Here is a 71683-nt window from a genome sequence, read left to right as displayed (position 1 = left end):
AGCTGTTTACAGTTGAAGGTTTTTTAGTCGATACTTCTTTGGGGTATTCCCTGGTAATGAAGAAAGTATACAGCATGGATTAGCATTGGCTGCTGCTCTGTGGTAATAGGAACAAAAATACACTTACCAATTTTGAAGCTGTAGTTGAAATTTTCCAAATTACAATGTTGCTGCACATTCTTGACTATGGTGGCTAACCTAGTCTTGCCACGCTTTTCTGGCAAGAAAAAAAATCACCTAAGCTTAGGCATAGTTAGGCAAGAAACCTGAGTAGATGTGGGTGAGGATGCTAAGAAGTTAGTCAGCCTAAATTGTGGAGGAATAAAACACTGCCTACTAACTGTGGATGCCTAAGGTTAGGCATGGCAGATTTGAATTAAACTTTTGTTACCTGCAGTTTCACTCTACTAACAAAATGGATACGGCCTATCAATCCTTAAAGGAATGTTTGAAATGATTCTACTACAAAGCTTTGCAAAATCTAAATAACAACGTTTATGCTCGCTATGAAGTATGAATGGAATTAACTCCTGCAGGAAGAGAAAAGTGTAATATGCTTACTTGCAGCTTGAAAAATTCAGGATTTACTGATTCAATACTTTGCTGCAGTTGCACTTGTATTACTCACTATCTAAGTGGGTCATGTTGGAGCAATTATCCTTCTTGATTTATATCTTAGTGGATAGGAAGTTATTTTTTTGTTATCTTGGATGTTTCTACTCACAGGCAATATTGTCTCAAGTCTCAACTTATGCCATTAGCTGGAGTACTATGACCTTTCAACACACAGTATTTATGTTTTTCTTTTTGATAAAAAGGGCACACTATTTACTCTTCATATTGTCATGTTGTATTGGTACATTTCTTGTCCCTATTTTTAGGTGGACATGATAAAAAAATCCTAGTTTCACTATATATGGTTGAAGTTAACTACCATGCCACCAGAATGACCTGTTGTCCCGTTGGCTTGTGCTATGATTGGACCGAGGTCTACCGATACTACCATACATATCACATTGGTCTTTTTTGTTTGCCCAACCTTTCTATACGATTGAAGTTAACTACCATGTCACAGTGTCACCAGAATTACTTGTTGGGGGACTGAAATTCTACTGATATCACGCATATCACATTGGTTCTTTTTGTTTGCCCAACCTTTTGATACAATCCAGTTATGCTTTGTTTAATATTATACATTTCACCATCCCAGCTAGGACTTACCTTAGTTTGTCCTGTTCTGTGCTAGGTACTGCTTGTTATATTTCGCTGTGATCAATGAAACTGTCCATGATAACTACTTTTTTTTGTGCAGCTTCTATAAGGGGAAAACATAACTTGTTTTGTTGTTTTGCAGCTTTGATTTCCCATTCACCCCGACAAAGTATATTCCATTCTATGGAGGAGCAGAATACCATGACTATCATCATTATGTAGGAGGCCAGAGCCAAAGCAATTTTGCTTCTGTTTTCACTTACTGTGATTACTTATATGGGACTGATAGAGTAAGTTTCTCCTTTACACACAGTTTGAAAGGTGGTACTAAGAAGTGATGGAATATCAGATTTCTAATCTTGAGTTCTTTGTGTTTTTCAGGGCTACAGATTCCACAAAGCATACCTAGCGAAGGTATTTTTCTACTGTTGACTGTGTTTTCAAACAATTTTCCATTCTAGCTTTAGAAATAACAAGGAGTTCCCAGATGTTCCCAATGTTAGTTATTGAGTTGATCAAGTAGCTGATTTTTTATTTGTCCTCCCCTCGATGCAGCTGAAGGATCTGGGGCAAAATGATGGCGAAAAAGGAGATGGCAACGGACTCAGCTATGTGAAATTGGATTAGATTGCAAGATACAGTGCATCTCGAGTGTTTCTATGACCATCCACTTCACTGTGGCATTTCGAAATGGGAGATATACTGAGTTGGGCTGGTCACGTGTGTTCTGATTTCGCTTTCAGCTGTTCTGCCTTCTTTTTCCTAGTGTGTGAAATTCTATGGAACTTGTATGTTGACGAATAACACAACTCTCAGAGTAGCCGTTCATCGAGTTTGCTCCATACTTTGATTAAATTAGATCAATTGCTGTATAGTTTTTAAGTGTACCATTCTATTGTTTTTAAGTTTTTAACTAGGTACTCAAACACCAACTTTTACCGGACCACGACAAGTAAAAAAATTACAAGGTAAAGAAACTTTCATTCATCTTTTCAGAAACTCGAAATTTACAATTACCAGGGTGCACCGGGATATGTTTTACAACTCTCGCATTGTTGGCCTGTTGTTTAGGCCACTCTGGCACTCTCCCATGTTGGCCTGATTGTTGTTTATTAGGTAACTCTCCCATTGTTGTTTACAAAACATTGCAACACAGACTCCCTTGCTTGACAATAACTTGCCTGATTGTTGTTTAGGCAACACGTAATTTTGCCATTGTTTGATTAAAAAACTATAAATTATCTCTTATATATTGCTCTTTTAATTATACTAGTTAGTTGTTTAAAATTGTTGCTTAAAAATTCGAGCACCCAAAATATAGCAACTCCCATAATTTGCACAGGGAGCTCCGGCACATCGAAAGGCGAAGTCACAAGAATCGTTTTTTCCACGGGCGCAACCAGTAGCACATGTTCTGATGTTCCAGTTCGAATAATATTAAAAACTCACAGGATGAATTTGAGTTCATAAGGGCAGATATCCCCGTCTTCAAACATTACCATCAACAGAACATCGGAGTCAAGTAGCAAATCCAGAATTACAAATACTGCTGGCGAGTTATGAATCTGAAATATCTATAATCCATTAAGGTTTAGAAATGCATAAAGCAAACAAAAATAAGTGTTCTTGACACACTGGGCTGAAAATAGCTGTCATCTGAACAGCCCTTAGACGTCCTTCAGAAACGGCGAGGGGGGAACCGGTCCATGAGACTCACAGAGGGGCACTCATAAGCCATGTGGCCACGGCCGCCACAGTTGTGACAGATCATGAAGGCACCAGCCATGCAGTCACGACTCATATGGCCAATCTGGTTGCAGGCCCGGCAGATCACGTCACTAAAGCCACCACGGAAGGGAACGCCAACACCACGGAAGGGAGTGCCAACACCGCGGAAGGGAGGAGGCCCACCCCTCTCACCCAATGTATCAGACTTGGGGCACTGACGGGCCAGATGGCCAGCAACATTGCACAGGTTGCAAACAGGATCATTGGTGCAGTTACGGGCAATATGGCCACTCTGCCGGCAATTGTTGCAGGCCTTCTCATTGGTACATTCCTCACGAAAATGCCCTGGTTTGTAGCAGTTGCTGCAAAGGATCACTTCTCCTGGCGGCACTGGTGGAGCAGTGCAGTCTTTTGCAATATGGCCGGACTTCCCACAGTTACGGCATATCCCTTCATTTGGGCAATTGTTAGCCATGTGGCCAGGCTCTTTGCAGTTCCAGCAAATACCTTTGGAAGAACATTCAGCTGCAATGTGCCTGCAACATTAAAACGAATTTAAGTATGAAAAAACGATATCAGCTCAAGAGATAAACATAGCCATAGTGCAGCCTTCCTAATCACATGGAACTACGACGCCTTACAGTTATGCTTCAAGGCCTTTGTAATTATTAATCAACTAAAATATCATAAGAATCAAATCAAATCCTTAATCAGGTCCTATGCAATAAGAGGCTAAAACAATAAAGCCTTGCTTGCATATATGGATTAAACTTCACTAGACAAATGATGCTAGAAGTGACATTCAGGATGACATGAACATTCAAAACAATAACATAAGCTAGAACATGGAGTTTGTGCTCCTAGGGAGACACGAACCCCATGTCCACACTACTGAGGATGCATAAAATGCCCAATAATGGTTAAACATAGCTTCACCGCAAATCATGAAAGAATTCAAAAGAGCACCAATTGAGATGGTTTTGATATAGCATGGGCACAGAGTTATAATTCTACGTAAGGTATCGCTAGAATGGTTGTGCTACAATGATTAAAAGTATGGTAGGCATTGCAAGCAAAGTGCACTTGCATGATTAAAATATTAAAACTAATAACATATAAGAGCATGAATCTGTGCAAGCAGAATACCACAAAGTTATTACCCAGGAAGCCCGCAGGTATGGCAGACAGCCACGCTAGGACACTCTCTAGCAAAATGCCCAGGACGCTTACAATTGTTACACAAATCATTACGAAACCTGCACAAGTGGTAAGGCAAATAACTAAAGGATACATAACCTTCCCAAATGTCTGAATAATAATATATTACAGTTCCATTCGCATAAATTGTTTAGTAATTTCACCATTCTTGTCATGACCCATGTCTAGTTACAATTCCACACAGAGGCTTTCTCCTAAAACCATGCCACAACATGAATTCATCCAAAAAATTTCAATCCCAAATCACTTTACCATACTATATTACATTGTTTTACTAGAGTTTCAGATAAATTATTGCTATCATTAACCAATATCAAGTGCCCTTATTTATGCTACATACATGAACAAGTGATTACAATGGGATAAATATAGGAAAAAGTTACATTTAAATCAAATAAACAATTATGGTTATTCTACCACCCACGAACTTAAACCTTGTGCATGACCCCATTCAAATAACATTTAGCCAAATATATACATTATAACGAGAGGAGGCGATGTTTGGAAGAACAATGCCAAACACTCGTCCTGTTTGACTTAGATTAGCTCAAACCTGCTTGGACCATGGCGGCTGTCCCTCCGATATGGTGCGTCACGGTATGAGGTGCGTTCGGTACGCATCCTGCGATCCTTCGGCGGCGGGCTGTGGCTGCTCATCACCAAATCTTCCCTCTAAACTCCAAGTTCCAACCAAACTGCAACACCATGCTACAAAATCACCACCTTCGATACTCCAACAAACACCACAAACCTCTAATCTTCTTTCTGTCCACAGCAAAACACCAAAACCAGACTAAAATCGAATCCTATGTGGCTTTGTCCCACCCACCAACCTTCACTATGAGCATGCTCAAGTTCCCACGGCAGGTCACAAGGGTGGACCCTGTAAGGCCTCGTTTGGAAGCCTATGGAACAATGTGGTTCGGGGGCAGATCCACATCATGTGGGGTGTGAAACCCATGCCGGGGAGGAAACTGTGTCATGGGCTAAAAGAGCATTTGGCAACGACGTGGGTTGGATTTGTTCTAGTCCAATCCACTTCTCCTTTCCACCTCTTCCCTCTCCCTCTCCTCCCTCTGTGCTAGGGTTTTACATGGTGAATCGCTTGCTCCTGTCATAGATACATGGAGAATGCACAAGGCCGCACTGGGATGCCATGTGGCTCATATGCTTCCAGCTTCCAGCCCGAACGAGCATGATGTTTGGGGCACCTCCAGCCAGGAGAGGCAAAAACCAGCCTCGTCCTAGTGCCTCTTTACAATCCTCAGTACTATTTTCGTTGGGGACAGATTACTAGATTTTTTGGGTCAATTTTGTACTGTTCCCGTCATCGTGATAAATTGGTTCTCTGATAGTATTAGAAAACTTTTTTTTTCCAAACCATAAAAATGTTTTGCCATTTCAGCAATAGAACTTTCAGAAGATAGAGAAACCAATGCCAGTGGATTAAAATGGCTCAGTTTTTGGTCCTCCAAGCTTCTAATACAGTAGTACTGGTAAATATTAAGTGTAGTACTGATTAGTATCACTAGTTGGTTTCATGCTGTGCTAGTATATTATTTTCTAAATGTATGGTGATCAGATTATTTTGAGGTTTTTCTCTTTGATATTCAGTCCATTTTATTTGGATTAAATATCCTAGTGGCTAGTGCTAAAATGATACTTTCACAGAGTTTTTGTAATTTAGTAATTCTCAATTTTAGCTGAAATTTTCTGTGGACAGTATGCTGGAAGAACTTAACACAGAGCTATTTATGCATATATGTTCAGTGGTCAAGCAAAACCTTGTTTTTCACTTTTCCGAGTACAAGCAAAAAGCATGTTTTTGTCCAGCACTCTTTTGTTATGTACTGATATAACACCAATTTATTTTTCTTTTAGAGGAGCACTGATTTAATTTTGCTTAGGCCCCAAAACGAAATCTTCTTGAAATCATTTATTGTTAGTATCTCAATAGAGGCGTCTCTTTGCAAAATGCAAATCGTGAAGTTTTCAGTCATCATTTTTTTTACTAAACAAATGCTTTATTTATCTTTGTTTTTGCAGTTCAGAGTTCCTTAGCCACTGTGACCACTTTTTATTGATTCATTTGTGCTCTCAGTCTCTCAGAGTGCATAAACTGCCGCTTCATAGCCCACCTCTCAGCTTCGGCAATGTCAGTCTTAGTTGACAGATTATTTGAGTTGCTGTTGTTGCCTATTTCTACTTTTATAATTATTCTTCTAAGAAAGTAAGTTTGGTATATTGACCAAGTTGCTTTGTGTTGGGCCTAACTAGACACAATGTCTAGTGTATTACTGAGTCAAAGTTGTCTCTTTTTACGTGATACTCGTTTAGTATCTTATTATGCAAGGGGTAAATGTTACGATTTTTTTCTCCATAATAAATCATGATACTGTATCTTGTTTACTACACTGATTTTATCATGTACACAGCCAAATGGTCTAAAACTTGCCTGAGCCATGAGCCAAATACTGAGATACATGCAAATCCATATCAATCGAAACCTATCCCAAACTAGCAATCAAACAAAATGGATTAGGTCCGACCAGGCAAGAAGGCGATTGAGTGATGGGAGAGGGATCACCCAATCCCCCTCTGGATTGATTCTCCTGTGGATTGTATTGTACCCCGAACTTGCAAATGAAGCCTAAAGGGACAGGTACGCATGATAATTTTTGCAAAAAGTTCGAAGTTTGCAAGCATCGAATAGACAAATAGATTTAAGTTAGGGTTTGGGTGCTCCGTTTCACACAGCAGCAGGGAGGGAACAGAAGGGTAGGAATACCTGGTGGGTGCTCGTCGCCGGCGAAGAGACTAACGAAGACGAAGCCCTCGGGACCTGGCGTAGGGCGTCGGCGGTAACCCACCCAGTCGTCGCAGCGAGCGAGCAAGAGGGGGGGGGGGGGGGGGGGGGGGGGGGGGGAAGAGAGAGAGAGCACGAGGGGGGACAGGGTGAACGGATGCGGGACGGGCATGCGGCGGACGGCGGTAGCCCAGCCCAGGGGGAGCGCACCGCAGGGGCCTTGTCCTGGGCCGATTTTCTCGGGGTTTTTTTTGGCAATTTATCTTTTCTTATTTCTTATCTCTTTTTAATGCTTTCCCATTTTTTGCATGATCTACTTTTTATTTTCTACTCTTCTTGATTTTGTGTTTATTATCTTCGTAGGACACTGCCAAATGTGCCAATGTCCAGTGATACATTGGTTTAAATAAAAGAAACAACAATGATATTTATTAGTGCATTGTAAATAAGCAAATGGAACATTTTTTATATTTATTAAGTATCAAATATAGAAACCCTTTTCAATTGAAGTATGATATAACACTTTTCTCCATAACTAGAAATGATTTTTTTCTTGATAATTTCAAGTGAACGAGAAATAATTTTGTGCTAAATATGGAGCGCTGGTTCCCATGAAACAAGAATATTGTCGTGGTAATTACCACATAGACTTTTTTGAGTGGTTACTTTAGAATATGAATGATTATTGACCCCATTTAACTTGAGCTTGATTCATCCACTTGGCTTCTTGACACTATCTTATATCTTCATATGTGAGCCAAGTCTTTGAATACTTCAAACCAACTCTTCACACATTCGGATGGACGTAGAATGTTTACATCTTTTGTTTCTTGGTTTGAAGTATGCAAAGGAAGCTAATCTTGCTTGTTGTCGAAGTATGAATTGATACCAACCACATTTGTATTTTGTCTTTCCACCAAGGACTGCGCTTTTTACAATCTAATAATTAATCATATTAATAATATTAATTGGAAAGCAACTTCTCACTTTATTGTAGTCAAAAAACACTTCAAAGAATGGTTAATTAGTCTCAAGACATAAGATAGGCTCCCCCTCAATATGTGCATCCAGATACTTGAATTAATTGTAACATGCACTAGTTCTTAAAAGTACATGAAAAGTAATTATGCCAAAAGTTACTTACAACTATGAGACCATGTAGATTTCCATAAGCTCGTGAGGGTACCTACAATACAAGTATTTGTCATCAGGAGAGTCGATCAAAAGTGTCAAAACAACTAGATATCAAGCTCCTCAACTAAAGTCATCTCTCCCTTGGTTAAGTGAAGATAGTGATATCAAATTCAAGGATATGAATAATCCCAAAAAAATTGAAGTGTGCTTGACATATTTGAGTTTATACTTGTTATGGTTATTTGATATACATTTATTTCCTGAAAGAACAGTGAGAAAAGAAGTTGCAATCACCATCCGTGTGTGCATTGAATCTACCGTATAACGAATAAAAGGTATAATGAATTACCTCGACACCTTTAGAGATGAAGGGTTTGCTTTTCATGTGTGATCACTGCCAAAGATATTCTGCATCAGCTAAGTAAGCTTTTGAAATTTGTTACTTTTTTTGTTATCGTTGATATGTCAAGCAGTGTATTAAGGAGTAGATTTAAAGAACTCAAATCTCAAAAATATATATTTGGGTTTTTAATGAGCTCAACAATGTTAAGGTAGTTGAATGCTACTAAGCTGAAGACCGTTGATTAAATTTGCAGAAACTCTATCTAGATGATTCATTTGATGTTGAGGTAAATGATCTAACTCCCGAGTTGAGTGTTATATATTTTACTTTGCTAGAAAAATAAATATATGCTATACATTTCTTTATGCCTATCAGCTTATGTGTAAGCTCTAGTTTGGTTTTGGTGAATTGATAAAACCCTAAGTGCTAACCTAGTTTATCAAGTGATCATGAGATAGGTAGCACATTCCAAGTGATGAAGCAAATGAAGACCATGACATGATGATGGTGATACCACGGTGATGATCAAGCGCTTGGACTTGAAAAGAAGAAAAAGAAAAATAAAAGGCTCAAGGCAAAGGTATAAATGGTAGGAGCCATTTTGTTTTGGTGATCGAGACACTTAGTGAGTGTGATCACATTTAGGATCGATAGCCGTACTATTAAGAGGGATGAAACTCGTATCGAAATGCGGTTTATCAAAGTGTCACTAGATGCTCTAACTTATTGCATATGCATTTATGATCTAGTGGAGTGCTAACACCCTTGAAAATATTTATGAAAATATGCTAACACATGTGCATAAGGTGATACACTTGGTGGTTGACACATTTGAGCAAGGGTTAGAAATTTCATTGGTGGAGTGTCTACCCGTAGAGTGCGGACAGTCCGACGGTGCCACCGGCGCCCTAGACAGAAAAGACGGAGGTCACTGTAAGTGACCGGATGCTGGTCTCGGTTGGACCGGTGCGTCTGGTCAGTGGTAGCAGAGGACGCACAGCGTTGGTCTCTAACCGGACGCTAGGTCACTTAGTGATAGGACGCTGACAGGGTGCGTCCGGTCCTGCTGACGTGTGAAAGCTCTAGTTTGGTTTTGGTGAATTGATGAAACCCTAAGTGCTAACCTAGTTTATCAAGTGATCATGACATAGGTAGCACACTTCAAGTAGAAGAAGCTAATGAAGATCATAACATGACAATGGTGATAGCATGGAGATGATCAAGGGCTTAAACTTGAAGAGAAGAAAGAGAAAAACAAAAAGCTCAAGGCAAAGGTATAACTTGTAGGAGCTATTTTATTTTGGTGATCAAGACACTTAGAGAGTGTGATCACATTTAGGTTTGATAGCCGTGCTATTAAGAGGGGTGAAACTCGTATCGGAATACGGTTATCAAAGTGCCACTAGATGCTCTAACTCATTGCATATATATTTAGGATCTAGTGGAGTGCTAACACCCTTGATAATATTAGTGAAAATATGCTACCACATGGCGCTTTCGGGAAAATGAAATGTCTATTTTCTATTGCGCCGGATGCAAAATTCTTGGTGGTTGGCACACTTGAGCAAGGGTGAAGAAGTTAGAGTTGAAATGGAGTTGATCGAAATGATGCTGGCGTCGGTCTACTGACCGGACGCTGGGTCACTCAGCGACCGGACACTGAAAGGCTACGTCCGGTCGAGCTGTCAGACAGCACAGTGGCTAGGGTTGACCACCGGACGCTGGCTGTGTCCGGTCGAGGTGGACCGGACGCGTCCGGTCGAGGAAAACTAGGTTTCGACCCTTACTGTACTCGACCGGACGCTGAGGTTCCAGTGTCTGGTCAGTTTTAATCGGACGCGTCCGGTCAAGGTCGGTACCTTACTGGAAATGACCAAACGCTGGGGGTTCAGCGTCCGGTCAGTTGAAGGTGCTGCGTCCGGTCAGCGTCATAGCCGTTGGAATCTAACGAACAGCGTTTGAAGGCGATGACATGTGGCGTCCATCTGTGGACTGGACGCTGAGCCCAGAGTTCGATCAAGTGGACCAGAGCGTCCGATCAGAGCGCAGAGTACCCAGTGAAGGGGTACAACGGCTCTATTTCATGGGGGCTTCTATTTAAGCCCCATGGCCGGCTGTGGCTCACATCTTTGGCCATTTTCATTGACATAGCAATCTTGTGAGCTAAGCCAAAACCCTCCCACTCATCTACATCATTGATTCATCATCATAGTGAGATTGGGAGTGATCCAAGTGCATTGCTTGAGTGATTGCATCTAGAGGCACTTAGTGATCATGTTTCACTGTGGATTTCGCTTGTTACTCTTGGTGGTTGCCGCCACCTAGACGGCTTGGAGCAGCGAGGATCATCGAGCGGAGGTGGTGATTGTCTTTGGCTCCGATCGTGGTGATTGTGAGGGGTTCTTGACCTTTCCCCGGTGGAGCACCAAAAGATACTCTAGTAGATTGCTCGTGGCTTGTGTGATCCTCATCTTGTGTTGGTTGTGCGGCACCCTATTGAGGGTTTGGCGTGTGAAGCCAATTAGCGCGTGAACCTCCAAGTGAGTGAATCGTCACAACGAGGACTAGCTTACCGGCAAGCAAGTGAACCTCGGTAAAAAATCATTGTGTTCATCATTGATTCCGAGGTGATTGGTCATCATTGTTATTCATCTTCGTGATTGATTGGTTCATTCATCTACACGGCGGTATAACCCTCTTGATCACTCTCTTTACTTTACCGCAAACTAGTTGACAAGCTCTTTAGTGTAGCTAGTTGTGAGAGCTTGCATGCTTGGATGGTGTGGCTCTTTAGTTAGCCTTTGAGAGCACACTAACTTAAGGTAGTGTCATTGCTCTTGTGTGAATTGACACTATCTAAACTAGAATTGTGGTAGGTGGATTGCATTTTTGAGTAGGCTAGCGCAATACTCGCTTCACCTCATAATTGTCTAACCATTTAGTTAAGTGTTGTTGTAGAAATTTTTATTAGGCTATTCACCCCCCCCCTCTAGCCATTAGGACCTTTCAATGTGGCAACGCACAGGAGAGTCACCGTGTGACCGGACGCTGGGTGTGTCCGGTCGAGCATGACCAGACACGTCCGGTTGTGAAAAATCGTTTCTGGATGCTTACTGGTAAAAAATTATTGTGTTCATCATTTGATTCCGAGGTGATTGATCTTCATTGGTATTCATTCTTGTGATTGATTGGCTCCTTCCTCGACACGACGGTATAAACAAATTGCTCACTCTCTTTACTTTACCGCAAACTAGTTGTCAAGCTCTTTAGTGTAGCTAGTTGTGAGAGCTTGTTAGTTTGGTTAGTGTGGCTCTTTAGTTAGCCTTTGAGAGCACATTAACTTAGTGTAGTGTCATAGCTTTTGTGTGGATAGAAACTATACAGACTAGAATTGTGGTAGGTGACTTGCTATTTTAGTAGGCTAGCGCAACACTTGCTTCGCCTCATAATTTTCTAACCGGTTTGTTAAGTGTTGTTGTAGAAATTTTTAATAGGCTATTTATCCCCCCTCTAGCCAGTAGGACCTTTCAAGTGGTATCAGAGCTGAGGTCACCGTGATTTGAGGCTTAACAACCTTTGGTGTAAAAATGGCTCAAATCAACAATACCAAGAAGCCACCCCAATTTGATGGGTCGAATTATCCCTATTGGAAAGCTAAGATGACAACTTATATTAAGTCAATCAATAGGAAGGTCTAGAAGGTGGTAGAAACAAAGATTGAGATTGAAGATGAAGAGGCTCCCACCACCGTCGAAGAAATACTACTTCAAAATAATGACATTGCTCTTAGTGCCATCCATGATGCTTTGGATGAGAGAACATTTGAGCAAATCAAGAACATTGAGAGAGCTCATGAGGCATGAAAGAAGTTGGAAGAATCATTTGAGGGTACTCAAGCCGTGTGATGAATTGATGAGTTGTGTGATGAATTGATGAGTTTAAGAACACTAGAATTGATGAGTTGTGTGATGAATTTAGAATTAGACATTAATTCTCAGCCAAGTACACTCCATAATCAAATGGCCTTATTGAGAGAAAAAAATAGAACACTCATTGATATGGCAAGGTCTATGCTTAGTGAGTATAATGTTAGTCAATCTTTTTAGGGTGAAGCTATCGATACGGCTTGCTATTGTAGCAACCGCCTCTATTGTCACCCATTGAAAGAGAAGACACTATATGAGCTCTTGAATGGTAGAAAGCCCAACATTGTATATTTTTAGGTCTTTGGTTGCAAATGCTATATCTTGAAGAAAGCCACTAGGTTGGGCAAGTTTGACAAGAAATGTGATGAAGGATTCCTACTTAGTTATTCCACTACAAGCAAAGCATATAGAGTTTGGAATTTGGATAGTGTCACTCTTAAGGAAGTTCATGATGTTGAATTTGATGAAACCAAGGGTTCACAAGAAGAGAATGATAACTTAGAAGATGTTAGAGGCATTCAACTTTTAAATGCTATGAAGAACATGGATATTGGTGAATTGAGGCCTAAGCAAATGAATGATGATGAAGATAATCAAGTGCAAGTTCTCTCTAACTCAAATGTGCAAGATGATACAACTCAAGCAAGCTCTCATGATAATAAACAAGATCAAGTGGCTAGTACATCATCTTAACCTAATGATCAAGCAAGTGCAAGCAATCAAGTTCCAATCCTTCAAACCGACCAATGTTGCAAGGGATCATCCATTGGACATTATCATTGGTGATATTTCTAGAGGTGTACAAACTAGATTAAGATTGGCTTCATTTTGTGAGCATTTCTCATTTGTGTCATCTATTGAACCAAAGAAGATAGATGAAGCATTGAAGGATGTTGATTGGATGAATGCTATGCATGAAGAATTAAATAATTTCATAAGAAATCAAGTATGGAAATTAGTGGAAAGACCAAAGGGACACAATGTGATTGGAACCAAATGGGTCTTTAGAAACAAGCAAGATCAAGATAGGATAGTAGTAAAGAACAAAGAAAGATTGGTAGCACAAGGCTATACACAAGTTGAAGGTCTTGACTTGGAGAAACATATGCCCCAGTTGCTAGATTGGAAGCAATTAGAATCTTGCTAGTCTATGCTTATGGCCACAATATCAAGCTCTATTAAATAGATGTAAAGAGTGAATTTCTCAATGGTTATATCAATGAAGAAGTTTATGTTGAGCAACCTCCTGGTTTTAAAGATGACAAAAAGCCCGGCCATGTGTACAAGTTGAAGAAGGTATTGATGGCTTGAAGCAAGCACCTAGAGCATGGTATAAGAGATTGAGGGACTTCCTACTCTCTAAAGGGTTCATGATGGGCAAGGTTGACACCACTCTTTTCATCAAGAAGATTAGAAAAGATTTATTTGTGTTGTAAATCTATATTGATGACATTATATTTGGATCAACAAATCAAGACTTTTGTGATGAGTTTGGAAAGATGATGGCTAATGAGTTTGAGATGTCCATGATTGGAGAGTTAAGTTACTTCCTTGATCTTCAAATCAAGCAATTGAAGAATAGTACATTTGTGAGTCAAGACAAGTATATCAAGGACATGATCAAGAAGTTTAGCATGAGTGATAGCAAGGCCATTAGCACACCAATGAGAACCAATGGCAACTTGGATAGTGATGCAAGTGAAAATATGGTGGATCAAAAATTGTATCGATCTATGATTGGAAGCCTACTCTATGTGACCGCATCAAGGTCAGATGTCATATTTAGTGTACGCCTGTGTGCAAGATTTCAAGCCTCACCAAGAGAAAGTTATTAGAAGGCTACAAAGAGAATATTGAGGTACTTGAAGCATACACCAAATGTTAGTTTGTGGTATCCCAAAGGAGCAAAGTTTGAGCTAGTTGGTTACTCCAACTCGGATTATGCGGGATGCAAGGTTGAAAGAAAGAGCACCTCAGGCATATGTCAATTGTTAGGAAGATCACTTGTTTCATGGTCATCAAAGAAGTAAAATAGTGTTGCATTATCAACCGCCGAAGCTGAATATATATCTACCGGTAGTTGTTGTGCACAAATACTTTGGATAAAGGCCACTTTGAGTGACTTCGAAATTAAGTTCAAGAAAGTGCCATTGCTATGTGACAATAAGAGTGTAATCAAGTTGACCAACAATCTGATTCAACATGTAAGAACAAAGCACATTGATGCCCGCCACCATTTCATAAGAGATCACTAACAAAAAGTGAACATTTGCATTAAGAGTGTAGGCATCGAAGATCAACTTGTCGATATATTCACCAAGCCATTGGATGAGAAAAGGTTTTGCAACCTAAGAAATGAGTTGAACATATTGGATTTCTCAAATATGTGTTGATGCACCCCCCCACTAATATGACATGCCTCTCCATCGAGCAATCCAAGGTAAAAGTTGATTGGCATGGCATACATCCTTGCTAAGGACATGATTAGTGCCTCTAGTCATCTCTCAATTTTAATAGGCTAATTCATGAAAATCAAATGAATTTGATGTTTGTATGGTACCACTATTGCTTCTATACTTGACTTGATCTAGTGGTAGCATATGACATGTTTATGGGCTTGTAAATCTAGTGTTTAATCTAGAAAATGAGCTCTAAGTGTTTAACTCAACATGGTACAACATAACCCTTATTTGGAGGTGTGAAGAAGCTTGTCCTTGGATTAAACCGAGTTAAATGTCTTTGGCAAGTATTCTAGATTGAACCAAATTTGGGAAAATGATCCTCACCCAATTTATTGACATTGATAATCTCAACCTATCTACTTTTTGAACCTTTGTGGTCATTGATGACAAAGGGGGAGAAAAACAAAGATATTAGTACATGGGGAGAAAAAACAAAGATATTAGTATACTAAGATTATGAAAAGACAACAAAGGGGGAGAACTTGACATAGGGGGAGAGATATGACAAAGGAAAAGGATCAATTAACGAGCACACAAGTAGGGGGGCAAGCTCATGAACTTGTATGGTGTATTTGAATGTGCATTTCATATGTTTGCTTGTATGGCACAAGTTTAAATTTCAATATCCATGCTTGTGTGGTGTATGCTAGTTGTAGGTTTGAATGATGAAATGAAAATCTAGCATGCATAAGTTTATCTAGTGATTTCATTTCCAAGTGTTTCCTAGTGGTATCGAGCTAACCATGGTGCTAAGGATGGTATAATGGTGCACTCCAATTGGTATCATGCTTCAAAGGTCCATCTTTTATACCTTAGCATCATTTGGTAGACATTGTCTCCTATATCTCCTATCTAAGCATATGTGCAAGCTACAATCCAAACTCTTAGCACATATGTAGGGGGAGCAATTGCTACCATTTGGGGTTCATGAAACTTGTCCATATCCTTTTACACATGGTAAATATGCTTAGACAAGCAACATGGATTCAATTTAATTTCAATTCATATCTTTGTAAAAGGGTTGTCATCAATTATCAAAAAGAGAGAGATTGTAAGCTCTAGTTTGGTTTTGGTGAATTGATGAAACCCTAAGTGCTAACCTAGTTTATCAAGTGATCGTGAGATAGGTAGCACATTCCAAGTGATGAAGCAAATGAAGACCATGACATAATGATGGTGATGCCATGGTGATGATCAAGCGCTTAGACTTGAAAAGAAGAAAGAGAAAAACAAAAGGCTCAAGACAAAGGTATAAATGGTAGGAGCTATTTTGTTTTGGTGATCGAGACACTTAGTGAGTGTGATCATATTTAGGATCGATAGTCGTACTATTAAGAGGGGTGAAACTCATATCGAAATGCGGTTTATCAAAGTGTCACTAGATGCTCTAACTTATTGCATATGCATTTAGGATCTAGTGGAGTGCTAACACCCTTGAAAATATTTATGAAAATATACTAACATATGTGCATAAGGTGATACACTTGGTGGTTGACACATTTGAGCAAGGGTTAGAAATTTCACTAGCGGAGTGTCCGCCCATAGAGTGCGGACAGTCCGACGGCATCACCGGCGCCCTAGACAGAAAAGACGGAGGTCACTGTAAGTGACCGGATGCTGGTCTCGGTTGGATCGGCGTGTCTGGTCAGTGGCAGCAGAGGGCGCATAGCATCGGTCTCTTACCGGACGCTAGGTCACTTAGTGACCGGACGCTGACAGGGTGCGTCCGGTCCTGCTGACATGGCAGCGCATAGGAGAGTCGTCGTGTGACCAGACGCTGGGTGTGTCCGGTCGAGCATGACCAGACACGTCCGGTCGTGAAAAATCGTTTCTGGATGCTTACTGGTAAAAAATCATTGTGTTCATCATTTGATTCCGAGGTGATTGATCTTCATTGGTATTCATTATTGTGATTGATTGGCTCCTTCCTCGATACGATGGTATAAACAAATTGCTCGCTCTCTTTACTTTACCACAAACTAGTTGTCAAGCTCTTTAGTGTAGCTAGTTGTGAGAGCTTGTTAGTTTGGTTAGTATGGCTCTTTAGTTAGCCTTTGAGAGCACATTAACTTAGTGTAGTGTCATAGCTTTTGTGTGGATAGAAACTATATAGACTAGAATTGTGGTAGGTGGCTTGCTATTTTAGTAGGCTAGCGCAACACTTGCTTCGCCTCATAATTTTCTAACCGGTTTGTTAATTGTTGTTGAAGAAATTTTTAATAGGCTATTCATCCCTCCTCTAGCCAGTAGGACCTTTCAAGTGGTATCGGAGCCGAGGTCACCGTGATTTGAGGCTTAACAACCTTTGGTGTAAAAATGGCTCAAATCAACAATACCAAGAAGCCACCCCAATTTGATGGGTCGAATTATCCCTATTGGAAAGCTAAGATGACAACTTATATCAAGTCAATCAATAGAAAGGTCTGGAAGGTGGTAGAAACAAAGATTGAGATTGAAGATGAAGAGGCTCCCACCACCGTCGAAGAAATACTACTTCAAAATAATGGCATTGCTCTTAGTGCCATCCATGATGCTTTGGATGAGAGAACATTTGAGCAAATCAAGAACATTGAGAGAGCTCATGAGGCATGGAAGAAGTTGGAAGAATCATTTGAGGGCACTCAAGCCATGAAGGGTGCAAAGGCATATATTCTTAAAGAGAAGTTTGCAAGCTTGAAGATGAAGGAGGATGAGAGTGTGCCAGAGATGTTCCATAGGCTTCAAGTGCTTGTTAATGATCTCAAAGCACTTGGAGAAAAGGTGAAGGACATGGAATTCTCCCACAAGTTCTTGAGATGTTTACCTTTAAGATTTGGCACATTGGTCACTATTCTAGTAAGAAGTGGTTTGGATACCATGACACCAAACCAAGTGTTGGGAGATATAATGACCGATGATACATATAGAGATGATGATGAGAAGGAAGAAAAAAAAGGAGAAGAAAGATGAGAAAAAGAAGAGTGTGGCATTCAAGGCCACATCATCCAAGGGCAAGACTAAGCAAGAAACATCAAGTGAAGATGATGGCTCATGGGATGATGATGATGATGATGATGAGAAGATGGCTCTCTTCGTCAAGAAATTTGTCAAGTTTATGATGAAGAAAGGGTACCATGCTAGAAGAAAGAAATCTTCATTCAAGAACAAGGAAGAGTCAAGAAAGTGCTTCAAATGTGGAAGCAAAGATTATCTTGTTGCTCAATGTCCATACAATAGCGACAATGATGATGACAACAAGAAGTACAAGAAGAAGGACAAGAAGAAAAAGAAGGAGAAGAAGGACAAGATGACCTTCAAGAAGAAGAAGGGTGGTTCATATGTGGTCACTTGGGATAGTGATGCCTCCTCAAGTGATGATGATGATAGTGATGATGATAAGATCACCAAGAAGAAGGCACTTGCAAGCATTGCTATCAATGAGAAGCCTTCTCTCTTCGATACTCCATCATGCTTCATGGCTAAGGCCACTAAGGTACAAACTTGTGATGATGAACATGGTAATGAAAATGATAGTGATAGTGATGATGATGAACCTACTAAAGATGAATTATTTGACATGCTAGAAGATGCCAAAGAACACTTTGACATTAAGAGAAGAGAATGCAAGAGCTTGAATAAGAAGATAAAAGCCCTTGATGAGCTCAAAGCAACTCATGAGAGGCTAGAGGAAGCCCATAAGAAGCTTGGAAAGACTCACAAAAAGCTTGAAAAGGCCCATTCCTCTTTGCTTAATGAGCAAGATAGAAAGAAGCATGTTGAGACTTATGATGTAGGTTTAACTTGTGATATAATTGATGAATCATTATCTATGCCTGTCATTATTGCTCTCACTAACCCTTGTTGTAGTACTTCTACTTCCATCTCATCTAGTAGTGATGGTTTCACTTGTGATACCTCACTAATAGTTGAGAATGAGAACCTCAAGAAGGAGGTCAATAAGCTCACTCACACCTTAGCTAAAGCCTATGGTGGTGAGGACTGCTTGCTTATGTGCTTGGATAGCTAAAGAGCTTCTCTCTACAAAGAGGGATTGGGCTATACCCCCAAGAAAGGCAAGGCGACCTTTCCTCCTCACAAGACTAGTTTTATGAAGAACAATGGTCAGTTTTGCACTAGTTACAAGCAAGTTGGTCATAAAAAGCATAAGTGCAAGAACAAGAGCAAAAACGCTAATGTATCCTCAATTAAGATTAATTCTTTCTATATGCTTACTAAGGGTACAAATGGTGTGAAGGTTAAGTTCATTGGTAAACCATAGATAGGCTCAAAAAAGAAAGCCATTTAGGTACCAAAGAGCTTAGTAACTAACCTTCAAGGACCCAAGCAAGTTTGGGTACCTAAAAAGAATTGATCTTCTTTTATAGGTCAATTACAAAGCTAAAGGAAGGCATTGGGTTCTTGATAGTAGGTGCACTCAACACATGATCGATGATGCAAGAATGTTCAACTCAATCAACACCAATGGCAATGATGGTTATGATAGTATTATATTTGGTGATAATGGCAAAGGCAAGGTCAAAAGACTTGGTAAAATTGCAATATCCAATGACATGAGCATATCCAATGTATTGCTAGTAGAGAGCTTGAACTTCAATTTGCTACCCGTGGCTCAATTATGTGATCTTAGATTCAAATACATATTTAGGGTAGATGATGTAGAGATCATAAGTGTAGATGGCTCTAATTTGATCTTCAAAGGCTTTAGATATGAGAATCTATACTTGGTTGATTTCAATACTAGTGAAGCTAAATTATCTACATGCTTGTTCACTAAGTCTAGCATGGGTTGGCTATGGCATAGAAGGCTTGGTCATGTTAGAATGAAACAATTGAATAGATTGGTTCAGCATGACTTGGTTAGAGGCTTGAAAGACGTTGTGTTTGAAAAGGATAAGCTTTGTAGCTCTTGTCAAGCCGGCAAACAAGTTGGAAACACCCATCCTAAGAAAAGCATGATGAGCACTAGTAAAGCATTTGAGTTATTGCACATGGATTTGTTTGAGCCAACATAATACACTAGCATCAGCGGTAACAAATATGGCTTTGTGATAGTGGATGATTATACTAGATACACATGGGTATTCTTTCTAGTGGATAAAAGTGATGTGTTTGCAATATTCAAATCATTTGTCAAGGGCATTCACAATGAGTTTGAAACAACCATCAAGAGAGTTAGAAGTGACAATGGTAGTGAGTTTAAGAATACTAAAATTGATGAGTTGTGTGATAAATTTGAAATTAGACATCAATTCTCGGCCAAGTACACTCCACAATCAAATGGCCTTGTTGAGAGGAAAAATAGAACACTCATTGATATGGCAAGGTCTATACTTAGTGAGTATAATGTTAGTCAATATTTTTGGGGCGAAGCTATCAACACGGCTTGCTATTGTAGCAACTACCTCTATTGTCACCCATTGAAAGAGAAGACACCATATGAGCTCTTGAACGGTAGAAAGCCCAACATTGCATATTTTTGGGTCTTTGGTTGCAAATGCTATATCTTGAAGAAAGGCACTAGATTGGGCAAGTTTGACAAGAAATGTGATGAAGGATTCCTACTTGGTTATTCCACTACAAGCAAAGCATATAGAGTTTAGAATTTGGATAGTGGCACTCTTGAGGAAGTTCATGATGTAGAATTTGATGAAACCAAAGGTTCATAAGAAGAGAATGATAACTTGGAAGATGTTAGAGGCATTCAACTTTCAAATGCCATGAAGAATATGAATATTGGTGAATTGAGGCCTAGGCAAATGAATGATGATGAAGATAATCAAGTGCAAGTGCTCTCTAACTCAAATGTGCAAGATGATACAACTCAAGCAAGCTCTCATGATAATGAACAAGATCAAGTGGCTAGTACATCATCTCAACCTAATGATCAAGCAAGTGCAAGCAATCAAGTTCCAATCCTTCAAACCGACCAATGTTGCAAGGGATCATCCATTGAACACTATTATTGGTGATATTTCTAGAGGTGTGCAAACTAGATTAAGATTGGCTTCATTTTGTGAGCATTTCTCATTTGTGTCATCCATTGAACCAAAGAAGATAGATGAAGCATTAAAGGATGTTGATTGGATGAATGCTATGCATGAAGAATTGAATAATTTCACAAGAAATCAAGTATGAGAATTAGTGGAAAGACCAAAGGGACACAATGTGATTGGAACCAAATGAGTCTTTAGAAACAAGCAAGATTAAGATGGGATAGTAGTAAGGAACAAAGCAAGATTGGTAGCACAAGGCTATACACAAGTTGAAGGTCTTGACTTGGAGAAACATATGCCCTAGTTGCTAGATTAGAAGCAATTAGAATCTTGCTAGTCTATGCTTATGGCCACAATATCAAGCTCTATCAAATAGATGTAAAGAGTGAATTTCTCAATGGTTACATCAATGAAGAAGTTTATGTTGAGCAACCTTCCAGTTTTGAAGATGACAAAAAGCCCGGCCATGTGTACAAGTTGAAGAAGGTATTGATGGCTTGAAGCAAGCACCTAGAGCATGGTATGAGAGATTGAGAGACTTCCTACTCTCTAAAGGGTTCATGATGGGCAAGGTTGACACCACTCTTTTCATCAAGAAGATTAGAAAAGATTTATTTGTGTTATAAATCTATGTTGATGACATTATATTTGGATCAACAAATCAAGACTTTTGTGATGAGTTTGAAAAGATGATGGCTAATGAGTTTGAGATATCCATGATTGGAGAGTTAAGTTACTTCCTTGGTCTTCAAATCAAGCAATTGAAGAATGGTATATTTGTGAGTCAAGAAAAGTATATCAAGGACATGAACAAGAAGTTTGGCATGAGTGATAGCAAGGCCATTAGCACACCAACAAGAACCAATGACAACTTGGATAGTGATGCAAGTGGAAATATGGTGGATCAAAAATTGTATCGGTCTATGATTGAAAGCCTACTCTATGTGACCGCATCAAGGCCAGATATCATATTTAGTGTACGCATGTGTGCAAGATTTCAAGCCTCACCAAGAGAAAGTTATTAGAAGGCTACAAAGAGAATATTGAGGTACTTGAAGCATACACCAAATGTTGGTTTGTGGTATCCCAAAGGAGCAAAGTTTGAGCTGGTTGGTTACTCCAACTCGGATTATGCGGGATGCAAGATTGAAAGAAAGAGCACCTCAGGTACATGTCAATTGTTAGGAGGATCACTTGTTTTATGGTCATCGAAGAAGCAAAATAGTGTTGCATTATCAACCGTCGAAGCCGAATACATATCTGTCGGTAGTTGTTGTGCACAAGTACTTTGAATAAAGGCCACTTTGAGTGACTTTGGAATCAAGTTCAAGAAAGTGTCATTGCTATGTGACAATGAGAGTGCAATCAAGTTGACCAACAATCCGGTTCAACATGCAAGAACAAAGCACATTGATGCCCGCCACCATTTCATAAGAGATCACCAACAAAAAGAGGACATTTGCATTAAGAGTGTAGGCACCGAAGATCAACTTGCCGATATATTCATCAAGCCATTGGATGAGAAAAGGTTTTGCAACATAAGGAATGAGTTGAACATATTGGATTTCTCAAATATGTGTTGATGCACCCCAACTAATATGACATGCCTCTCCTTCGAGCAATCCAAGGTAAAAGTTGATTGGCATGACATACATCCTTGTTAAGGACATGATTAGTGCATCTAGTCATCTCTCAATTTTAATAGGCTAATTCATGAAAATCAAACTAGGACGAAAGGCGTGCTCCGCTGCGCCCGTAAAAAAAAGTGCCCGTAACCACATGTTGTCTCATCATGGTGTACCATAATGACCTATTGAGGTTTTCTAAAAATGAACCTAGTACCAATAACATAATAGTCCTGGTAATAGATAGAACTATAGATTAGTGGTGGGCAAGCAAACAATTAAGGGTGGAAATATTATATTGACTGAAATGATGTCCCAGGGACTACGAATTCCATGGTCAAGGCAATATGCCAAGGAATTCGTAGCCCGTAACTAAAACATAGTACAATCGTTTGGAGTACACATATATGGCATATATATGCATGCACTCTATCACATATACAGACACCAAATGGTCTTCCAATATGTGACGAAAGGCAATATGACATATGGATTGTCGTTGATTATAATGGCCACCATTGTTGGGCTGTAGACTCACAAGGGCACCGCTGAGTTGGGCATGATGAAGAACCTGAGAAAAATGTTGCCACAAGGGTTACATATTAGATTAGATCAGGAAATCCTCTATGGTCCTACACATGGGTACCAATTCTGAGTAGCAGTCTTACAGGGGTCAGTGGCAAATTCAGTAGCAGATATGTTCAGTGCAGGATAGGAAGGTCATGTTAGGGGCATCAACTTAAAAGGCATGAACACGCATCAATGAAAAAATTCACTTGAAAGAAATACATATAAATATATAATAACTCATGAAAAAATGGAACTCATATTTATCCCTGTGCAAGCTAAACACGTGCAAAGATTCTGCTTCCCTGATATGCTGCGAGGCTATTGATACAGTACCATGTTCCAAGTTTATTAATGCATTGATATGCTGCTTATATTTACAATCTTCAAAAAGAACAATGTATATGCTATACAAATTCATACATAAGAAAGGAAAGTTCTTATGTGCAACTAAGGTTACCTATGTAGCTATCCATTGGCATCTCTGTCTCGATCGAACCTGTAGAAACATATAAAATCCATAGAGCGTGAAAACAAAACAGTTTATCGCCTTCAAAGCGCACAGGCTGGCTAGTGGATCGCTGTCACAATGGCAATGGACAGGGAACTGGTGGCACATATTATATAACTCTAAATCTATAGAGCAAAGTAAAAATGAGGTAAAATGCAGAGGGAAATAGCGCAAAGGCATGTTTAGAATGCCTCAAATGGTATGAACCTGATAGATGATGCCTATTCTTGAGCTGAAGCTCCAACTGTCTTTCATAGAGTTGTGATCTGGGTTGGCAAGAACGCACGAGGTCCACCGTCACAAGCAATTACTGCACTGTTCGGTATTTTCAAGTAAAATTTTCAGATATTCTATCAAAGGAAACCAACTGTGTGGTATATGGATCCGCTTCGTTTGCCAGGACTATATGTTCCGCTGCAACGATGGAAAGGCGATACATACCTGTTCAGTAAGAGGAACAGCAAAATGAAAGAAGCGACAGGAATTACTGTCTGTGTGTATGGAAAATTTATGCGATGAAAAAGGTGACATGGATCCTCCACATGTGCCTACTACCAGAGCATTTTTGTCAACCACACTTGAAAAATTGAGATATAACATGCAACCTGACAAATAAAAAGGAAACCGACTGGTTCACAAGATGCCATGTCCATATATATAGTATTCAACATTCAAGTTGGGAGCCCTTTGCTGCCAAAGAGCAATCAGAACAGTGTGTCCTCAGTATTATAATCAAGGTAATAACAATAAAAGAAGTTCTATAGAAAATAATCTACTAATTGCAGCAGAAAATATACCATATGATTTTTTTGAACAATATACCTTTGATCAACAAGATGCACATTGCAAAGTGGGTTTGGTCCTGCCTTGATCTTTTTGAGTCTTACATGAGTACAACTCGTCACAACACCAATTGTATTTGTATTTGTAGATACAACTTATATATGAAGCAACCAAAAGACAAATAGTTGTTAGGTAGAGCTTCAACATCGACATAGTTGGATATACACATAGAAAATTACAACTAAAGTAAACTAAAATTTGTAGAAGTATGTAGCAGAGTAAAGCAATAAGCATACTTATGGAAATGAGGCACCATGGTTTTGATCCTATATACCTTTGTATGGGCAATGAAGCTTATATCAGATAAGGGTGCTCAATAGTTGAGTTCTATGCGTGAGCATTGACAGCCTGAAAAAATTCGAAGCATGGTATAGAGTCCCTTCTTTTAGCTGGGGCATGGACACTGTTATGTATGCTTCCATTGCTGTATTATGTGAGAGCAGTAGTGCCTAGAAATTAGACGGCCTCAATAGATATAACATAATGAACACTTGGGCATTTCTCAGAAGTATCCTGAGTCCTGACAGCTAAATAGTTACCGATTGCATTGACAACAAAGAGAAATTTCTTTGGTCATGCATGCATAGCGTAACATGGTTTCCAAACAAAAGAAGCAAAGAGAAGGACCTTAATAGTGTGCCTTTGAGAATAAGGTGACTTACTTGAAACTGCTATTGAGGTTCACTAAGTCTGTTTGCAACAGCCTTGAGCTGCAATGGGAGAAAAAAAACTTGTTTTGGGATGATTGATGTGACCAGCAAAGTCTTGTCAAGACACATTGGTGAGTAACTCGACATCCCTTCAGCACCAATATTGAAACTGAAAGCAGGTTGCAGAAAATTAGATAGTACTAAATGAAATAGGGTATGTGTTGTTTGAGGCAACGAAGCAAACACATGGTGCGCGCTACGGTCGCGTTCTATGAGCAGCACCTGCAGGGAGGGCACTGCTCATGCATAGCGTCGAGCAGGCATGATACACGATCTGAAACACAAAGAGCAAGAAATATATACACCAATCCAAGAACAGATATATACATCCCAAGGCCGTGGACGAATGAAGGCACAGTTAGGCAGAGCCGTAGAGGGATGGGGATACAACCTGTGTATCGTCCTGGTTGGTAGGTAGTGCCGGAAACAAACGTGCAAGCCGCCGACGCCAGGGGATGCGGCGTGAGAGATGACGATGCGGTGATGGGCCCGCTGTGGCCCACGGCGGTGCAACAGGCAAGCAGAGGAGTCGAGGAGCGTGCGCGACCCATCCTCTGGCCGCCGCTCCCACCCCCACCTGACGTTGCGCACACTGGAGGCGTCAGCTGACCCGCGGAGCACTGACGCCCCTGCCCTTGATCGCTGTGCGCATCTGAGGAGGCGGCGGCAGCGGTTGGAGCAGGTGGGGCAACGGCGGCGGTGGAGAGAGCGGCTTTGACGGACGGAGAGGCCCGTCCAATTAAACGTAGCGAGACCAAACACACGCACGAGTCGGCTGCATACGATTGGTGAACAGTAACCAGATCGCTCTCAGCGCGCGGATTCTAGAGCTTCTGTGTTTAGTCGTAGGAATTTGAATTTTGGGGCTACTATAGCACGTTCATTTTTATTTGGTAAATAGTGTTCAAACATAGACTAACTAGGCTCAAAACGTTCGTCTCGTAATTTCCCACCAAACTGTGTAATTAGTTTTTCTTTTCGTCTACATTTAATGCTCCATGCACGGGCCGCAAACATTCGATGTGACAGGTACTGTAGCAACTTTTTGGAAATTGGGGTGGAACTAAACAAGGGCTCATGGCATTTCGTATGAATTTGATGTTTGTATAGTACCACTATTGCTTCTATACTTGACTTGATTTAGTGGTAGCATATGATATGTTTATGGACTTGTAAACCTAGTGTTTAATCTAGAAAATAAGCTCTAAGTGTTTAACTCAACATGGTACAAGATAACCCTTATTTGGAGGTGTGAAGAAGCTTGTCTTTGGATCAAACCGAGTTAAATGTCTTTGTCAAGTATTCTAGATTGAACCAAATTTGGGAAAATGATCCTCACCCCATTTATTGACATTGATAATCTCAACCTATCTACTTTTTAAACCTTTGTGGTCATTGATGACAAAGGGAGAGAAAAACAAAGATATTAGTATATGGGGAGAAAAACAAAGATATTAGTATACTACGATTATAAAAAGACAACAAAGAGGGAGAACTCGACATAGGGGGAGAAATATGACAAAGGAAAATAATCAATTAACGAGCACACAAGTAGGGGGCAAGCTCATAAACTTGTATGGTGCATTTGAATGTGCATTTCATATGTTTGCTTGTATGGCATAAGTTTAAATTTTAATATCCATGCTTGTGTGGTGTATGCTAGTTGTAGGTTTGAATGATGAAATGAAAATCTAGCATGCATAAGTTTATCTAGTGATTTCATTTCCAAGTGTTTCCTAGTGGTATCGAGCTAACTATGGTGCTAAGGATGGTATAATGGTGCACTTCGATTGGTATCACGCTTCAAAGGTCCATCTTTTATACCTTAGCATCATTTAGTAGACATTGTCTTCTATATCTCCTATCTAAGCATATGTGTAAGCTACAATCCAAACTCTTAGCACATATATAGGGGGAGCAATTGCTATCATTTGGGGTTCATGAAACTTGTTCATGTCCTTTTACACATGGTAAATATGCTTAGACAAGCAACATGGATTCAATTGAATTTCAATTCATATCTTTGTAAAAGGGTTGTCATCAATTATCAAAAAGGGGGAGATTGTAAGCTCTAGTTTGGTTTTGATGAATTGATAAAACCCTAAGTGCTAACCTAGTTTATCAAGTGATCATGAGATAGGTAGCACATTTCAAGTGATGAAGCAAATGAAGACCATGACATGATGATGGTGATGCCATGGTGATGATCAAGCGCTTGGACTTGAAAAGAAGAAAAAGAAAAATAAAAGGCTCAAGACAAAGGTATAAATGGTAGGAGCCATTTTGTTTTGGTGATCGAGACACTTAGTGAGTGTGATCACATTTAGGATCAATAGTCGTACTATTAAGAGGGGTGAAACTCGTATCGAAATGCGGTTTATCAAAGTGTCACTAGATGCTCTAACTTATTGCATATGCATTTATGATCTAGTGGAGTGCTAACATCCTTGAAAAAATTTATGAAAATATGCTAACACATGTGCATAAGGTGATACACTTGGTGATTGACACATTTGAGCAAGGGTTAGAAATTTCACTGGCGAAGTGTCCATCCGTAGAGTGTGGACAGTCCGACGGTGCCACTGGCGCCATAGACAGAAAAGACGAAGGTCACTGTAAGTGACCGGATGCTGGTCTCGGTTGGACCGGCGCGTCCGGTCAGTGGCAGTAGAGGGCACGCAGCGTCGGTCTCTAACCGAACGCTAGGTCACTTAGTGATAGGATGTGTCCGGTCCTCCTAACGTGGCAGCGCACAGGAGAGTCGCCGTGTGACCGGATGCTGGGTGTGTCTGGTCGAGCATGAAAAATTGTTTTTGGATGCTTACTGGTAAAAAAATCATTGTGTTCATCATTTGATTCTGAGGTGATTGATCTTCATTGGTATTCATTCTTGTGATTGATTGGCTCCTTCCTCGACACAACGGTATAAACAAATTGCTCACTCTCTTTACTTTACCGTAAATTAGTTGTCAAGCTCTTTAGTGTAGCTAGTTGTGAGAGTTTGTTAGTTTGGTTAGTGTGGCTCTTTAGTTAGCCTTTGAGAGCACATTAACTTAGTGTAGTGGCATAGCTTTTGTGTGGATAGAAACTATACAGAATAGAATTGTGGTAGGTGGCTTGCTATTTTAGTAGGCTAGCGCAACACTTGCTTCGCCTCATTATTTTCTAACCGATTTGTTAAGTATTGTTGTGGAAATTTTTAATAGGCTATTCATCCCCCCTCTAGCTAGTAGGACCTTTCAAGTGGTATCGGAGCCGAGGTCACCATGATTTGAGGCTTAACAACCTTTGGTGTAAAAATAGCTCAAATCAACAATACCAAGAAGCCACCCCAATTTGATGGGTCGAATTATCCCTATTGGAAAGCTAAGATGACAACTTATATCAAGTCAATCAATAGGAAGGTCCGGAAGGTGGTAGAAACAAAGATTGAGATTGAAGATGAAGAGGCTTCCACCACCGTTGAAGAAATACTACTTTAAAATAATAACATTGCTCTTAGTGCCATCCATGATGCTCTGGATGAGAGAACATTTGAGCAAATCAAGAATATTGAGAGAGCTCATGAGGCATGAAAGAAGTTGGAAGAATCATTTGATGACACTCAAGCCGTGAAGGGTGCAAAGGCATATATTCTTAAAGAGAAGTTTGTAAGCTTCAAGATGAAGGAGGATGAGAGTGTGTCGGAGATGTTCCATAGGCTTCAAGTGCTTGTCAATGATCTCAAAGCACTTGGAGAAGAGGTGAAGGACAAGGACTTCTCCTACAAGTTCTTGAGATGTTTACCTTCAAGATTTGGCACATTGGTCACTATTCTAGTAAGAAGTGGTTTAGACACCATGACACCAAACTAAGTGTTGGGAGATATAATGACCGATGATACATATAGAGATGATGATGAGAAGGAAGAAAAGAAGGAGAAGAAAGATGAGAAAAAGAAGAGTGTGGCATTCAAGACCACATCATCCAAGGGCAAGACTAAGCAAGAAACATCAAGTGAAGATGATGGCTCATGGGATAATGATGATGATGAGAAGGTGGCTCTCTTCGTCAAGAAATTTGTCAAGTTTATGATGAAGAAAGGGTACCGTGCTAGAAGAAAGAAATCTTCATCCAAGAACAAGGAAGAGTCAAGAAGGTGCTTCAAATATGGAAGCAAAGATTATCTTGTTGCTCAATGTCCATACAATAGCAACAATGATGATGACAACAAGAAGTACAAGAAGAAGGACAAGAAGGAAAAGAAGGAGAAGAAGGACAAGATGACCTTCAAGAAGAAGAAGGGTGGTTCATATGTGGTCACTTGGGATAGTGATGCCTCCTCAATTGATGATGATGATGGTGATGATGATAAGACCACCAAGAAGAAGGCACTTACAAGCATTGCTATCAATGAGAAGCCTTCTCTCTTCAACACTTCATCATGCTTCATGGCTAAGGCCACTAAGATACAAACTTATGATGATGAACATGGTAATGAAAATGATAGTGATAGTGATGATGATGAACCTACTAAAGATAAATTATTTGATATGCTAGAAGATGTTAAAGAATACTTTGACATTAAGAGAAGGAAATGTAAGAGCTTGAATAAGAAGATAAATGCCCTTAAGCAAGCCCTTGATGAGCTCAAAGCAACTCATGAGAGGCTAGAGGAAGCCCATAAGAAGCTTGGAAAGGCTCACAAAAAGCTTAAAAAGGCTCATTCTTCTTTGCTTAATGAGCAAGATAGAAAGAAGCATGTTGAGACTTATGATGTAGGTTTAACTTATGATATAATTGATGAATCATTATCTATGCCTATCATTGTTGCTCTCACTAACCCTTCTTGTAGTGCTTCTACTTCCACCTCATCTAGTAGTGATGGTTTCACTTGTGATACCTCACTAATAGTTGAGAATGAGAACCTCAAGAAGGAGGTCAATAAGCTCACTCACACCTTAGCTAAAGCCTATGATGGTGAGGACTGCTTGCTTATGTGCTTGGATAGCTAAAGAGCTTCTCTCTACAAAGAGGGATTGGGCTATACCCCAAAAAAAGGCAAGGCGACCTTTGCTCCTCACAAGACTAGTTTTGTGAAGAACAATGGTCGGTTTTACACTAATTATAAGCAAGTTGGTCATAAAAAGCATAAGTGCAAGAACAAGAGCAAAAATGCTAATGTATCCTCAATTAAGATTAATTCTTTCTATGTGCTTACTAAGGGTACAAATGGTGCGAAGGCTAAGTTCATTGGTAAACCATGGATGAGCTCAAAGAGGAAAGTCATTTGGGTACCAAAGAGCTTAGTAACTAACCTTCAAGGACCCAAACAAGTTTAGGTACCTAAAAAGAATTGATCTTCTTTTGTAAGTTAATTACAAAGCTGAAGGAAGGCATTGGGTTCTTGATAGTGGGTGCACTCAACACATGACCGGTGATGTAAGAATGTTCAACTCAATCAACACCAATGGGAATGATGGTTATGATAGTATTACATTTGGTGATAATGGCAAAGGCAAGGTCAAAAGGCTTGGTAAGATTGCAATATCCAATGACATGAGCATATCCAATGTGTTGCTAGTAGAGAGCTTGAACTTTAATTTGCTACCCGTGGCTCAATTGTGTGATCTTGGATTCAAATGCATATTTGGGGTAGATGATGTAGAGATCATAAGTGTAGATGGCTTTAATGTGATCTTCAAAGGCTTTAGATATGAGAATATATACTTGGTTGATTTCAATGCTAATGAAGCTAAATTATCTACATGCTTATTCACTAAGTCTAGCATGGGTTGGCTATGACATAGAAGGCTTGGTCATGTTGGAATAAAACAATTGAATAGATTGGTTCAGCATGACTTGGTTAGACGCTTGAAAGATGTTGTGTTTGAAAAGGATAAGCTTTGTAGCTCTTGTCAAGCCGGCAAATAAGTTGGAAACACCCATCCTAAGAAAAGCATGATGAGCACTAGTAAAGCATTTGAGTTATTGCACATGGATTTGTTTGAGCCAACACAATACACTAGCATCGGTGGTAATAAATATGGCTTTGTAATAGTGGATGATTATACTAGATACACATGGGTATTCTTTCTAGTGGATAAAAGTGATGTGTTTGCAATATTCAAATCATTTGTCAAGGACATTCACAATGAGTTTGAAACAACCATCAAGAGAGTTAGAAGTGACAATGGTAATGAGTTCAAGAACACTAGAATTGATGAGTTGTGTGATGAATTTAGAATTAGACATCAATTCTCGGTCAAGTACACTCCACAATCAAATAGCTTTGTTGAGAGGAAAAATAGAATACTCATTGATATGGTAAGGTCTATGCTATTTTAGTAGGTGTTTGCTATTTTATGGTAGGTGTTTGCTATTTTAGTAGGCTAGCGCAATACTTGCTTCGCCTCATAATTGTCTAACCGGTTTGTTAAGTGCTGTTGTAGAAATTTTTAATAGGCTATTCATCCTCCTCTATCCATTAGGACCTTTCACTATGGTTTTGGCTTGCTGAAAGAATCTTTTTCAATATTGAAGTTGTTTCTTTTATAAGAATATTGAAGTTGTTAAATAACCAAAACTTGTCCTATAACATGTCTGCCTTGGTGCACACCGGCAGGATTGCAGCTGGAGATGGCAGAGATGCCCTTGCCATATCGGACACGGAAGTTAACGGTGTTGCACCCAAAATCAAGTCGATTTCACGCTCACTTTTATCAACAAGAAGAAAATAAGAAAACGTTTGACGACTAGTCGACCACTGAATACCCAACCTTAGACGAAGGCTCTGCATAAGATGATGAATGTGGTCCACTTGAGGCCACATGTTTTGCCTCTGTCTACAATAATTCTATTCAATGGTCAATGGTGAATGGTAATCTAAAGGGAAACACTACTGTGGAATTGCTCTTCTTTACAGAAAGGATCATGCTCTGTATTTCAAGACCATATACAGGTGAGCTATGTATTTTCTCTGCACCACATTTTCTTCGTTAGTGTCGGCAAGTGAAGACAAACTAGACGGATTCCCCGCGCATTGCTGCGGGATTTAGAGGTGAAATTTCAGGGTAAAGGATGCAAATACTAATGAGTAGATTATTCTATAGAACTTTCCTCAAAATGTAATATTCTTCTAGGCATGCATTAAAGATGATTTAGTATATTTATTGAATATATATTACAGTAAAAGGTAGGATTTTTGTATCTTAAATATTCTTTTGGACATAGTCCTTGAGGACTCAAGTTCTGCAGCAAATCATTGCTTCTTCTTTATTAAATAATTGAGTAGGTATACCCTATTGGTATTGGGTATTTGCATGACGTATTTGTAATGTGAAATTTAGGTATACATATTCTTCAATGCATTGTAGCTCATGCATCTTCTCAAAACAACATATAGAGAAGAAAGTTACAGAAGAAAAAATAAATCTAATACAAAGAACAATATATATACTCTTACAGTCTTACATCATAATCTGCCGCCTAATATACATAAGGAAAATGGCATAACAATTCCAATTTGCCCCTAGAGTGCTTGCAAATTGGGCATGTCTTTTGATTCACCTAGGTGTACTACCATACTGTGCCTAGCAGGGTTGTATTCACAATTTACATTTCCTCGTGCATATCCAAAACCACAAAGGGATGGTATGTATAAGCATGAAACTATGAAAGATAGTATATACCTGGATAAAGGCAAGCTTACCTCTGCGGATAGACGGAATTGCTGGTAATGGAGAAGGCCATCACTGACCGAACTTCTGAGACTAAGAACGCCCCGATTAATTAATATATATTGGGAGTAGAGGACCATGCAAACAGCTGCCCTGAAATATGGCTGCGCATGTGCGATGATGAAGCGAGCGTGAAGACTGAAGAGAGACGATCATGCATATCGGCCTGTTGACTACCTGTGTGATTCTCTTTGGCTCTTGGCTATAAATAGGCCATCATCATGGGTTACAGGCCGGATGGCACCGGGTCCCGCGGAGAGTAGGGCATGCTTTTAATCGCCGCTGCTGCCGACCCATGGGAGGAGATCAACTGCTTCTTGACTCCTTAGTGCATGCTTACTGCTGCTGCTTCCGTTGCATGCATGCATGGGACTATGGGAGAGGAGATGAATTGCTTCTGGACTCCTCGGCTGAACAATAATGCCTGCTGTTGCATTGCGAGGTACTGAAAAGTCTGGTAACTGACAAACCACTTTGGAACGCTGTCGGATGAGATAAATCTTATAGTGGGGTTTTGCTTCATAAGAGTTATCGGTTGTAGAGGGACCAGTCCAGTGTTCTGCTATATGCATCAAGGAGGGCCCCAGGTAGGAAAGAAGTATATACCATACGTATAGCTTATATACCTAATTGGTACACATTTTAAGCACGGGCCCAGAATTCAGGTTTGGTTTTGCAAAGGAGCATCTGATTACGTTTCACTGTAGCAGGAGCAGTGTCCGCATCTGCAGGAAGCTAGATTCTCTAGATCAAGAACAGCCCTCCTATCATACTGATCCAGTACACAAGACGTGAAGTTTAACACATTTTCCAAACAAAAAAGAGAAAAATTTTCTTCACCAGTTACTACCGTCTGCATAATAAGAGACGAAGTTTGACAACTAATAGTAGTAAACCTAAAAAATACCAAAAAGCACAATGTTTACTTTATCAGTTGGTGTCTTGCTTTAAGCAATGCGGCTTGCAGAGTAAATTGTGATTTGTAGTGAAATTGATCCAACTTTGAAGGCCAAACTAAGCACCACTTGCATTGCATCTGGGGGTTTCATGCCATTCATAGAGCTGAACAGTTAGAAACTGAAGCTGATCATTCGTCTTTATTTATAGTAGTTCAGATTTCAGTTTATGTGCAGTGCGTCACAGTATCCGAAACCGGTGCTTGTGATGGAGCTCTGAATCTAATGATTGATGCTCCTGTGCTGCCTGTGACGATGAGGAAGGTGCCAAGGAGCAACCATGCAGATGCATGCTTCGTCAACAGTTTAGCTTCAAGGGAGTTTGTCCTCGTCTTTAAGCTCAGCCGCTTTCGGCACAATCTATCTCGGCATCAGTCCAAATGATGCACCAGCGAAGATTTCGTTTGTGCAAATCACATCTCTGAAATTTCGCAGTGCTACTGTTGAGATTATTGGTGATTAGCAAAATGATCCAAGATGCGAGCTACCACAAAAAGGACTTTTGTCCAATTGGTGTGCCGAAATGCTATGCCTGAGTATGGTATTGCAGGAAAGAACCTATTTTTACTTGGATCATAAGGAAGGAGCGGTAAAATTAATTTGGTTTATTCTTTGCTGTTTGTGGGTAGTAAACCGAAAGTGTGGTGGAATACTTGGCCACCATTGGAAGAATAAAAGCAAGAAACATGTCGGATCTGGCAGCAAATTTAACTGTTGCATGCTTGGATTTCAACACCGGACTAAACAGTGTACAACGCACATCTGTATCTGTCGACAGTATCCACATCTCTTTGCATTTACTTTTGGAGCCAAAATCATGTCCACTCTTAGTACGCCTCACTTGTTCATCCTGGGTCCCAAACCTCCAAAGTTTGTCCCCACTCTTCTCTGCTTAAAAATCAATTCCCATCAACCTATTCCTACTCTGTAAGACCAACACCTTACAACAGGCCTGATCTCATTCTCAGTTCTCACCTATAAAACCTCTTGCAGAACTGAAAATTAGCAACTCATCACACGCACCACACTAGATCACTCACTCACTGGACACATTCACCACGATCACCAAGTCATCTCCCAGATGGCAAGGCCTTGTGATCTTCCGGTGCAGCAACAGCAAGCAGCTGCTCTTCTGCTAGCATGCACGCTTGCTCTGCTCGCGGTGCAGCTGCAGCCCTGCAGAGCCCAGCAGCAGCAGCCTCCGTCGCCGGGCTACTACCCCAGCAGCATGTTCAGGCCGCTGGGCTTCTCCGAGGCGTACCGCACGCTGTGGGGCTCGCAGCACCAGACGCTGTCGCCGGATGGCAAGTCCCTGACGCTCTGGATGGACAGCAGCTCGGGCAGCGGGTTCAAGTCCGCGCGGGCGTACCGGAACGGCTACTTCGGCGCGTCCGTCAGGGTGCAGCCGGGGTATACCGCCGGCGTCAACACCGCCTTCTACGTGAGTGAGAGTGATGGATGGGTGGTATTGTTAGATCTCTATAAGAAATGCATGCAACAGATGCTCTGCTGGTGCTGATGCAATGCATGGCTGCTGCAGCTGTCGAACAGCGAGGAGTACCCGGGGCACCACGACGAGATCGACATGGAGATGCTGGGGACGGTGCCGGGGGAGCCGTACACGCTGCAGACCAACGTGTACGTGCGCGGCAGCGGCGACGGCACCATCGTCGGCCGGGAGATGAGGTTCCACCTCTGGTTCGACCCCACCACCGACTTCCACCACTACGCCATCATCTGGAACCCCGACCAGATCCTGTGAGTCTCCGTACGTCTCCCCTGCGTGCAGGGCTTTGTTACTAGCTGCCTGCCCGGCCAGTCACATGACACGAGCTGCGTCTGCACGCAGGTTCCTGGTGGACGACGTGCCGATCAGGCGGTACGAGAGGAAGACGGAGGCCACGTTCCCTGACCGGGAGATGTGGGCGTACGGCTCCATCTGGGACGCCTCCGACTGGGCCACCGACGGCGGCCGCTACCGCGCTGACTACCGGTACCAGCCGTTCGTGTCGCGGTTCGCCGGCCTCAAGATCGGCGGGTGCGCCGCTGACGCGTCCACGGGCTGCCAACCAGTGCCGGCGTCGGGGACGGCGGCGCTCATCAAGCAGCAGGAGGCCGCCATGCGGTGGGCGCAGCGGAACTCCATGGTGTATTACTACTGCCTCGACGCGTCCAGGGACCACGCGCTCTACCCCGAGTGCTGAAACGCTGCAACACTGCTACACCTACAGTAACGAGCTGTTAGGGTCGCACAGCACAGCGTTATGCAACTGTGAGCAACTCGCAATCCAAACGCACATTTGATTATAACTTGGAAGAAGAAAAACGATCCAATCTGATAGAATTATCATTATCAAGTTATGTTATGAAAAAATGAAATTATAATTCCGTCGAAAGAACACCAAGGTATAGAAAGAACAAGTGAAATGAATACCAAGGTCCAGACTCCGTACAGCGATTCATCACCATAGGCAAACAGATGCTGATTGCCTCCGCAGGGAATGATTGCAGACTTCGACATTCGCAACTCACTTACGCTACCACTGCAGATATGGTCCTTGAGTCCTTGACAAAGGATGTGGTGGTGGTCCTCCTGAGGAGTGTGTGGCATCCTAGCTTTCCTGAACCAGTGAGTGCCGGTGATTGTGTAGCCGCTTGAGGTGTGGCACTATCATCTGGCAGCTCAACTTTCGGGCGATACGAAGCCACCAGGAGATCACTTGATGGAGAGGTGCACGCAAGAGATATGCAGACTCCTTGGTTTTCCACCCCGCTTACCAAGCTTGGCCTGAAAAAAGAGCCCAAACTCATGGGAACTACAAATAACCAAATCCTAATTTCAAAGACCATGAGAAGCACATCAATAGGAACTGACGAACTGGGTACAGCATACCTGTTTTCGCTGACATCCCAAACGCAGGGTCCTATAGAAGAAGCAGAAAAAAGCTTTCTGGAACCACTGTCATCTACAGCACAGTGTATTGTATGAACTGGGTGTGTCGATAGACCCATGCTAGAATACAAAGGTGCTGAAGTTTGACGAATATCAAAGACCAATAGCATGCCATTCTGAAAAAAATAATAAAAAAAGAATATCCATTGAACCCTCCAAAGAGCGCCAAAAGCTTAGAAGAATCACAAGGCATTCCAAAAAATAAACCTGTAATCCAGCATAAATATGAGTTGAAGTAGTATAATCCCCTGAACAGGACCAACCAGGAGCCTGCAAGACGTCACAATACAGAAGATTAGCAGGTCAGCATAAACAATTTCACATTTTTACTGGTTCACTTACTCCTACTTAAGCAGCTCTTAACTATTCAGTACCTTAAAATCAATTTAAGAAAAAAGTATACATGTCTCTGTCAAAAAACAAGTGCTCTGATTACCAAGCACTTGTTGATCTTCTTAAAATTAAAATACATAATGTAGTGAATGTATAGTGATCGTTTTTTTCAATATCCAAGAGCTGGAGCTACTACAAGAGAACAAATAGAAATGGAACAGACTTGCTCATACCTAGTTCTAAGTAATAGAAAAGACAATATATACTTTTGGTAGCATGAAGAGCATAAAAATAGCTGCAAGTTTTGTGAAATTGCAAGGTCGAAGAATTACCGGTAGATCATATTGAAGGACAACATTGTTGGTGGCCACGCTGGGATATAAAACATGCGAACAAAGGTCAGAGATTGGAGTAAATGTAGCCAAGAAACCAGTGAAGAATAAAACTTGCACACTTTCTTTACAGACCTGAAAAGAGACAACTTCCTGCCCAGTGATGCAAAAACAACATCACCCCCAGGCAGCACACAGATATCCCTAATAGCTTTAGTATCAGGTGGGAGGTAGATCTTCTCCATTCCATGTCTATGAAAATGTTGATCTGTTGAAATTAAGAATTGATTTGCGAAAGGTGAATAATCAACAAAAGATTACTGTAAAAATTATTACTTACCTGAAGTCATTAAGCAAAAGCTTCTATTAAGACTTGCACCTTTGTAAGGATGTGTTCAGCACCAACTCCATGTGCCCTTCCCGAAGTGAATATAATCTTACTGGATGCGTCTATACCCATGACTCGAGCTCCATCAACCAAAACCTCATTCTACAAAACATGCTGCAATTGTGAGTTGGTGAATGACAAAGTTCCTTCATAACTCTACTGCTATAGTGATGCTGCTGTTCCACTGACTGTATGATTGAAGTTGGCATGGTAAGAGGCACATGCTTCATAAGTAATAGTAACCATTAAACAACTATAGTTACATTAGGCCACTGAAATCTCTAGTTTGGTTTTGGTGAATTGATGAAACCCTAAGTACTAACCTAGTTTATCAAGTGATCATGACATAGGTAGCACATTCCAAGTGACGAAGCAAATGAAGATCATGACATGATGATGGTAATGATCAAGTGCTTGGACTTAAAAAGAAGAAAGAGAAAAACAAAAAGCTCAAGACAAAGGTATAAATGGTAGGAGCTATTTTGTTTTGGTGATCAAGACACTTAGAGAGTATGATCACATTTAGGTTTGATAGCCGTACTATTAAGAGGGGTGAAACTCATATCAAAATACGGTTATCAAAGTACCACTAGATGCTCTAACTCATTGCATATGCATTTAGGATCTAGTGGAGTGCTAACACCCTTGAAAATGTTTGTGAAAATATGCTAACACACATGTGCACAAGATGATACACTTGGTGGTTGGTACATTTGAGCAAGGGTTAGAAACTTCACCGGTGGAGTGTCCGCCCGTAGAGTGCGGACAGTCCGACAGTGCCTCCGGCGCCCTATACAGAAAAGACGAAGGTCACTGGAAGTGACCGGACGCTGGCCTCGGTTGGACCGGCGCGTCCGGTCAGTAGAAGCTACAAAGACGCTGGCGTTGGTCTCTGACCGGACGCTGGGTCACTTAGTGACCGGACGCTGGAGGGCTGCGTCCGGTCCTGCTGACGTGGCAGTGCACAGAGGAGATGCCGAGTGACCGGACACTGAGTGAGTCCGATCGAGCATGACCGGACGCGTCCGGACGTGTAAAATCGTTTCTAGATGCTTACTGAAAACGACCGGACGCTAAGGTCCAGCGTCCGGTCACTTTGAGCTGCTGCGTCCGGTCATCACTTGACCGTTGGAATCAAACGCTCAGTATTTGAAGAGAGGGGACACGTGGCACGCATTGCGTGACCGGACGCTGAGGTCCAGCGTCCGGTCGATATGACCGGAGCGTCAGGTCACCCCATGTTGTGCCCAGTGAAGGAGTACAACGGCTCTATTTCGTGGGGGCTTCTATTTAAGCCCCATGGCCGACTCTAGCTCACTCTCTTGGCCATTTACATTGACATAGCAACCTTGTGAGCTTAGCCAAAACCCTCCCACTCATCTCCATCATTGATTTATTATCTTTGTGAGAATGGAAGAGAATCTAAGTGCATTGCTTAAGTGTTTACATCTAGAGGCACTTGGTGTTCGTGTTTCGTTGCGGGATTCACTTGTTACTCTTGGTAGTTGTCATCACCTAGACGGCTTGGAGCAGCGAGGATCGTCGAGTGGAGGTTAGTGATTGTCCCCGGCTCCGATCATAGTGATTGTGAGGGGTTTTTGACCTTTCCCCGGCGGAGAGTCAAAAGGTACTCTAGTGGATTGCTCGTGGCTTGTGTGATCCTCATCTTGTGTTGGTTGTGCGGCACCCTATTGAGGGTTTGGCGTGTGATGCCAATTAGCGCGTGAACCTCAAAGTGAGTGAATCGTCACAACGAGGACTAACTTGCCGGCAAGTAAATGAACCTCGGTAAAAAATCATTGTGTCATCATTTGATTCCGAGGTGATTGGTGTTCATTGTTATTCATTCTTGTGATTGATTGGCTCCTTCCTTGACACGGCGGTATAACCTTCTTGCTCACTCTCTTTACTTTACCGCAAATTAGTTGTCAAGCTCTTTAGTGTAGCTACTTGTGAGAGCTTGTTAGTTTGGTTAGTGTAACTCTTTAGTTAGCTTTTGAGAGCACACTAATTTAATGTAGTGTCATAGCTATTGTGTGGATAGAAACTATATAAACTAAAATTGTGGTAGGTGGCTTGCTTTTTAGTAGGCTAGCTCAACACTTGCTTCGCCTCATAATTGTTTAACCGGTTTGTTAAGTGTTGTTATAGAAATTTTTAATAGGCTATTCACCCCCCCCCCTCCTAGCCATTAGGACCTTTCAGCCACATAATCAAATGGAATTAGAAAGAGGGAATCAGACAACACTGAAAACAGACCTGGAGAGCAAAACTTGACAGATTGTTGTGATCAATGTTCTTTGTAAGTGAGGCAATTGGCTCTGCCCCTGGTATTCCATCTGATGACTGCTCTGTCACTTTCTTCACAGTTGATTGTAAACATGTTAACATTAAAGCTTCTATTACAATGATTAATCGTTAAAATTTGAGTGATACTAGTGCTTACCTGTCTCTTTGAGCTTGATTCATATATTATATTTTGTTGCAACATAATTATCCTCTGCAGGTGATATTAGGAAACATAAAGGATTGAACACGAAACTCTACTAAGCGTGTAGGGTTTATGAACAGAAAGTATTGCTCAATTTAATTTGTAACAAAATACATCAGAAGGAGTCACCCATGTTTCCTTAGAAAAATTGGTCAATTCAGTTACTGAGACAATATTTCATTTTTGCAGGTACCTTATACTCTTTTATCTCCTCAAGTAATTTTGCTTGCTGCATGGAAACATAAAGAAAGCATAAGCTTTGGGAATAGGATATGCAATTTGTATCAATTGCTCCGGGACAGAATGACCCTAATGCCAGCTTAAAGTGGAAACATAGATTGTACAAAAGAGGGTGCTTACTTGCTTCTCAAGAGATTCATTTTTCTCTCTCAAGGACAATACTTGCTGCATAAATCAAACAAGCATCACTAGATGGCCACAACTCAAATACCTCCAAGGAAAGCAAAGAAGCATAACTAACCTTTTCAAGATCATTACTGGGAACAGCAATCTCTGGTACATATGGGTTGATGATGTTGTTCTGTGTATATCTCTTGCCACACTGAGGACACTGAGTAAGTATAAACAATGAATCTGATCAATCAGAAGGATCCCCAAAACAACACTATTATTCTGAGCTCAATAGTCAGCATACCGGTGCCTTTTTCTTGCCGTACTGCAATAATCATGTCTCTAAGCAATGTCTGCCATAGACATGCCCACAAGGGATGCAACTAGACGTGGAATATCACACAGTTAGCAATTTAAGATCCTCCACTCAGAATGATATGAATATAAGCAGGTATATAGGCCAATAAATCAGCAAAATCCTAACGAATGAATGAAAGATAAGTTGTCTTTGCATCACTAGCAATTTTCTAGGTGCCCTAATGATAAGAAAATAATAATAAAATCCATGGCCCTTCACATGCTTCATGCCTATATCCCCTATAAATCACTAGGCTAGCGGACTAATGGAACCAGGACCATTCGCTTGCATACTATTTAGACGATAACCCCTTTTCTAGCATAGCAATACAAGTACAAATCAGGCTCAAAAAAATACAAGTACAAATCATAAAATTAAAGCTATTTCTCTTTGCACACAATTTGTAGCGTTTTATGAAAGTGACATGCTCAAGTAATCTCCAGCGAATTAGTGCAGTTATATTCAGATCCAGAGACTTCTAAACACATAGCAATTGTGCACTCCTAGAGATTAACCCATACAACACCCAATTACAGTGCTCATGAATCAAAAGGGTCACCATCTAAAACATAAACAGCGACTGGTTAGAAACCATAGTAAGCTGATTCCGAAATTCATAGTTTCAGCCAACCCACACCACACCGGTACTAGATCAGCGAATTATTAGAAGTTGTGAACCACGCGAGACAAGGAGCTGGTCCGCAAATCCTCAAAATCACTGAAATATACAATTCATCCTCACCTCACGCGATGCGCGCCATCGGCGGTCCACGGGACCATACAAATGGGGCAGCTGGGAAGGCACGGGTCCTCCGCCTCGCCTTCGCTCTCCGCCGCCTTATCCTCGGTGGCCGAGCCGCCCCGGCCCCTCGAACCTTCACCGGGTCCCTCGCTCCCCTCCTCCTCCTCCTCATCGCTCCCTTCCTCACCCGAGCCGGACGAGCTCACTTGTACAACCGGGGCAGCGGCCGGCCGCGGCCGCCTGCCCCGGGAGCCCGACCCCGACGGCATCGGGTCGGGTGGCCGAGCTTCGCCGCGACCGGATTGGAGAGCGGCAGGTGAATGAATTGGGGAAATTTTTTTCTGAAGCGCCGGTCGGTGAGCGGGCAACGAAAAGGTTGGCGCGCACGAGTCGGAAAATTTAATGGGCTTTCTTCATGGGCTGCAGAAACCAGCCCATCATCAAAATAACGAACCGACTCCCCCACTCGGCCACTCCCGCAGGCTGCAGAACCAGCGCTCGCGCGGCAGGGTAACTGGGTGAGGCGCGTTTTGATTAGTCCCACCTCGCCACCTGAAGGTGCGTGGGACGCCCCGGCCCACGTTGCAACATACTTACCTGGACGGGGTCGACGGGCGATCATGAAGGCCCGTGGCCTAGGTCAGCGGCCCACATTGCACTTGGTGGGTGCGTTGGCTTACCATCTCCTTAGGGAGAGTGGACGTCATAATTTGTGGCAAGAGGGGGTACGCGTTCGCGCGGCCCCTGCCAATTCCTCAAATTAAATTTTGGTCCAGTTCACATACTGCTCTTTGGGCCAGGTCAATTATTCAGAATTCTTGTTGCTCTCTGGGCCAGGTCCAGTAAGCAGCCTCCGATACACTGGAGTACAAATTTAAGAAATGGAAATCAAAATCGTAGAATTCATTTTTCATCACTACGTAAAAAGGAGGACCAGATTTAAAAAAAAAGGACCACGAGTTCTGATTCTTTGCCTGGCCGACGGCGAGCAGTGAGGGTTGGGAACGGGATGGCGCGGAGCGTGGCGTACGTTTCGGCGGCGAAGCTGGTGTCCATGGCGCGAGGCAATCCCCGCCTCGCCATCATCGACGTCAGGTACGCTCCCGGGCCGCCTCGGTTGTCCGATCCTGTCCTACGCCTCGCCGATTTGGAGACTGGAGACTGATTCTTGTTTCCCACCGGAAGGGACGAGGAGAGGAGCCACTAGGCGCACATCGCGGGTTCGCACCACTTTGCCAGCGGCAGCTTCGAGGCGCGGATGCCGGAGCTGGCGCGGGCCGCCAGCGGCAAGGACACCCTCGTTTTCCACCGCGCGCTAAGCCAGGTCCCAGATCCTCCGCCCTCGCTTCTCTCAATTACTCTGCCCCGTTCGCTGTACTTAGGAATCTGATTTCCTAGGCAAAAGCTGCTTAAGATGCTCACCGCACCTAGGTTGGATTGATTCACTTTTGCACAGTTCTCAGGCTCTCAGCCAATTATGAAATATTATTGTGTGATGATTGATGAACCACAGTGATACCGTGGACCTTATGGGAAAACCAATAATTTGCAAGTGCGAAACCTTATGTTGACATGTTCACCGGACTAAATAGTAGCTAAACCAACAAGAACTTTTGTGGGGGCAATTTGTTCTCAGGCCTTGTTCTTCATATATCTTCCTTTGATTGAACTGATTTACCCTTAATTTTGTTAGTGTGAACATACTGGCCTGCACCTTCAGATGTACACTTTTTTTCCACCGTTAACAAGTTTTCATGTTTGAGTCAGATTCAGCTTGGGATAAAATGGTTTTGGTCTCAGCCACTTATGACAGTATGAGCCACAATGGTATTGCGGATCTTCTGGGAAAACTTATAATTATCCATACCCCAATTGACCTTATGTTGAGATATTCACCAGACTACAGAATACTTAAGCCAACAAGAGCTTTCGTTATGCCAATTTGTTCTCATGCTTGTTCTCCATATATTTCATGCTCTGACTAAATTAACTTCATTACCCTTGTAATTTTGTTAGTGTGATCATACTGCACAGTAGACCTTCAGATGTCCTGCTTTATTTCCTGTTAACAGGTTTTCATGTTTGTGTCAGATTTGGTTTGGGATAAAAAGGTTTAGGTTATGCCCAGCTAGGAATTAGGATACATTTTACCAAGGGTTTTTCGTTATTAAATTGGATTAGGTTCCAGGATCTTTGATATGAGAAACAAACAAAATATATTTTTCTAAAATTTTGATAGCTGGAGGTATTTCTTTTTTTTTCCACTAGGATTGGTTGTACCAAATGGCCTAGTAACTCTTTTCTATTGGGGAAAAGCACATAAGGAGTTTTTTTTTTTTTGGGGGGGGGGGGGGGGGGGGGGGGGGGGGGGGCGGGGGACAAGTCACACAGGAAATTACAGTTAATATTCATATAGCTATTAACATGTGGCATTCCAAGGTCTGTGTAAAACTCTGTCTTGTTTTGCAATGCAAATGGACTGAGGTTGCATACCCTGGAATTTTTTTAAAAAAAAACTTTGCTTGTTAAGAAATGCGTGTGAAATGGCAAGTGAGTTTGTGTTTGTGTGTTAAGATAGACAAGCTGTAATGCTACTTTTATTTTCATATTAAATAGTAGGCCTCTGATGTTTCACTTGCCCTGCAGGCTGCAGTTGCTGATTATTGTATCCATGGCTTTGCTAACCATTAAGCCATGTTCGCTTTTCTTATGAGCCGTACTTTTTCAGTGAATGAACAGTGTTTTCTCTCACAACCAATCAGCGAACGGTACTTTTCAGCTCGTCTTTTCAGCTAAGCGAACAGGGTTGACCATTTGAACAGCCTGCTCAACTCAATGTCTCAATCTAATTTTAGCTTTGCTTCCACCTTTAATATCGTCTTCTGGAACACAGACCTTGTACAAATTTATTCTTCTAGTAGTGAATAGTGATGGTCATATACTCATATCTCATTTGCGTTGTTATTATCCCAGATTGTGTTAGCTATGCAGCACCCTGATCAATGCTGATTGTATAAACTTGATGCCTAGTTAATAAAAAAAAAAGCTATGCAGCAGTACCGCTATTATGTGATGGCATGAACACCAATGCACCAAATCCCATTTTCTCTATTTTTTTCTTTGTTTCCATGTTATACCCAAATCTCTCTGATTTTTCCCTTTCATGTTATCTCTATGTAGGGAACATATGCAAAAAAGTTAAAAAATGGATGTATTTCCCCCTTGCTAACTCTTGTGTCATTGCGCTCCAGGTGCGAGGTCCAACTTGTGCTCGAATGTTCTCAGACTATCTATTTGGAGACCAAGGATTCAGGGATAAAAAATATCATGGTACTGGAGCTTGGGTTTAACGGATTAACGGATGGGAGGGTTCAGGGCAGCCTGTCTGCCGCTGCACCGACGCACCTTAAAAAGGGTCTCCGTTCCTGTTGTCGCTTACATCACCTCATTAAAATGATAACACACGACAGATTATTGGGTTGGCAACTCCATTTTTGTGGGAACTACATGCATAACTAGTACCACCGAACCACACTGTCAGACATAGACACTCCACCTCCACGGTGTATTTCAGATCGGCTGGATTGTGGATACTGTTTTTTTATTCTGTATGTGCCATGTAGCTCTGTGCATTGCATCAAACTGAAGTAGTGTTTGGAGTTTGGTTCGGGAATTTGAGGTGTTAACTGTTCATAGCGTAATCTGACTCCATTAAATTTTGTTCGGTTCACTTAGGGCCTGTTTGGCAGGGCTCTGGCTCTTCTGAAAATGGCTCCGGCTCCGGCTCTTCTGAAGGAGCAGCTCCTCTGAAGGAGCTGAAGCCGTTTTGGAAAACGTTTGGCAAAACGGCTCATTCGTACTAGACAACGTGAACCTACAGCAAGGAGCTACGCGAAACTTGTTTTTAAGGCTTCTTCTGCGTAGGCAAAAATGGCTCGGCTGAGAGGATGCGTACCTGATGTGATCTGGCGTGGACACGGCCGCAAAGAAACGATCCAGCATGGCCCAGCATGGCCGCGGCGGTGAGGGAAGGAGAGCGAGGAGGGTGACGGCAAGGTGCCTTGCCATTACGGAGCTCATTTCCCCTAGAATTAAATTAAACAAAATGGGAAATTGATTTGTGACCATCACCCCTTTTATTTCATACCGTTTAGTATCATTTCTGAACCAAGCACCTGAGCATCTTTCCCCAGTCACAGAATTTACTGTCATCCTCTCGTCGCTTGAGAAATTCAACTACACCAAAGAAATGTTACAATAAAGAAGGTCCCAAGAACAGGAACTCGATTACAGAGTCTCTCCCAGATTGCTCAAAATTGCCAAAGTAGCTTAAAGTGGTTCGCCGGAATGGCGAAAACTTTTTTGAAAAAAGTTGCTTAAAGTTGTTAAAAAATGTCGAAAATGAGCATTTTTCTTTGCAGTGTCAGAATGAGCTCGCTCGAGCCGCTGACCACACGGTTGCGAAACCGAGACCCAAGTCCCCAGCCCGGCGCGGCCCACGCCGGCGTGCGCCGTGCCGTGCGCAACAAGCCGAACGGCAGCCGACCGCCGCGCCCACGCGCCCACGCCTTTCCCCTTCCGGCCCTTCCGCACCGCAGTCCGTAGCCTCCAGATCCCACCAGACCCCGACCGGGGACCCGATCCCATGGCCTTCTCGCGGCTCCTCCCCTCCCGCAGCCGCCTCCTCTCCACCCTCCTCCACACACCGGGACCCATCCCCACCTCGAGCGCTACCGCCGCCGCCGCCACCCCGCTCGGCCCCTTCCTCCGCAGCTTCGCCTCCGCCACGCGGCGGTCGGGGCCCTCCTCCCGCCCCCGCGCCGCGGACATCGGCGCCCGCGCGCGGCAGCTGCAGACGCGCCGCCTCTGGTCCTACGGGCTCGCCTTCGCCTGCACGGCCGGGTTCGTGGTCACCGTGCTCGCCACGTTCCAGGACCAGCTCGTCTTCTACGTCACGCCCACCGACGCGCTCGCCAAGTTCACCGCCGACCCCTCCAAGTCCCGCGTCCGCCTCGGCGGCCTCGTCCTCGAGGGCTCCGTCGCGCACCCCTCGCCGTCCTCCCCCGAGATCGAGTTCGTCGTCACGGACCTCATCACCGACGTGCTCGTCCGGTACGAGGGCGCGCTGCCCGACCTCTTCCGCGAGGGCCACTCCGTCGTCGTCGAGGGCCTCCTCAAGCCCTTCACCGACGACCTCCGCGGCGACGGCGGGAGGAAGGTGACCGAGAAGGCGCGGGAGTGCGCGTGCTTCTTGCGCGGCACCGAGGTGCTCGCCAAGCACGACGAGAAGTACATGCCCAAGGAGGTCGGCGAGGCGCTCGAGCGAAACAAGAAGCGCCTCGAAGGCGAGGCAGAGGCGGCCGCCGCTCAAGGGTCCACTGTGGCTGCCGCGGCGGAGGGAGCAAAGGCAAGCTCGTAAGATTTTACCCGCGTTCTGGTTTGAGATTTACTGGATCTTGAGTATGAGGCATCCGGCATAGGTAGATTTGGATTTGATTTCACTCTGGCGCTGGGGGATATCTGCAGCGTGATTGAATTTGATTCTAAGCTGATGTGATTGTTGAGCTGGGGATCAGGCAATTTTTGTTAGGGGAATAATGACAAATGTTGATTGAACATAGTATACGTGCTCGTTTTGAAGTAATACTATTGGTATACTCCTCCCACTGAGTGATACTATAGGTTTACTAGATCATAAGCGTGAGCTATAGGTGGATTTGAATTTGATTTCACACCAGAACTGGGGATATCATGATTTGGCTTAAGCTATGTGATTGTAGTACTTTTGGCCAGGGGATAAAGCAATTTTTTGTTACGGGCTGATTGAGCATGGCTCTATGTATTGTTTCTCAAGCATTATTATCAGTGATACTATTTTAACTGAGTAATATGGTTTTTGTGTTATCCTTGGGATTTTGTAGTGGGAAGTGAGAACCCAAAGAGTCAATTATACTGGTGTCTGTGCCTTCATGGACATGTGGTTTAGTTTTAATTTATTCCATATATATTCATATTGGCTGTGGTTGGCTCCTTTTGTCGAGCAGTATCATTCGATCTCTGTTTTTTTTTACTTAACTAGGTTTAGTTGTTGTCTTGATCTGATACTATTCTCAAGTTGCAAAGCCAACTCTATGCAAATACATCTTGAGGCCATTTTAGTGCTTGAACAAAAAAGGTAAATCTTAGCCAATACCCCCATCCAAGCAGGCATGCCTAGATGGCTAGTTTGCATACCTTATTTTGATTTGTGAATATGTGATAGACGGAAGTGATACTATCCCTAGGGTTTATTTGTATGGTACCTGAGTCATCTAACCGGAGTTTGTAAAAACTTGTCAAAAATACTAGTTGATGCTTATATGCTGCCTACCTGTATATATGTTACGCATACTACTGTCTCTTGCTAATTAAGCATACTAGTTCAGTCTGCACTGCAATGTACAATCGCTCTTTACCCTCATCAAACCAAGCTGGACAAAATCCGTTTTTTATATTATTTAATCCATTTACTTCCAATTCTGAAACAGGTCTTAGTTGAGTGAATTGCACGAAACACTAGGTATTGGAAGTTGGAACCATATTTCCACATTGCACTAGTTTAAACATTCTTTCACACACCAGGTTTGAAATCACTTTACACCACCTTTTATCTCTCACCTAGCAAGAATGACCTTAAACTGCTACACATGCCAACTCATATCATACAAATTGTATGGATTTCAAATAGAAACACCATGAACCGTTGAAATGAGTGTATTGCATTCCCTTAGTACTTAAAAGTGACAATATTTCTAAAATGATCTCTTACAACAGTATAATTGACGTTTGCCTTTTGACTGTGTAATTTGAGAATGCACCAGTTAACCAAATTCTTCCTTTCATTTTGGTTAAGTGTTATTTCAATCTGGTTATCCATAACCCAGAAACGTCTCTGTATTTGCTTTGGATGACCAATATTGCTGTGAAAGAGGGCATTGATTTCCTTTCCTTCGCTGTCTATTTGGTTTGCAAAAGGAAGTTAGGCCATCAAGAATTACATGGAAACCTAGCTAGTAATTTGAATTCTACAGTACTGACACTATAGAAAATTAGGGACCAATGGTTGATCTGGTGACTGGTATTGACTTGTTTGGCTGTTTCACTTGAAACATCTTTTGGATTTAAAAACCTGTGTAAAATCAATTTTACTGCTGTGGAAATGGAGGATTTAACTGGTGATCAATGACACCAGAGACTTCCTTTGCTACTGAGAACATCGCATTTTATGGATATATGGGGATCAACAAATGCAACTATTTATATTTTGGAACGGCAGTTCAGCAGTGGGGCCGGCAGCATTCTGCATTCTACACTATGCTTGTGAAGTTTTACTCATGAACTTATGAGTTGAGATCATGTTTATTACTTTAGATGCTATTATACCAAAGTCATCTGCTTTGTTTTTGGAATAGATGTGTACAGGACTATGAAGTCTACAAGAATGTCACTCAGCCCTTGCAGATTGTATCCAAATAACCTGCCAAATTTTTTTCACATAGTGGAATTATTTGAGGGATCGTTAATGGAAGATTTGACTTGTCTAGAGAAACATTGATCTTACACGAACAGATGCTTAGCTACCAGTTAAAAATGCAAGTGAAGACATCCCCGTATCTAATTCGGGAGTTTTGTAGCAAATGCTTGTGAGAGAGTACCGTTGAAGTGGCTGAAATGAACAATAAAAATGTTTTGGAATGACTTCAGAAAAGGCGGCACTGCATTTTTGGAATGACATTGGCTCTGGTTCCTAGAGGATTAGCACCTTGCGGCGCGATGCGTGCTATCCTTCGATGCTCTTGTATTGTATATACTGTGTATCTTTCGTTACTACATGCTGTGTTTCTTGCAATGATCGTGGCATGCAGCGGACGCGTCCTGCAACAAGCTCCAGGCTGCTCACCTGCCTGTTGTGCTGTGCTTGTGCACGGCCGCACGGGTGGTCAACTGGTGATGTCGTTGTGGGCTACTAACGCTGTTTCATTGTTGTGCGCTTCAGATCGTGCCCGTTTGCCTTCCGATTTGGATCGCGCCAGGCTTTGTGATGCAGTGTGTTGTCAGAGTTGCGTTGCCTGAAAATTACTCACCATATGCACTTTGCAGAAGTCAAGAGCAGCATCGCCTCCAATGCAACACTGCTTTGCGCGGCTTACTGTCAAAAGGCCATACCCATCGGTTACCGTCAAAAGGCCCTAGCAGGGAATAGGATACCCATCGGCCATCGCCTAACACACATTCGCTTGGTCGCTTGGCTTATAAGCTGTACTTTTTCAGGCAACGAATAATATTTTTCTCTTACAACAGTACTTTTAGCTATGACTTATCAGCTAAGCGAACAGAGCAATTACGCGGTGTCTCCTGAAAGGGCACCCACAAATGTTGGCAAAAAGCGTTCCATAACCCAATAATAACCCAACGAGATTGAGTTGCTCAGCAACTAAAAACCGCGACTGAAGGAAGATGTATGGTAATAGCATAACAGGTCATAAGCATCACAGGCAGACCGTGAGCAGTGTATCAGGGATAAAATTCACTTGTACTTTTTGTTACCTGAAGTACAAAATATTGGTAGAGAGTAAGATGCAAGAGCATTTGTGTGACATAACAATCACCTTGACCTGAAGTACAAAAATGATTCACCATGACCTAAGATGCAATTCAGAACACTTTGTAAACACCAGCATGAACAAAGATCCCTTGTCATTGTAAGAACAGGGTTTTAACTGCATGACACACACAATAGTACATTCAGGTCACACCTTACAAAAAATATGCTACACATTATTCTAGTCTACTACTCAGAACACAAGCCACAACCCCCCGGCTAAGACAAGTTGGTGTAGCTGAACCTTACACACAATATGGTCCCTAGCCTCACCACAGTAAGAAGGTAGCAACACACTAAGGTGGCAGCACCAGAGGAAAGGGCGCCCAGTGCTACATGAACTTGTCAAGGATCCTTGATGCTGGAACAGATGACATGGTATCATCGATGCTCAGCAGGTCTACAAATATTGCCTTCCTTGGCTTGAGAACAACATCCTGGTCAGATCAAATAAGGGATCGATCAGATTAAACATATGGCAAAGGAAGGTGAAACTAGCAACATGTGAATACCATATCCCATGAAATTCAGATAGAAGCTTATCTCCTGTGTAATTATACCACAATGTAGCAAGACAATGCTGCTACTAACCCTATTAAAAAAAAAGGGGCAAACCCAGTGCCGGAGGCTCCCACATGAGTGGGGTCTGAGGAAGGGAAAAACCGAGGCAAGCCTCCCCCGCAAAATCTACGGAGAGGCTGCTTCGAACCCACGACTTCATCCACGACTTAGTGACTCAATGAGATAGCTCTCACCACTGCACCAGGCTTGCCCTTCCTACTAACCCTATTAAAATTAAACTTATTAAAAAAAGCACTCGTAATAACAAAGAAAATGTGTGAAAAATGAAGTAGACCCAGCTTACTTTTCAATGCTACCAGCGGTCAGTGGTGGGTAGTGTGTGCATTATGTGCCATCTGCATTTAGCTAGTTCAGTCAGCATTGCCGCCCTCAGATTCAAGTTACATCAACTGTGCGCTTGCTCCCTCACAGATGAGTAGGCAGATGGTAGACAACAAGGAAGACCTGTTGTTACAAATAGGAACAGCACGAGAGAAAAAAACAGTTTTAATGCCCAAAATTTCATAGCAGAAAAAACAAACAAACATGGATAGCTTGTACTTTTTCCCACGCCGAGAAAATTTGCAGTACTAGATCGAACAGGAGTGGAAAATCTAAGTTTGGTCGAGACAGTGAACAAAATTTTGGTTTCCCCACATCAGTTGCCCCCTCAGATAAATTTCTGGCAATCTGGCTGGTGCTGGTACATGAAATTGAGGAACTGCAGATTGATATTAGTAGAAGGTAAACAATTTTCCCCAAATAAAAAAATTGTTCTACTAATCTTCTTTGTTTTTTTGCAAACACACAAGAGAGTTGAGTATCTTTATATTAAGAAAAAATAAAAAGGGCAAGAGAGCTCTTACAACATGCGCCCCAAACCCTCGGTTGTTCGACTAATATTGTTATATTTTGGATTTTTTCTGTATTGTGTGCAAAACAAATTTATAACTACACATGGGCGAGACATACTAACACAAAATCCTAGAAATTGTTTCTCCAATCAAGTCAGCAAGATCTGCAATGCAGACATTTTTTAGCAAAAATGAGTAAAATGCCCTAAATAATTAATTAAGCCTGCAGACCTTCATCGGGACAGGAAATGAGTGATCCTAATCATATTCATCATAATTCTCCAGCCTCTTACATGTTGCTGTCTTTTGCATGTGATCCTAATCACAGTCATCATAATTGTGCAGTTCATAACAGTTACATATGAGTTGTTTCTTCATCTCGTACATGAAATGAGTGGTTTCATGAATTCATTGTTAATTTTATAATCTACTGCCTTCAACTCTGGATTTTCCATTAACGATGATGTAATAAAAATATAATCTCTTGCATAATCAAACCTCCATCGGGAGCAGTAGCTAGCAATGCTAAACACATGAGTTTTGCATATCACCGGTGCCCGAGGTCTCCTTATGATCATCTGAACCATATCCGGTGACTATCTTCTAGAATATCATTCTGACAGCTACTGTATCATGAGTAGGAAATATCATAAATGTGATCCATTTGAGCCCAAAGATAACAGACAATGTCCACTAACCTTCAGTATTGGCCGGCACGCCAACTACATTGAATGCCATGCCGCCTCGCAAATCCATCGGATGCCACCTCACCAAGGCTTGGCCATGTCACTGGGAAGATTTTTTCCGGCCACTCAGATAAGACTGCTGTTGTTCCTTGCGTTCATTCAGTCCAGTTACTATGATCTATAGTATATCTGCTAGGGCATCTATCAGTGATGGTATGCAAGCTCGGTTCACGGAATTAACTGTCAAGACTGCAGAGTATGGCCATGTCACTGGGAGGATTTCGTTTGGTCACTCAGATAAGACTGCTATTGTTCCACATTTTCTTCCATTCAGTCAAATTACTAGTATGCAGATGATGTTGAGGTCACTTTACATGTTAATTTGTTATTTTCATCCTAATTTAACACTCAAACAAGTAGACAAAAAGACTACAAACCTCTTACTAAATAGTGACTTGTGTCAAGGGCGTATCATGTAGCGCCATATAGTATGAATCTATGAATGCCACTAATAATGAAATTTCACCTGCAGGTTCTATTTTCGTGCATCCTAGATTCCTAGCATTTCTACAATTCTACTGAACTATACTATCTTATGGAATACAACCCTGAGTTCTGCACTCACAAGATTGATGTGGCAACGTGAATGTATGGCTGCAATCCAGCTATCCCACTCAAACCAACAGTTCAACATACAAAATATTATGTAGTGATCTTCATGCTCACCTATGTGTTTGTGTGGCACACATGTTTTAGGATCCTAAGTGTGTTGGAGGTGTGTGCGGTGTTGCAGAAGGTTCTTACCCCATTTTTCTTCTTAATATAATGATACACGGCTCTCCTCTCCTGCATGTTCAAGAAAAAAACCTTCATGCTCACTATTTCTGGGGTATTTCTTCGCCGTTGGATTGGTTGGATGTTATTTAGTGGGTTTCCTTTTGGTCTTGTAAGTTTTGAGCTTGTTTATTATGCATCATTTTACTCTTTAACCTCCCACTGAATACTGAGCACGAGTTTTGGTGTGGCAGCTTGATGTTATCGGTCAAGGACTAGGCTTTATGGGCTCTGGATTGTATGCCTACTACAAGAGCAAAGTAAAGTAGGTGTTGATGACTAGTAGGATCAGATGGAAGTAGTTTTTTTATTCAGGGGGGGCAGTGTGCTTGAACAAAAGTAGCGTCGTTCATGCTATTTGCTCCAGCATATGTGAGATTTTTTAAGGTTTTCTTGTATGCATTATTAACCTTCAGTCCTCATAAACGTTACAAGAATGATTAACGAAATAGAATACAGTGAAGAATGATGCAGAATGATGTGATGCATTACCCAACTTCTAGCCTGTCAAGGCTCAAATGCGAAACATGTCTCAATCCAAAATCAAAATTCATTTGACAGGTTCTGTGTAAACCCAATTGATGCTTCATCATTTCATAATTCCAAACTCAACAACTTCACTAATGTATTTGGTGTTTACCAGAAAGTGCAGGAGATTCTTTGCCGGTAGTTAAAATTACCAGTAAATCAGTGCCATGGCAAAAATGCAGAACACCAGTGTATGCAGAAACAAAAAATCTTGCACCACTCTCTGCTAGCCTGCTTCCACCCAACAAATAAAGAACAGTAGCTTGTGCAAATTTATCATTACCCATTTCACAATTCCAAATTAAAGCAACAGATTTGGAATCCTTAGAATTAGCCAATCACGACTAATCTCCACCACAGTTCCTCAATTTCCAACAGCCCGTAGTTTTCCCTACTTCGTGACTTCAGATAATAGAACGAACAAAAACGAATGGATTTGGTCCTGACTAGCTGAATCAGCAACGAGAACTGAACAACATGGTCGAACTTTTGCAGGTTATTAGAGAAGGAAAGAAGAGCGTCAATGTTGCTAGGGCAATTGGAGCGGCGTGTAATACAGATCACGAATAACGCAAGTACAGTAGATAGGGAAGCGTCTAGTGCCAAGGCCGCGTCGATTTATTCTAGCACCCCAGCACGCGGAGGAAGAAAGAGGATAGGCTGAGGCCTGTTTGACAAGTTTCCTCTCTAGCTTCGGCTCTGGCTGTAGAGGAGTTCTGTCTGAAGAAGTTATTTTTGAAGAAGCCGTTTTTTTTAGGGCTTGTTTGGCACGGCTCCTCCTGAGGGGCTCCTCCGGAGGAGCCGGAGCCGTTTTGGAGGAGCCATAAATTATGGCTCCTCCAAAACGGCTCCGGCTCCTCTGTTTTTTACTGAAAAAACGGCTCCTCCAAGAAAACGTTTGGCAGGGCTCTTTTGGAGGAGCCGGAGCCGGAGAGGAGCCCTGCCAAACAAGCCCTTAGTAAAAGACAGAGAAGCCGGAGCCGTTTTGGAGAAGTCACCAATTGTGGTGTGGCTCCTCCAAAATGGCTCTGGCTTCTCTGGAGGAGCCTCTCAAGAAGAGCCATACAGCTTGTTTGGATGTGCATATATTCATCTCAATTCACATGTGTTGAAGTGGATTGGGGTGGAATTAAATTAAATTCCATTTCATTCTACTCTAACACATGTGGATTGAGGTGGATACACATGTATTCAAACAAGGCCTTACGCACCTACCCCCGGCTCATGGCAGGCAGAGATCTCCGGTGGCGGCCCTCATGGAAGCTATTCCCTCCATCCCAAAATAGATGTCATTCTCATTTCTCGAGAAGTCAAACACTTTTACCTTTAAATAAATATATATATATATAATATAATATAATACATATTTAGTATCATTAGGTAGATCGTTAAATATATTTTTATAATAAACTTATTTGAAGATATAAATATTACACGTATTTTCTACAAATCTAGTCAAAGTTGAAAAAGTTTGACCTATACGCATTTCATAACGACCTCTATTTTGGGATGGAAGAAGTAGCAACGTGCGCCCCTCCTACACTCAGACCATTGCTCATCCACACAGTCCTTCTCGGCTGCCCATCCGATCCTGCGTGCAGCTGCCGGATGCCTGCCACGCACGCACCCATACCCCGCTATGCCTTCTTCCACCCACCTGCCATATCCACGGCTCTGCCCCTAGGGACACCGCCGACCAAGAAATCGCGGCTCCGACATAACAAAAAAAGAGTGAAATCCACTAGAGGTTCTTGATCCTGTCACGCGTTCTCAAATAAGTCCATATATTTCTTAAAAACAGATTTTTGGGTCCATAAAATTGCTAAATGTATCACAAGAAGCCTAAAACGGTTTTGGAACCCTGGTTTTGCACACGTGACGTCACGCTGCTCTCGCTCGTTAATAGCGTGTGTGGCAGGATCGTCGTCGAGTGGCGCGGGTTCGTGTGCGACCTATTACAGAGACGAGGCAGCATGACGGGCCATGTGGCCACCGTTTAAGGGATCGCATGTGTCCAGCATGAACATCACATCGGCGGAGCCGCGATCAGCGCGGGACACGTTCACGCGCGGCGTCTGTCCAGTTCGTGATGGTTCAGGCGACGACTGCGCTCGCGCTGGCGTAGAACCTCTCCGCATCCGCGGCGGCGCCCACGGCGCTGGCGCCGTTGGGCATGCACGACTACGCCGAGCTGCTCGGCATCAGCCTCGCGTACCCCTGCAACGCGCTCGTGGGGTCCGTGGCCGACGCGGACGGGGCCACAACATGGCTCAGCGCCGCGCTGACGAACTAGGGCACGTGCCGCGACAGCCTAGCCACCGTGCCACTGCCGGACAATCCTGCAGGGAGCGACGCCGTGCGCAGGCAGGTGGCTGCACTCACACGGTTCGTCAGCACCGTGCTGGCGTTGCACGTTAGGAAGGCCAAGGTCGGGAGAAGTGGCGGCGGCCCGCCGTCCATCGAAGCTGCGCCGTCACGTGAAGGCACCACGTTCCCATCTTGGCTGTCCGAGCAGGACAGGAAGCTCTTGAAGTAGCCGTCCCGATGACCACCAACGACATCATCGTCACGCCGGATGCCGAGCTGGCGCTGGACGGCAGCAGAACGCACACGAGCATCAATGAGGGATACACCACCTAGTCCTCCACCACAGACCCACAGTCGGTACATACTATACATGGCACATGCACTGATGCACGCGGGCATGCATGCATCACAGCATCAGCCATTTGCACGAGCACATACCACGTACCCGCACTCACCGACGGCTTCAATCTGCAGGACCTGATCGCCGTTGTCATCCAGTGCTCCTGGCAGGCAGAGATCTCTAGTGGCGGCCCTCGTGGAAGCTACTCCATCTGTCCCAAAATAGATGTCATTCTCACTTCTCGAGAAGTTAAACACTTTTAACTTTAATCAAATATATATATATATATATATATATATATATAATGTAATACATATTTAGTATCATTAGGTAGATCGTTAAATAAACTTTTATAATAAACTTATTTAGAGATATAAATATTGCACGTATTTTCTACAAATCTAGTCAAAGTTGAAAAAGTTTGACCTATACGCATTTCATAACGACCTCTATTTTGGGATGGAAGAAGTAGCAACGCGCGCCCCTCCTACACTCAGACCATTGCTCGTCCACACAGTCCTTCTCGGCTGCCCATCCGATCCTGCGCGCAGCTGTCGGATGCCTGCCACGCCCGCGCCCACACCCCGCTATGCCTGCTTCCACCCACCTGCCATATCCACGGCTCCGCCCCTAGGGACACCGCCGACCAAGAAATCGCGGCTCCGACATAACAAAAAAAGAGTGAAATCCACTAGAGGTTCTTGATCCTGTCACGCGTTCTCAACTAGGTCCATATATTTCTTAAAACAGATTTTTGGGTCCATAAAATTGCTAAATGTATCACAAGAAGTCTAAAATGGTTTTGGAACCCTGGTTTTGCACACGTGATGTCACGCTGCTCTCGCTCGTTAATAGCGTGTGTGGCAGGATCGTCGTCGAGTGGCGCGGGTTCGTGCGCGACCTATTACAGAGACGAGGCAGCATGACGGGCCACGTGGCCGCCGTTTAAGGGATCGCATGTGTCCAGCATGAACGTCACGTCGACGGAGGCGCGATCAACGCGGGACACGTTCGCGCGTGGCGTCTGTCCGGTTCATGATGGTTCAGGCGACGACTGCGCTCGCGCTGGCGTAGAACCTCTCCGCGTTCGCGGCGGTGCCCACGGCGCTGGCGCTGTTGGGCATGCACGACTACGCCGAGCTGCTCGGCATCAGCCTCGCGTACCCCTGCAACGCGCTCGTGGGGTCCGTGGCCGACGCGGACGGGGCCACAACATGGCTCAGCGCCGCGCTGACGAACTAGGGCATGTGCCGTGACAGCCTAGGCACCGTGCCACTGCCGGACAATCCTGCAGGGAGCAACGCCGTGCGCAGGCAGGTGGCTGCACTCACACGGTTCGTCAGCACCGTGCTGGCGCTGCACGTTAGGAAGGCCAAGGTCGGGAGCAGTGGCGGCGGCCCGCCGTCCATCGAAGCTGCGCCGTCACGTGAAGGCACCACGTTCCCATCCTGGCTGTCCGAGCAGGACAGGAAGCTCTTGAAGTAGCCGTCCCGGTGACCACCAATGACATCATCGTCACGCCGGATGCCGAGCTGGCGCTGGACGGCAGCAGAACGCACACGAGCATCAATGAGGGATACACCACCTGGTCCTCCACCACAGACCCACAGTTGGTACATACTATACATGGCACATGCACTGATGCACGCGGGCATGCATGCATCACAGCATCAGCCATTTGCACGAGCACATACCATGTACCCGCGCTCACCGACGGCTTCAATCTGCAGGACCTGATCGCTGTTGTCATCCAGTGCTCCTGGCAGGCAGAGATCTCTAGTGGCGGCCCTCGTGGAAGCTACTCCATCTGTCCCAAAATAGATGTCATTCTCACTTCTCGAGAAGTTAAACACTTTTAACTTTAATCAAATATATATATATATAATGTAATACATATTTAGTATCATTAGGTAGATCGTTAAATAAACTTTTATAATAAACTTATTTAGAGATATAAATATTGCACGTATTTTCTACAAATCTAGTAAAAGTTGAAAAAGTTTGACCTATACGCATTTCATAATGACCTCTATTTTGGGATGGAAGAAGTAGCAACGCGCACCCCTCCTACACTCAGACCATTGCTCGTCCACACAGTCCTTCTCGGCTGCCCATCCGATCCTGCGTGCAGCTGCCGGATGCCTGCCACGCCCGTGCCCACACCCCGCTATGCCTGCTTCCACCCACATGCCATATCCACGGCTTCGCCCCTAGGGACACCGCCGACCAAGAAATCGTGGCTCTGACATAACAAAGAAAAGAGTGAAATCCACTAGAGGTTCTTGATCATGTCACTCGTTCTCAAATAGGTCCATATATTTCTTAAAAATAGATTTTCGGGTCCATAAACTTGCTAAATGTATCACAAGAAGTCTAAAACGGTTTTGGAACCCTGGTTTTGCACACATGACGTCACGCTGCTCTCGCTCGTTAATAGCGCGTGCGGCAGGATCATCGTCGAGTGGCGCGGGTTCGTGCGCGACCTATTACAGAGACGAGGCAGCATGACGGGCCACGTGGCTGCCGGTTAAGGGATCGCATGTGTCCAACATGAACGTCACGTCGGCGGAGGTGCGATCAGCGCGGGACACGTTCACGAGCGGCGTCTGTCCAGTTCATGATGGTTTAGGCGACGACTGTGCTTGCGCTGGCGTAGAACCTCTCTGTGTCCGCGGCGGCGCCCACGGTGCTGGCGCTGTTGGGCATGCACGACTACGCCGAGCTGCTCAGCATCAGCCTCGCGTACCCCTGCAACGCGCTCGTGGGGTCCATGGCCGACGCGGACGGGGCCACAACATGGCTCAGCGCCGCGCTGACGAACTAGGGCACGTGCCGCGACAGCCTAGCCACCATGCCACTGCCGGACAATCCTACAAGGAGCGACGCCGTGCGTAGGCAGGTGGCTGCACTCACACGGTTCGTCAGCACCGTGCTGGCGCTGCACGTTAGGAAGGCCAAGGTCGGGAGCAGTGGCGGCGGCCCGCCGTCCATCGAAGCTGCGCCGTCACGTGAAGGCACCACATTCCCATCCTGGCTGTCCGAGCAGGACAAGAACCTCTTGAAGTAGCCGTCCCGGTGACCACCAACGACATCATCGTCACGCCGGACGCCGAGCTGGCGCTGGACGACAGCAGAACGCACACGAGCATCAATGAGGGATACACCACCTGGTCCTCCACCACAGACCCACAGTCGGTACATACTATACATGGCACATGCACTGATGCACGCGGGCATGCATGCATCACATCATCAGCCATTTGCACGAGCACATACCATGTACCCACGCTCGCCGACGGCTTCAATCTGCAGGACCTGATCGCTGTTGTCATCCAGTGCTCCTGGCAGGCAGAGATCTCTAGTGGCGGCCCTCGTGGAAGCTACTCCATCTGTCCCAAAATAGATGTCATTCTCACTTCTCGAGAAGTTAAACACTTTTAACTTTAATCAAATATATATATATATAATGTAATACATATTTAGTATCATTAGGTAGATCGTTAAATAAACTTTTATAATAAACTTATTTAGAGATATAAATATTGCACGTATTTTCTACAAATCTAGTCAAAGTTGAAAAAGTTTGACCTATACGCATTTCATAATGACCTCTATTTTGGGATGGAAGAAGTAGCAACGCGCGCCCCTCCTACACTCAGACCATTGCTCGTCCACACAGTCCTTCTCGGCTGCCCATCCGATCCTACGTGCAGCTGCCGGATGCCTGCCACGCCCGCGCCCACACCCCGCTATGCCTGCTTCCACCCACCTGCCTTATCCACGGCTCCGCCTCTAGGGACACCGCCGACCAAGAAATCATGGCCCTGACATAATAAAAAAAGAGTGAAATCCACTAGAGGTTCTTGATCTTGTCACGCGTTCTCAAATAGGTCCATATATTTCTTAAAAAACAGATTTTCGGGTCCTAAACTTGCTAAATGTATCACAAGAAGTCTAAAATGGTTTTGGAACCCTGGGTTTGCACATGTGGCGTCATGCTGCTCTCGCTCGTTAATAGCGCGTCGGTAGGATCATCATCGAGTGGCGCGGGTTCGTGCGCGACCTGTTACAGAGACGAGTGAAAGGTCCTAATGGCTAGAGGGGGGTGAATAGCCTATAAAAAATCTACAACAACACTTAACAGACTGGTTAGACAATTATGAGGCGAAGCAAGTGTTGCGCTAGCCTACTAAAATAGCAAGCCACCTACCACAATTCTAGTTTATATAGTTTCTATCCACACAATAGCTATGACACTACACTAAGTTAGTGTGCTCTCAAAAGCTAACTAAAGAGCCACACTAACCAAACTAACAAGCTCTCACAACGAGCTACACTAAAGAGCTTGACAACTAGTTTGCGGTAATGTAAAGAGAGTGAGCAAGATGTTTATATCGCTGTGTCGAGGAAGGAGCCAAACAATCACAAGAATGAATACCAACGAAGACCAATCACCACAAAATCAAGTGATGAACACAATGATTTTTTACCGAGGTTCACTTGCTTGCCGGCAAGCTACTCCTCGTTGTGATGATTCACTCACTTGGAGGTTCACGCGCTAATTGGCATCACACGCCAAACCCTCAATAGGGTGCCGCACAACCAACACAAGATAAGGATCACACAAGCCACGAGCAATTCACTAGAGTACCTTTTGGTTCTCCGCCGGAGAAAGGTCAAGAACCCCTCACAATCACCACGATCGGAGCCAGAGACAATCACCACCCTCCGCTCGACGATCCTCGCTGCTCCAAGCCGTCTAGGTGGCGGCAACCACCAAGAGTAACAAGCTAATCCCATAGCAAAACACGAACACCAAGTGCCTCTAGATGCAAACACTCAAGCAATGCACTTGGATTCTCTCCCAATCTCACAAAGATGATGAATCAATGATGGAGATGAGTGCGAGGGCTTTTGCTAAGCTCACAAGGTTGCTATGTCAATACAAAATGTCCAAGAGAGTGAGCTTGAGCCGGCCATGGGGCTTAAATAAAAGCCCCCATGAAATAGAGTCGTTGTACCCCTTCACTAGGCACAACATAGGGTGACCGAACGCTCTAGTCATATCGACCGGACGCTGGACCTCAGCGTCTAGTCACACGATGCATGCCACATGTCCCCTCTCTTCAAATGTTGATCACCCGATCTCAACGGTTAAGTGATGACCAAACGCGCTGCTATGAAGTGATCGGACGCTGGACCTTAGCATCTGGTCATTTCCAGTAAGCATCCAGAAATAATTTTTCATGACCGGATGCGTCCGGTCATGCTTGACCGGACCCACCTAGTGTCTGGTCACTCAGTGTCTCCTCTGTGCACTGCCATATCAGCGGGAATAGACGTAGTCCTCCAGCATTCGGTCACTAAGTGACCTAGCGTCCGGTCAGAGACCGACACCAGCGTCTTCGCTGCTTCTACTGACCGGACGCGCCAGTCCTTCCGAGACCAGCGTCTGGTTACTTACAGTGACCTCTGTCTTTTTTGTATAGGGCGCCAGTGAAGTTCCTAACCCTTGCTCAAATGTGCCAACCACCAAGTGTTTCACCTTGTGCACATGTGTTAGCATATTTTCACAAATATTTTCAAGGGTGTTAGCATTCCACTAGATCCTAAATGCATATGCAATGAGTTAGAGCATCAGCCATTTGCACGAGCACATACCACGTACCCATGCTCGACGACAGCTTCAATCTGCTAGACCTGATCACCGTTGTCGTCCGGTGCTCCTGACAGGCAGAGATCTCTGGTGGTGACTCTCATGGAACCTACTCCCTCCGTCCCAAAATAGATGTCATTCTCACTTATTGAGAAGTCAAACACTTTTAACTTTAATCAAATATATATATAATGTAATACATATTTAGTATCATTAGGTAGATCGTTAAATATACTTTTATAATAAACTTATTTGGAGATATAAATTGTAACACCCTCAGTGTTACACTGTACTATTTTTGCTAAAACATTGCATGTGCATCATGTTCATATGATAGTGTATAAATTATAGAGTGTAAATCAATTTCTATGGCTCGAAACATTCATCGGAAACGCGAAACGAATGTTATGTTTCATGTCGTGTTATGTCACTTAGGGATCTAAATGAACAAAAATGCTATAGAATGCATACCCAGCACTTGAATAAAGTTTGTGGTACAAACTTCGTAGGTGGCAGTGAAATACTTGTGGTTGAGAATGAGATTCGCTAGCTAGCATACTTGATAGCTTGAAAATCGAATTCGACGCGAAACCGATAAGAACTTAGTCAATTTTCGTAAGTCAGAAAATGGTTCGACGAAGCTAAGTTCGATAATTTTTTAGAAATTTTGGGTTAAGCAATGGTAGGGTATTAGGGCTTGTTTCAGTAGTTTAACATACCCTCTTGAGTGTAGAAAAACTGGTTTAGCAATTGGATCCTTAAGTTGGGTTTTAGGACCGCTTTAAAAAGTGTGCACGACACATTTTCTGTGTCTAGGCGTGGTCACCGTGCTCACACGCCGTACGTACGCCACCGCGCTGGTCGAGCCTGCTGCTGGTCCCATGCTGTGGGCCACTATCACCCGTTGCCACACCCTAGCTCATGCTCACGCTTGAGCATGCATGCACGCCGTGCCCGGTGACCTAGCCACTCAGCCACCACTGTCGTTGTTGTAGGCCCGCTACTCTAGCTAGCCCACTGTCGCCGCTTCGATGTGTCACTGACTCCATTCATCGCGACACCCCACTGCTGCTGGCTGTGGCCTCTTGTGTGAGGTCATCTGTGTATGCTCTGCCACCGCCATCATGTCCGCCTGGCCACGCTGCCGCCTCATGCTCATGTGGCAGTACCGTGCGCTCATGGCCACGCTTGGCCCTACCCACACGTTGCCTTGCCCACCTACCTAGCCATCACACCCACGTTTGTTGTGATGCTACGCTACTATCTCCCCTAATCGGTGCCATGCCACTATGGCGCGTAGAACCGAGCGCCATCGTCGGGTTGTAAATTATGGCTATACGGCCCACTGTCCTGTGCACGTTGGCCATTTCCCCATCGCCCCATAGCCATACATGTTTGTGCACCGATTGACAGCCGCGTCCTGCCATGGCAACACCACGCCAAGCCATGCCATCCGCCCCCCCCTGTTCCGCTATCGCCATGGACGCTGGTCCCGTACCTCTCAATTCAGTCTGGTGGAGCCACCTCAATCCAATTAACCCCATCCTCGGCTCCGCTAAGTAGCCAGCCACCCACCTAAACCCACCTTACAGCGAGCCACACCGTGTCGTGCTCCAATTTGGAGTGGCCATTCCGCTGGGTCAATAAGACCGTGTCGGTCTACGTCAAAGGCAAGCTCCCTATCCAGTGCAGCTCGTGTCAATTCCTTGCACTGCTAGCTTTGCCTCCACCTGCTAATCACCCTGCGCACCTTTGCCGAATTGCTACCACCGCCTAACCTCCCCTAACATAGCTTTGTCATCGCCATGTGCCACTGCATAGCCCGTGCACATGCGGCCAGACTCGCTCGGTCCATCTTTGGTTAATCCACCACATCTGGTAGGTTTGGGGTGAGTCGCTGATGCCCATCCTTGAGCTCATTCATGTTGTCTGCACCTTGGCTCATGGGAACATGGTCGTCGTTGCATGGAGGAGTCCGCCATCATGGAGGGAGCTCGGGACAGCATCTCCATTCGCCACGTCGCCGCCCATCACTTTGGGTTTACACCTAGGTGAGTATCGGCTCACATTTGGGGGTGGGAAGGGGCCAATATGGCCCGCGTAACTGCCTTGTGCCAGCGCCGCTGCGTCGGTGCGCGCGCACGGGTGCCGAGGGTGTCGTCGTTGTGAAGACAAGTTCTTTCGAGGGTTTATCTGTGAAGTAGCTGACTATAGGAATAGTGCCATGGGTCTTAGGGTGATTCATCAGTAGGTCAGGGTCCTTTTCATAAAATAGCCAAAGCGTGCGGGCCTCCCCGTCGTGGGCCACCATCGCGTGGATGGGCCACGCCTATGGCAGAACCGCCCGAAATACCATGCTTACGGAGGTGCTTATCTTCCACCAGACACTAAGCACCCCAAAAGCAAGCTACAGCGGGCGGTATCCGTCAGGCACAACCCAAGGGAGAACTCGAAAGATCCACATTTTTTCCCAAGGATCTAATAATGAGAACGAGTTACAATACTTGTCCATTTCATACATCAGAGTTTCTTAAAATACATTATTACAATACCAAATGTCAGAGTGCGGAATGATAAATAGCAGAATTTAAAATAAACAACTAACGATAAGAACGAGGACCCGTCTGAACCCACCAGAAGAATCCTCCACACAACGGTACTTCTCAAGCATCACCTACAACAAGGGTAAATGAACCCTGAGTACACAATGTACTCGCAAGACTTATCCGACTAGTGGGAATCATTTCCCAAGTCCAAGGAGTATGAGAAGCTTTATGGTTTGCTGGTTTTCTTTAAGCAGAAAGCAATACTAATAGTGAGTCCTTATTTATGTTATTATTATCAGTCGTATTAAGTTATTATCTATCCATTCTATATAAGCACCTGTTCTACCTTCAAGCAAGAGTTGAGCAATCAGTTCCATTTCTTTTTCTTTCAACTTTCAGTTCTTACTACGATGCTAGAGGTAAGACAGGCCGTACCTAATCGGCGGCGATTCGCGAATCAATGTCCCTAGCTGGGTGCCTCAAAAACACATGCCCTGCTTGCACTCTAGGCACAAGCAGGACTAACCCATCATCCTCCTATCCTAGGTGTCTAGGTCCCTGTCCAAACTTGGACTCCAAGCCCCCACTTCTGAGTTCCAGACTCAGTGCGGTGCAAGGACATCCACCATCCCCGCCTCTAATCAGTTGATCTAGAAAGAGCTAGATCCATGATAAGAGAGCAACAAGTATTCCCTGCACCCATACCGAAGTATGTGCTTAGGACAATAGATCTATGACTTGCCTAGCGTCTGTTGCAATGACCGGTCCTTAATTGACATAGACAGGGAAAAAAGTGTACCGAGCTATGCCATGTTGGCCATAGGACACAACCCTTTACACCCAACAGTACCCAAACCATATCCCTACCCGGTCACCATTTTCTTTTCCACCATTTTATCATGAGTGATCATATTTATCACCTATTTGCTAGTAACGGTAGGTTACTCACGCTACTGATATCCTGAGCATGGCAACTACTCGACCTATACTAGTAGGACTCATGGGTAGATATATTTATGCATGTAGTTTCCATAAAATGCCTGTAACTTAAATGCACCTTATATAAATATATTCGGTGGTCATAACATAGAGTTATGCACCGGGGCTTGCCTTAGGCAGGCGACGGGTCAGTGACGCTAGCACCAAAAGGCTCTAGGGCTCCCTCCTACATGAGGATCTCCTCCTCGTACTCCTCGATGACCTCCTCGTACTCCTGTTCGTCCACTAGCATGAACTCTACCAACTCGTGATCTATATGTATGAAATGATAATGCAACACTTAATATTACGGCAACATCAATTCTTAAAATAAGAATACATCTATCAAACTACTAAGTGAATTCTACCCACTAAAGTGCTAAGCTACCTACTATTACCACTAACAAGTATGAAGCATGGCATAGATTATTATAGCAACTATAGGCATTCTCACTCCTAATACTGATTTACTCTATATACGATAAAGCAAGGATAATAGCTACTTTATTTAGCAACCTACTCTAGGGCTAAAAATTTTACAGCAAGTACATAATAATCTAGTGAGCCTACTGTAAAATTTTCATAACTACAGCTAACACCAATTTACCATAAAAATTCCTACAATTATTAAGCAACATAATACTAAGCTATCTAGTTTGAATTTATGAACCTACCACTGTCATAGCTAACTATAATCTAACTACACTAACAAGTGGATGGTATTTTTGTGAATCTAACAAACTTGGTTTCACTATTTTTGGACATCTACATGATTTACTATGATTTATTAAAGTTTAGCTCAAACTAATATTGAATAAACATTCCTGAGTTTTGGCTCTGTGTGGTTGAGAGACAAAGGTGTTTCCTCAACCTGATGTGACTTTCGACTCAAAGCATCAGCTACCACATTAGCCTTTCCTGGATAATAATGGACTTCCAAGTTGTAATCCTTTATCAATTCTAACCATCTCCTTTGCCTCATATTCAGCACCGACTGAGTGAAAATATACTTGAGACTCTTGTGATTTATAAAAAATGTGCACTTTGTTGCCCAACAGATAGTGCCTCCAAATCTTTAGAGCGTGGACCACGGCAGCCAGCTCTAAGTCATGGGTGGGGTAATTCACCTCGTGCTTTTTTAGTTGGCGTGAAGCATAAGCTATCACATGCCTATCTTGCATAAGCACACATCCCAACCCCATCTTCGAGGCATTACAATATACATCAAAAGGTCGGTCGATATCCGGTTGGGCCAACACAGGAGCAGTGGTCAGAAAAGTCTTCACAACTTGGAATGCTTCTTCGCAGGCTGGGCTCCAATCAAACTTAGATTCTTTTTAGAGCAGCTTAGTCATTGGCTGGGCTATTTTGGAGAAACCCGAGATGAAACACCGATAGTACCCAGCGTGACTAAGGAACTGATGAATCTGGTGCATAGACTTGGGAGACTTCCAATCCAACACATCTTGCACCATGCTGGAATCTACTGAAATGCCTTTAGGTGTCAACACATGCCCCAAAACTGCACTCGATCTAACCAAAATTGACACTTGCTTAATTTAGCATACAACTTGTGCTCCCTGAGTCGAGCCAGTACTATCCGAAGGTGTTGGGCATGCTCTTCATCATTCTTGGAATATATCAGGATATCATCAATGAATACTACCATAAACTTGTCTAGCTCCGGCATAAAAACTAAATTCATCAGGTACATAAAGAAGGCAGGAGCATTGGTGAGACCAAAAGACATCACTAGGTACTCATACATCCCATACCTAGTAGAAAAAGGCGTCTTTGGTATATCATGTGGTCTGATCTTGATATGATGATAGCCTGATCGGAGGTCAATCTTTGAGAACACCTTGACACTAGCTAGCTGATCGAACAAAGTATCTATGCGGGGCAAAGGATACTTGTTCTTAACTATTACCGCATTAAGAGGGCAGTAATCCACACACATCCATAGAGTGCCATCCTTCTTCACAAAAATGACTGGATAACCCCATGGTGAAGAACTAGGATGAATGAAACCTTTTTTATCAACTCTTCCAGCTACTTCTTCATCTCAGTCAATTCCATTAGAGCCATGCGGTATGAGCATCGGGAGATAGGAGCAGTACCTAGCTCTAGCTCAATGGAGAATTCTACCTCTCTGTCCGATGGCAATCCAAGAAGATCTTTAGGAAAAACATCTGGAAACTCACATACCACAGGGATGGGGGTAAGGTCAGGAGAGGCTTCAACATGGGCACCAATAGGTAAGACTAGATCTAAGGGTACAAGCAGAGACATCCTATCCTCAGAAGAAGGAAGCCGTAACTCCACACTTCTCTGCTTCAAATCCAAGACTACCCCATACACCAGCAACTAGTTCATTCCAAGAATAGCATCAATGCCTTGCCTAGGCATTACCATGAACTATAGGCGATAAGTGTGGGTGGCTAATACCAAGCGTACTGTGTTCATTCAGGGATTGATGAACATTTGTGAACCCGCAATACGGATTCTATAGGCATACGGTATAGCCATAAATGGTAAGTTGTGTCGATCTACAAATCCCATGCTCATAAAGGAATGTGATGCACCAGAATTAAACAACACATAAGTTGGATGGGAATTGATGGTAAACATACCAGCCATCACCGGTTTCTGCTGCAATATCTGCTCAGCATCTATGAAATGTACCTATCCAGGTCTGCTGGGCGCTTTCTTCTTGACCACAGTCCTCCTGACTAGCCTAGAGTTTGCTAACAGTTGAGCAGACTGAGCTGGCTGGTTCTAGGGACATGCTTAGGCATAGTGACCATCTTTGCTACACTTGAAGCAAGCACCAGGCTTGTTTCCAAAATCCCTAATGAGGTGGGACCTACTGTCCCTAAGGCTTCTGGGGCTGCACCTGCTGTGTGGGTGCATGATACTATGTGGAAGAAGTCTGAGAAGTCTACTGGGCCTGCCAAAACGAAGGCTCGCCTGATGATTGATAGGGTCCCCACCGGACAACCTATACCTTCTGAGTATGAGAGTGGCTGGAAGGCCCCGCAACCACCCACTTCCTCTTCCACTCTGCCTAGGAATCTCGCTGCAAGCCCTCCATGGCGATGGCAGCGTTCATCAGTGCCCTGAAGGTCTGATAGTTCACCGTGTATAGCTTCTCCTGAAGGATATAAGAGAGGCCATGAAAGAAGCAGTCCTTCTTCTTCTCGTCAGTGTCCACATGAATACCAGCATATTGGGACAAGTGATTGAACTTATTAACATAGTTCATCACTATCATACTCCCCTATCGTAGCTCTAGAAACTCAGTCAGCTTTCGGTTGATGACACCAGTAGGAGTATAGAACTCTCTAAATGCTATGGTAAACTCCTACCAGGTTGCTGAATGATCTGGCTGTTGCATGGCATGGAAGGTATCCCACAATGTACTTGTGTACCCCAATAGTTGTTGCACTGCAAAGCGCACTTTCTGCTCATCGACCACATTGAGCAACAAAAACTTCTGCTCCAGAATTCGAAGCTAGTGCTCCGCATCAAGGGCTCATCTGTAAGTGTGAAAGTGGGTGGGTGGGTCTTGAGGAAATCCTGGTAAGAGGAGGGTCCCTCAGGATGGTGGGCACCACCCTGATTCCCACCATTGCCCCCGTGGCCCCAGCGGCAAAGCCAGCGACAGCTTGTGCCATTATCTCCATGGCACCGGCTGACTCTCGGTGAGCAGCCAATAGTTCTACCATCATCTCAGCATGGGTCATTGAAGGCAGTGGTGGCGGAGGAGGAGGAGCCAGAAGTGGAGCCCCATGGCTCTCCTCGTTGTGCTCATTGACCTGGCCACTCTCGCCTTGGCCCTCGCCAAGACCGTTAGCCGCCCCAGCACTGGTGCTCCCACTTCTAGACCTTAGATTCATCTATAAGAGATAGGAACCATCCATTTAGAACAACCTTCCCGATCATAAGCAAGAGATTAGAGAGGTGACATCATATTTAATTAAAGCATTCTTTTAATTAATCCTATCACTTTACTAATCCAATTATATGTGTAGGGGGAATTTTAGTTTAAGCAAAATGCTATTATCATGATGCATGCTTCGGCCTATACGTTCACTCAAGCCAGAATATAGTGGCATTCGTTAAGTTTTTAGCACAATGCACACTCACTTTCTGTATACTAAGCGATTCTTACGCAACGTAAGTCAGTGTACCTGTAGAAAACTAATTAGATAAAACCAGTGCCGCTATCCTAGATAGACCATATTGCTAGAGCTTATACTTATTTAACTAACTTAATCATATCCTACTTTTTGCAAAACTTTTGTTGGACAAATTTTTAAGTTTTGAAAAAGAGTGATGAAACTCGTAACCATTATTGGCTCTAGTACCAACTGTGGTAGAACCGCCTGAAATACCATGCTTACTGAGGTGCTCGTCTTCCACCAGACACTAAGCACCTAGAAAGCAAGCTACAACAGATGGTATTCGTCGAGCACACCCCAAGGCAGAACCCAAAAGATCCACATTTTTTCCCAAGGATCTAATAATGAGAACAAGTTACAATACTTATCCATTTCATACATCAGAGTTTCTTAAAATATATTATTACAATACCAAATGTCAGAGTGCAGAATGATAAACAGTGGAATTTAAAATAAACATCTAACAATAAGAATGAGGACCCGTCTAAACCCACCAGAAGAATCCTCCACACAACGGTACTTCTTAAGCATCACCTGCAATAGGGGTAAATGAACCCTGAGTACATAATGTACTCGCAAGACTTATCCGACTAGTGGGAATCATTTCCCAAGTCCAAGGAGTATGAGAAGCTTTATGGTTTGCTGGTTTTCTTTCAGCAGAAAGCAATACTAATAGTGAGTCCTTATTTATGTTATTATTATCAGTCGTATTAAGTTATTATCTATCCATTCTATATAAGCACCTGTTCTACCTTCAAGCAAGAGTTGAGCAATCAGTTCCATTTCTTTTTCTTTCAACTTTTAGTTCTTACTATGATGCTAGAGGTAAGACAAGCCATACCTAATCGGTGGCGATTTGCGAATCAATGTCCCTAGCTGGGTGCCCCAAAAACACATGCCCTGCTTACACCCTAGACACAAGCAGGACTAATCCATCACCCTCCTGTCCTAGGTGTCTAGGTCCCCATCCAAACTTGGACTCCAAGCCCCCACTTCTGAGTTCTAGACTCAGTGCGGTGCAAGGACATCCACCATCCCCACCTCCAATCAGTCCGTCCAGAAAGAGCTGGATCCATGACAAGAGAGCAACAAGTATTCCCTGCGCCCATACCGAAGTATGTGCTTAGGACAATAGATCTGTGACTTGCCTAGCGTCTGTTGCAATGACCAGTCCTTAATTAACATAGATAGGGAAAAAAGTGTACCGAGCTATGCCATGTTGGCCGAAGGACACAACCCTTTACACCCACCAGTACCCAAACCATATTCCTACCCGGTCACCATTTTCTTTTCCACCATTTTATCATGAGTGATCATATTTATCACCTATTTGCTAGTAACGGCAGGTTACTCACACTACCGATATCCTGAGCATGGCAACTACTCGACCTATACTAGTAGGACTCATGGGTAGATATATGTATGCATGTAGTTTCCATAAAATGCCTGTAACTTAAATGCACCTCACATAAATATATTCAGTGATCATAAAATAGGAGTTATGCACTGGGGCTTGCCTTAGGCAGACGACGGGTCAGTGACGCTAGCACCAAAAGGCTCTAGGGTTCCCTCCTACATGAGGATCTCCTCCTCGTACTCCTCGATGACCTCCTCATACTCCTGTTCATCCACCAGCATGAACTCTACCAACTCATGATATATATGCATGAAATGATAATGCAACACTTAATATTACGGCAACATCAATTCTTAAAATAAGAATACATCTATCAAACTACTAAGTGAGTTCTACCCACTAAAGTGCTAAGCTACCTACTATTACCACTAACAAGTACGAAGCATGGCATATATTATTATAGCAACTATAGGCATTCTCACTCCTAATACTGATTTACTCTTTATACGAT

At 43.3% G+C, this 71683-nt stretch overlaps 4 protein-coding genes, 1 long non-coding RNA gene, 1 other non-coding gene and 2 pseudogenes across 8 annotated transcripts in view; 5 read left to right on the top strand and 3 right to left on the bottom strand.

The window, feature by feature from the left end:
- LOC136539417 (very-long-chain aldehyde decarbonylase GL1-10-like) overlaps positions 1–2163 on the top strand; it is a 3681-nt gene extending 1518 nt beyond the window's left edge. The window contains exons 3-5 of the mRNA XM_066531370.1: positions 1355–1502; positions 1594–1626; positions 1768–2163. Of these exons, the coding sequence (XP_066387467.1) occupies positions 1355–1502; positions 1594–1626; positions 1768–1839 (253 nt within the window). The 3' untranslated portion in view covers positions 1840–2163. The remainder of the gene's footprint in view (positions 1–1354; positions 1503–1593; positions 1627–1767) is intronic.
- A 483-nt stretch (positions 2164–2646) lies between these two features.
- LOC136528184 (zinc finger protein GIS2-like) lies at positions 2647–7060 on the bottom strand. Its single transcript, XM_066521114.1, has 4 exons — positions 6947–7060; positions 4712–4853; positions 4101–4196; positions 2647–3476 (listed from the first exon to the last, which is right to left on the bottom strand). The coding sequence occupies exons 2-4, from the start codon at positions 4813–4815 to the stop codon at positions 2891–2893; spliced, it is 786 nt and encodes a 261-aa protein (XP_066377211.1). The 5' UTR covers positions 4816–4853; positions 6947–7060; the 3' UTR covers positions 2647–2890.
- Positions 7061–22725: 15665 nt separating this feature from the next.
- Positions 22726–25386, bottom strand: LOC136528201 (uncharacterized). 3 transcript variants are annotated; one of them, XR_010777001.1, is made up of 4 exons: positions 24643–25386; positions 24348–24462; positions 23733–23966; positions 22726–23018 (listed from the first exon to the last, which is right to left on the bottom strand). It is a non-coding gene; the product is annotated as an uncharacterized lncRNA (long non-coding RNA). The 3 variants fall into 3 exon arrangements; XR_010777000.1 differs by having other exon boundaries at positions 24348–24792; positions 25031–25386; XR_010776998.1 differs by having other exon boundaries at positions 24348–25386.
- A 9206-nt stretch (positions 25387–34592) lies between these two features.
- On the top strand, positions 34593–36071 carry LOC136528175 (xyloglucan endotransglucosylase/hydrolase protein 31-like). The gene is made up of 3 exons (XM_066521105.1): positions 34593–35193; positions 35293–35510; positions 35602–36071. Exons 1-3 carry the CDS (start codon positions 34834–34836, stop codon positions 35954–35956), a joined length of 933 nt encoding a protein of 310 aa, XP_066377202.1. The 5' UTR covers positions 34593–34833; the 3' UTR covers positions 35957–36071.
- LOC136528193 (uncharacterized) lies at positions 35999–42053 on the bottom strand (annotated as a pseudogene).
- Positions 42054–42289: 236 nt separating this feature from the next.
- Positions 42290–42448, top strand: LOC136541146 (U1 spliceosomal RNA). The gene has a single exon (XR_010780240.1). It is a non-coding gene; the product is annotated as a U1 spliceosomal RNA (small nuclear RNA).
- Positions 42449–42626: 178 nt separating this feature from the next.
- On the top strand, positions 42627–45400 carry LOC136539416 (arsenate reductase 2.1-like; annotated as a pseudogene).
- A 788-nt stretch (positions 45401–46188) lies between these two features.
- Positions 46189–49459, top strand: LOC136539415 (cytochrome c-type biogenesis protein CcmE homolog, mitochondrial-like). The gene has a single exon (XM_066531369.1). The coding sequence runs from the start codon at positions 46346–46348 to the stop codon at positions 47117–47119; it is 774 nt and encodes a 257-aa protein (XP_066387466.1). The 5' UTR covers positions 46189–46345; the 3' UTR covers positions 47120–49459.
- The last annotated feature ends 22224 nt before the right edge of the window (positions 49460–71683 follow it).

This window comes from Miscanthus floridulus, chromosome 2 (assembly GCF_019320115.1).
Source record: "Miscanthus floridulus cultivar M001 chromosome 2, ASM1932011v1, whole genome shotgun sequence".
Lineage (NCBI taxonomy): Eukaryota > Viridiplantae > Streptophyta > Magnoliopsida > Poales > Poaceae > Miscanthus > Miscanthus floridulus.
The sequence above is the reverse complement of the archived record's forward strand: the minus strand, read 5'-3'. Positions and strand labels throughout refer to the sequence as shown.

Excerpts from the sequence above, each read along its gene's own strand:
- LOC136528184 (XM_066521114.1), bottom strand. The coding sequence starts at position 4,815 with ATGAGCAGCCACAGCCCGCCGCCGAAGGATCGCAGGATGCGTACCGAA. Across the intron at positions 4,197-4,711 it reads AGCCGCCATGGTCCAAGCAG|GTTTCGTAATGATTTGTGTA; the intron begins GTTTGAGCTAAT and ends CCACTTGTGCAG. Across the intron at positions 3,477-4,100 it reads CATACCTGCGGGCTTCCTGG|GCACATTGCAGCTGAATGTT; the intron begins GTAATAACTTTG and ends TTAATGTTGCAG.
- LOC136528175 (XM_066521105.1), top strand. The coding sequence starts at position 34,834 with ATGGCAAGGCCTTGTGATCTTCCGGTGCAGCAACAGCAAGCAGCTGCT. Across the intron at positions 35,194-35,292 it reads GCGTCAACACCGCCTTCTAC|CTGTCGAACAGCGAGGAGTA; the intron begins GTGAGTGAGAGT and ends TGGCTGCTGCAG. Across the intron at positions 35,511-35,601 it reads TGGAACCCCGACCAGATCCT|GTTCCTGGTGGACGACGTGC; the intron begins GTGAGTCTCCGT and ends GTCTGCACGCAG.
- LOC136539415 (XM_066531369.1), top strand. The coding sequence starts at position 46,346 with ATGGCCTTCTCGCGGCTCCTCCCCTCCCGCAGCCGCCTCCTCTCCACC.